This window comes from Pistacia vera, unplaced genomic scaffold (genome assembly GCF_008641045.1).
Source record: "Pistacia vera cultivar Batoury unplaced genomic scaffold, PisVer_v2 Contig438, whole genome shotgun sequence".
In the NCBI taxonomy this organism is placed as follows: domain Eukaryota; kingdom Viridiplantae; phylum Streptophyta; class Magnoliopsida; order Sapindales; family Anacardiaceae; genus Pistacia; species Pistacia vera.
Window position 1 is genome coordinate 496,287 of NW_022196266.1, and position 72,089 is coordinate 568,375.

Here is a 72,089-nt window from a genome sequence, read left to right on the forward strand (position 1 = left end):
CTGTTCTTTGTAAGCTCTTAAAAGCAATAAGATAACAGTGGACGTATGTTCAAGTTATAACTTGTCGAATTACTTTAAAAATTATCTTGTGTTCTTATTTATAACTCTTTCTTTTTTATTCATTGCTAATTTTTATTAAATCATGTGCACATTCATTTTGGTTATGACAGAGTCAGTCAAAATTCTCTGGTTGGTGTAGATTTTTGTATCAACAGGTAGATAATGTAATTAATGAAGAGAATATCCATAATTCGATTTCCAAATTAATTTTTGTATAGCGGAAGATTAACAAATAACTAATAATATTTCTCCAGTTTCAATATATATGATCCTTTTTATATGTATTACGATATAACGGTGCATTTGTTTCAATTTTTTTTCCCTATCCTACCAAGAATACACATTTCTTTTCCTATTTTGAAAATACTATTCTATTTTATTCAGTTTTTAAAACCCCTTAGGTTTGTTAATTTAACTAAGCACCCCCCCAAAAAAGTTTAGAAATTGACAAAAACACCCACACCCACCGACATTTGCCAGATTCCAGCCACCACCGTCAAAAGGTGATCAGAATTTGGTATAATGGAGCACTACAAGCTGGATCTGGCCGGTAATGCACCGATCTAGTTTTTTCCGACCATATCCATCATGGATTTGGCCTAAAAATGTCAGATCTATGCCTTAGCTAGTCGTCAACGATGACCAAGATATGGTCATCGTTGACCATCAACGATGATCATATCTTTGGCTGTTGTTGACCAACAAACGTGGCCAGATCTGGCCGTCAATGGCCATATGTAGCTGTGAATATGACTTTTTTCGGTCAAATTCACGGTGAATCTGGCTGGAAAATGCTATATTGGTGCACAATCGACCAAATCCAACTAGTCGTGCGCCGATATGGCGACTCCAACCACCATCTGGTGGTGATGGCCAATTGCCGGTATTTAATAGGTGGGTAAAGATGTTTTTGTTAATTTTTAATGTTTTATTACATGGGTTTTTAGTAAGTTAACAAACTAGGGGATGTTTTTATTAATTTTCAAATCCTACCTCGTAATAACCATCCAATTTTACTTTATTTTTAAAATAATATTCTAAAAAGTATCAAATAATAAACTAAATGTAGCCACTATTTTCTAAAATATTTTCATATATACATATACGTATAAAATTAACTAATAATTTTATTATGCAATGTAATTTTTATTAAATTTCAATAAAGAAATATATAATCTTAAAACAGAGAGGGGAAGACAAATCCATGCATGAATAGCAAAAATTAATTAACAAAAAAAAAAAAAAAAACTAGATATTAAATTATATAATAAATATACTTACATAAACGTAAGATCAAATATGAAGAACTCTAAGAGTTCATCCAAAATTTACACTGAATCAAAGCTTCTAATCGGATGATTAAACTGAAAAGACAAATCACTAAAAAAATTTGAACTAAACATTCCCAAGAAACTTCCTTCTCTATGCGGCATAAATACATCATCAACCAACTCCATGTCTGAACCAGAAATTGTAGGAGACGACTCACTCAACAAACCCATCAAATGATCACTCCCAACCGCATCTTGATCGTCAACAAGCTTGTTAGGATTTGGGTTTTCAACGAAGCGCGAAGCCGAGGCGTCGACGTCGGAGTCTTTCCCCGTCAGTTCTTGCACAAGAGCTCTAAAATTTGAGGCACAAGTATTGACCTTCATGGGGGATGATATGTACACAACTTTGATGCCCTTTTTGGATCTTTTGTTTTTGTGCTTCTTGGATTTGATAATTTGATGATGAACACCAAGAACATCCATGGTGGAATAATAAGGAGATGAAGAAAGTGGTGGCAAGTGAAATCGAAATGAAATGTGAGCAACTTTATAGGGTACGGAGATAGGATTTTCTAGGGGATAAGGGAGTTTCTCGGAAAGTGATGAAAGAAAAAAGTTGAGTTTGATTGTGGAAATGGAAGGTTGCAAGAAATTAAAAAGATTAGAAGATTCTGAAGAGACGCTTGGATGACCCGTAATCTCATTGGTATTTTGTAACAGGCGGATCAACTACATATAGGTCCCTACAATTTACGTTACCGCTTCTATTGAGTAAAATCAGAAAGTGACAACTTAGTCCTTAATATTGGTCCTAAATGTGTTAATTTCTTATTTTATATGATCCAAAGTCGGGGTAGATAAAAATTTGATTTGGTTCAATTTGGGACTAAACCATATCAAATCTGTTCTAAGCTTTTTCTTTCGAGAATTGAACCAAACTAAAACGAGTAATTATATACGATCAAGAGTATTGTTCATATAACACATGGTTTTTAAACTTTAAAAAAAAAAAAAAAAAGGTTCATTTTTGTTCAATTCAAGGGTCTAATAAATTTTGAACCACCTATTGAACCCAACCAAAAATCAAATTTTGTTCTATTTTACTTACCAATTCAGTTTGGTTCGATTTTGGTTAACGGTTTGCTTTTGTTCAATTTGGTTTTTTGCCCAATTCCGGAGTGCTCATTTTCAAGGATTAAAGCGTTATATTTTTTATTTCAATAGATTAAAGTTTGCCGACTGTAAACCACAGGACCTAAACATAATTTTATCCATCCTATAGCACCTAAGTTTGAAAATGATTTATGTTCAATGTAACTAGAGGGAATGGATATAGCACGTGCGCAGACGCTTGTGACTTGAAAACTTTGCACTATAATATTAAGAAATCTAAATTATACGTGGCTCTAATATAGCCCGTTATTTATTTTTTTATTAATTTAATTTATGTACTGTGGTCAAAGTTTATACATTTTGTTGAGTATCATAAACGTCCGTATTATAAGGTTATCTTTTATAAGATCATTTAGCATTTGAATAATGATTAGAGTAAGCAAATTTAAGACCTAAATTATTTTAACTTGATTAATTAATAGACAATTGATTTGATATTATTGTATCGTTAGCTGGCTTTCGTGTTAATATCTCAATGTTTATTTGACATTAACAAAGTTGGTACTTAATCACTTGGATAACATTTGTACATATCTATATTCTATGTAGAAAAATTGATCAACTATCATTATATTATATTATTTATCACATTTTTTTATTTTATATTAAATTATAAGATCAATTTCATTTGATCTAGATAGATGATTAAGTTTTAAGCGTCTCAATAATTGTCGAAAACTATTAAACACCCCGTTTTTGATAATTTATTGGGAGTTTTTTATATAGAGATTTTTTGGTAATTATATGGGGTATTTAATAGTTTCTACAAATTATTGAGGGCATTTCTTTAGCCACATGTGAAATTAACCCTAAATAATAGAAAAAAAAAAAAAGATGAGATTAACATATTACATCATTTTTTATGGGAAAATGTCACATTAAATATACTTGTTTTAATTTCTTATATAGATTAATAAAACAATATTTTTAATAAGAAAATTATTCAATAGCTATAAATCAATTATCTAAACATAAAATAAAATTCACATACCAAAATAGAATGAAAGGAGAAATGCAAAGTTTAGAGAAATTTGGATAAGAATTTCCTATGTGAGTGTGACTAACCACGGTTTACGTGTAAATCACTAAACCTTGCATATTGAAACAACATCACGCATACATATCTCAAAATCACAAAAATTAAAATAATAAATCGTGATTGATTGGACTATATACATTGAACATATTAATCGGATATAAAAAAATAAATTCTCTTAAACTTATGATGCCCACATGAAATAGATAAGCCCCATTGCAGAAACTGTTGTTAGTCATCTGACAAGACATAAAAGGAGAAGAAGACGTTAATCTTGTCTTGCCAAAAAAGTCATCACTTTTGTAATGATACTGAGATACGATTCTAGCCGTTTGATCAATTAGTGATGAGGGAGTCTCTATGCCTCATGCTGACGTGTTAGAACGACGTCGATTTATTGACTTTGTAGATAAAGTTAAATATCGTTAGGATCTTCTCTAGATATTTTCATCCACATTTGTGATTGATTTACACTTCAACGTCCTGAGCCGACCGTCGTCGTTTCTTGAGGGGTCCATTGGTTTATTAGTTGATCAAGTTTTTCCAATTTCGCTATCTACAATAATATTTTAGTATTTAAGGAATATAAATAAATGCAGAAAATTAAAAAAAAAAAATTTATATTTCAAGATCTGAAAAGTGACGTTATATCTTACTATTTATTATAAATATCAAACACAAAGTAAATTGTTAATTTATAAACAAAATATATTCAATAAATAACTTGACAATAAAAGAGAAGTGTCATGTTGTTTTGTTTTGTATATGTAACAGTATTAATTTAAGGGTTTGGACATATATAACTAATTCAATAGTTAGATTTTTTAAAAATATACCAGATTTACTTAAATAATAAATCTAGTCGTAAAATCCAATTATTTACTAATTATACCTTTGATGAAACAACAAATAGTATATTCCTAATATATAACGCTAGACTACATAAGATTTAACAGTTTAATTTAAGCATGCTAGATCATGCTAGATGGTGCTAGACTTAATAGTCTAACGAATTCTGACTATTTTTATCCTTATTATTTTCATTAAGGATAATTAAGTTAAGTTATATGATTTTATAGCTAAATATGTCCTTTAAATAAAACCTTTAACATTTGAGGAATTAAGATTAGTAAAGATGATTATATATAAGAATATTTTATTTATTTATTTATTATTGTAATACCACAATTTTGTATGAAATGTTCTTTCTTTCAATTTCAATTAAAAGAGTGAATCAAGATTATAAAATTGTATTGACTACAACATTGTGAAAAAGAAAAATGAGACGTTTGATTGGTTATTTAAAACAGTTTTAAAAACAAGATAAAATTAAAACTTTTGAGTTGAATTTTAATTTGTTTTTTTTAAGTTAAGAATATGTTTGATTTAATACTTATAATACTTTTTAAAAAACTGTTTCACATAGTATCTTAAAATTGTGAAAATTTGATATTTGTGTGGCTAACAAGTTTATTAATCAATTTGTTTTTATCAAATATTTTATATTAACATAATTATAGCATATTAACAATATAAAATATGATCCATCATTCAAGCATTATTATAATTTTAATAAACTTAATTTTATAATTTATAGCTTTGCCTTTATTTTAAATATTGTGTCACATATATAACTAAATCAAAGTTTAATATATAGTTTTACTAACCACTACTGGGTGGCCTGATGGTAAAAAAACAAAAAGAGGTTTCTCAAGCTCTTGATTTCGAGTCCCTACAGGAGCTAATATGGATGGTTACTGGAGGATTACCCAGTTGGACTTTTAAGATCTTGAGAAATTAGTTGAGGTGCTCGTAAGCTAGCCCGGACACCCTGATGATAAAAAAATTATATATATAGTTTTACTATCTTAGATATAAACCAAAAAATTATTTTGTTAAAGAATATTTATCATCAATACAGAAACTTATTATGATTTATAGATTGCAATATCATAGTGCATGTATAGAATGTTAGTAGTCCAAGAATAGAGAAGCTTTGTAGAGAGAAAACTTATATTATGTATCATTGATCAAATCCAAATCATTTCCTGTTAAGACTATATCATCATCAACATAAACAAGTAACAAAACAAATTGAGTTTTATTTCTCTTGATAAAAAGAGAATAATTTGATTTGGATTGTTGAAAGCCTTCAAAAATAAGAGTTGATGTAAGTTTATGATTCCATGCTGTATAAGCTTGTTTGAGGCCATAAAAAGACTTATGAAGTTTACAAATCAAGTTCTTCTCCTTTTGATTGACAAACCCTTATGGAAGAGTCATGTATATATCTTCATCTAAATCACCTTGTAGGAAAGCATTGTCTACATCAATTTGATTGAGAGGCCAATTATACATAGAAGCTAAAGTCAAAATGGTTATAACAGTATACTACAAGAGAAAATGTCTCATCATAGTCTATACCTACCTATTGTATATATCTTTTAGCAACTAATCTTGCCTTGTATATTTCTAAGGAACCATCAGCTTTGTATTTCAACTTATGGAATCCTGGTTTGTTTAACTAAAGGGCAAATAGAACAATGAGGTGGATGTAGAGTGTTTCACTCATTATGCATTTATTTCAATAATGAATAAGGAACATGTCCTAGTCTTCTATGCCAAAGTTCAAAATTTAGAGGCATACAAGATGGAGATGCAACCAAAGAAGAAAGAGAAACATATCCTTTATTCACTTTCTAAACAGAATTTACATCATAAGTAGAACAATGTTTCTTACAAAAGGTTTTGATAAGCATATCTAAATCTGATACATGTGTCATGTGATCAGTGGCACCCGAGTCTATAATCCAATTATCAACATCATGACTTGAATATAAAGATGTGAAATTACTTGCAAGGTTAGCTACTGGAAGAACAACATTCTCCTTTCCCAGCAATTGCAAAAGTTGACTGTATTGTTCTACAGACAAAACATTCCTAAGAGATGAACTAGGATTTGAGGCCTCAGAAGCTGTACTAGAAGATTGAGCTTGCACTTGATTAGCTGAGGACTTTGCCTTATTTTTTCCTTTTGTGAATTGAAATCAGCAAGATAACCATGTAGTTTGCAGCAAGTAACTTTCTTATGTCCAGGCAAATGACAATGATCACATTCTATATATGGCTTCTTCCCTTTATATTTCGAACTTTGATTCTAATTCCTTTTATTATTTTTTCCATAGAGAATAGCGGTAAAATCAAAGTTAATGCTCATTCTAGACAATATCTTTTGACTTTCATCTTGGTTCACCATTGAATAGGTTTGTTTAACAAAAGGTAATGGGCATATGAGAAGAATTTGACTACGCACCATAGAATATGAGACATTCAGTCCCATAAGAAATTGTAATAGTTTATGTTAGTTGAGATGATCAAGATAAGCTTTTGCGATAGCATTATCTGGAGGTGGTAAGCTAACCAAAGAGTTCAATTCATCCCAAAGTGACTTGAGTTTATCGTAATAATTTGCTATTGTATTTGTACCTTGTGTAAGATTTGCGATCTCTTGATGAATTCCATACACTTAGTCTCATTCACTTTATGATACTATTCTTGTAAATCTTGCCACACTTGATAAACACTAGTCGAATATGCGATTCCACTAAAAATTTCTTTCGAACTTTATATCCAAGCTAACACTAGGGAATTGCATCTCTCCCATTGTGCATTCAAAGAAGAATGAAACACAAAATTTTGACAAGTTCCATCAACAAACCCTAATTCGTTCTTTGCTCGCAAAGAAACCACCATTGCTCCACTCCAAATGCTATAGATTTTAGAAACCACCAATATTTTGCTTAATAACTTCTCATTTTGGTGTTTACCATTTGAAGAGTTAAAGAAACTATAAGGTAAACTATCTGGGAAATAACTATTGGCTGGTAATTATGAAGACTAGACAACTTTTTGTCACGTGTCCAGTCAAGTGTCAACTTCTTTGTAAAGAGAACTAAGTAACAGTTTTAAATAAATCACAAATATTGGGTTGTTGGGTTATCATTTAAACTTGGTTGGAAGTTGTCTCGAATTTCATGTTTGGGTCCTATGAGGCTCTTTGACCAATTTTGACTTATTTTTATATTTCTAAGATAAAGTTATCAAATATTTATTTGAATCTTATGAGCTCTTTAGGGCCTAATGCTTTATCCCTAAATACTACTTGGATTGATTGTGTGATGTGTAGACGTAAAAATCTACCTGTACGGAAAGGGAGGTCTGATCCCGTGAGGTTAAGGCCACTAGCGATCTGCTGTACCTGCACACGTAGAGAAACACATGCGTGAAGCGAACGGGAAACACCAGGGTGGTGTTTGTCGTATGCACTCCGACGCTCAAGTCAGCAAGGCTGAAAGGCTAATATAGTGAGGGCTAGGGAATGAGAGATTACCGGAAGTCTAGTCGGGGACTGTGACTACGGCGAATAAGCGAAACTCTCAAGTAAAGAGTCTAGGGTGTGAAGGTGTAATGTCGATGTCCCTTGTGAGAGGGCTGACCTCTGCTTATATAGTGGTCGTCTGGTCTCCCAATCTTGGTGGGAGCAGGAGTCCTAATGTGACTCTGATGCTAACCTTAGAAGAATCAGGGCCGTAATCAGCTGTCTTATCAGTGTCCAGATAGGAAGTTAATTCTGATTAGGAGAATGACTCCCAAGTGGGAAAGTCACCAGGAAAGGGGAAGGCGACCTTGAATAGGGGATTGATCAAGAATGGGAAAATATTGAAGGGGCTATGGGCTCTGGACTCGCCCATAGGCCCAGGAGTTGGACAGGGCTTAAGAGGCTCGCGCCCATGTAGTTTGGGCCGACTATACCTCGTATCAAATAGGACTAATCCGAATTGGGCCTCTGCAAAACTGGGCCTGGTCATTCTTCACTAGTGATCATGTTTCCCTATTTGGGCCAAGGACGATTTTTGGCCCTAACATGATGTTATTTAAGCCTATCAAATCTCTTCTTAAGCGTCATTTTAAATAAATATTATAATTATTTGTATCTCAAAAATTGTCAGTTATCTTCTTCCTTGCTTATTATTAGGGCATAACGCTTTATCCCTAATTACTACTTGGATTGATTGTGTGATGTTATTTAAGGCTATCAAATCTCTTCTTAAGCATCATTTTAAATAAATATTATAATTATTTGTATCTCAAAAATAGTCAGTTATCTTCTTCCTTGCTTATTAATCTACCATTTGTAGGATTCCCAATAATTTTGGATACATGTAGATAGTAAACATCTACGACTAGGGAATGAACTGATCTTATGAAGTTAAGGCCACTGACGATGTGCTAAACCTACACACACAAAGAAGTAACCACAAAGCTCACAGGGGACACCAATGTGGTGTCTGCTATAGATACTATGCTGCTCAAGTCAAATAGGCTGAAAAGAGCGATTTAGTGAGGGCTAGGGGGAAGAAAGGTTTATCAAAGTCTCGTCGGAGACTAGAACTACGGCGAAGGTGACAGTGGTTCTTAGGAGCAAGAACTTTAAGAGCAAGTAGGTGGTATTGAGATTGAATGAATAATGAGAGGTCATAATGGCGAAATTTGAGTAAATAGGAACATCCTAATTTACTTGTCTTTGTATGAGTAAGAGTACTAATTCAAGATCTTAGATGAATTAGGATATAGATGAAAACTTATGAGGGATTGGGATAAAGACAGAATCTAGATGAATTAGGGTGTGAATGGAACTCTAAGTCCTTCAGAGCGACCATGGGCTGATGGGCCTAAACCCAAGTGGATTAATGATGTGGCCCAATTTGTGATAAGGCCTTAGTAATTGGATGATCCAACTCATGTGTAGCCTGATTAGTGCAATGGGTCGACTCGTGGTATAGATCATAACATAGGTCCAACCAGAATTGGGTCATGGCTTTGGGCCATGCTATGGATGTTTTGTGTTTGGCCCTGATGATGCCTATTATGATTTTTGGCCCATACAATATACACCCCCATAACAAAATATAAACTTTGTTAAGAGACAAAACATTTCCTTGTATTATTTTTGTTTTTGGTTTCTTTCCTAGTAAAATGCGAGATGAGGACTAAAGAATATGAACACTAGAAAATAGGAAATCGAAATGGAAAGAATGACCCTGTATGCTTTTTCTTTTGTTTCAAGTTTCCAATTTAGTTATTGACTTTTAAAACATTTTCGACGCTTGCTTCACCGTTCAACATTTCTCCAATTATTTATATACATTGATAATATAATTGAAAACCAAATATGAGTGTCTAGTTACTAGCTTTTGACTTTAAAGTTAGTAAATCCACATCTGAAAATTTTAAGACGTTCACATTGAAGATTGACTGATAGTTTAGTTTCACCTAAATGAATTTGTTTTGTAAATAATAATACTTCACATCTCAAATTATATCATAAATTTATCAATTTAAATAATGATTCATGCATCATATATAGTATTACCATAAAACTTATTATATGATCACCCATAAATTGGAATTCAAGAATGATTGAAATTAAATTAAAACTTGGGTTTATAGTTTCATTCTCATAAAAATTTAGAACAATGATTTGACACATCTCAATAGATGTGTATTCTAATTTTTACATTTCTAGTAATGTAACATACATTTTTATTTATTATAACTTATATAGATTATAAGATAAAAATAAAATATTACATTTGTATAATAACTTTAATAAAGTGCAAGACCAAAACTATAGCTCAAAGCAAAAGATAAGAAATCAATTAACCAAATAGTCAATGAGAAGAATGATGAGGATTATGATTATAGTTAGGAGAAATGGCAAGGAGGGCTCACCCTCCATGATGATAATTTCTATGATAATTTTACATTTTTAATTAGGTCTAATGTTTGTTAAATTGGGATGACACACTACATTCAATTTTTATGCTTCTTATAATGAAATAAAAAAAAATATTATTATATAATAATATCACTACGAGAAAAATAGTCTATTTCAACAAGCTTTTTTATGGCGTCAAAATTTTCATAGGAATAAACCACATCTTTTAATGTTGTATGATGTCATAAAAGAGGTTTTTTATTTTTTTATTTTTTTTAACACTAGAAAAAAGTTTTCAATGCCAAAGTTTGTGAATCTTATTCTAACTCCAAATTCGCTTCGAAATACCTGTATAACAACGAGCCTAAAGCGACAAATCAACAACACTATATTTTTTGCCACTATAGATGCTTTGCGACATAGAAATTGCCCATTCTTATGCATTTATGGCGTCAAAATAGGCAATTCTTCTTGTGGTGAATGGTACTACTAAAGCGGAAAGAAAAAAAAAAAAACATAAATCGTTAACTTTTTGTTTAATTCATACTTTAGATTAAAAATTATGTTTGTACTAGAAACCTATTTTTGAAAATATTTCTAGCAAGTACATTTTCTTAACATTTATTATTCACCTATTTAATAAAGAAGGAAAATGAGATGCATTGATAAATAAAAAAATGGAGATGAACATAGAGAATCGAGAAAAATAGGGAGTGAGAGACTAAAAAGTGAAGGAAACTTCGAGTTTATATTGATTATGGATTGAGAACGGAAATTGAAAAACGATATAACAAAATAAAATGATACATTTATCATATCAATTAAGAGATAATGAGAAGAAGAAGAAAGATGAAGAAAAGGAAATTATACAACTTTATAATAGATCATCATGTATCTTACTCATATCCTATGATAATTGTGGAGAAGAAAGAGGATTCCTTGAAGAATTATGATGGTTTGATTTCTTTATATGTAATGGATTAGTTTTTCTTTTTAATTTAAACTTGGTGGTAGTGGGTTTTATAGATTTCTATTTTGGGCAATGGGCCATTGGCTCTTAGTGGGTTGATTAGGAAACCCATAATTTGTTTTCTCATTTTAGAAATACATATGGTGTACTTAGTATTTATAAAAAGGAGTTTTTGGGCCATATGTTGATTAACCTGAGAAATCCATTATATATTTCTAAGTCAAATTGTTAAAATATACTATATGCTAAAAATGCAATTTATGCAAATAATGTGACATCGTGCAATTTTATTTTAGTCCAATTTGTTATTGAATTATTATAGTATATCAATATTCAAGATATAAGAAAGAAAATTTGTTTAAATTATGAGAAGAATTGTGCATTAACCAAAACAATAATGACATAAGTTTACAAATTAAAATTATATGTTGTTTTGGGGATGAAATTATATAATTTGGTTATATGAATCAATTTACAAGTTAAATTAAAAAACCTAGGTCAATTAAGATAAAATAAGTATAAATTAATATTGATGGCAATACCAACTTTATACTTTATAAGTGATGGGATGCTAATGAAATTGTAGTGAATAAACCACCCCTGGGTTGCCGGGTGGGGAGATAGGGACTCTTGAGCGTATTGCTCAAGAGGTCTTGAGTTCAATTCCCTTTGGTTGCTAATAGGGATGGCTATTGAAAGGTTTACCCAGTCATTAACTTCAAGATCTTGGAGGATTAGTCAAGGTGCATGCAAGTTGGCTCGAAAACTCTGGGTCACAAATAAAAAAAATAAAATTATATTGAATACTTGAAGCTAAATTTATATCAAATATTCATGTACAGTAAAACCTCTCTATAGTGATACTCTATATATAAATAAACTCTACATAGTCATAAAAAATTATATTCACAGTTTAGAATAGTTACAAATAAGAATAAACTCCATATTGTAATAAGCTATAATTTTTCTAATTCCGGTCTTAAAGAAAATTGCCTCCATAGTAATAATTATCTGTATATTGCAAAAAAAAAATAATAATAAATAAAAAATACATGCTATGTTACATTAAAGGTTTAAGATAAAATAAAATATTTATCAAAAGTTGTTTTGGACAATGATTTATACTTTAGAGTTGTTACCACAATTTTAACTTGCGAGTATATTACTCGCTAGCATGAATATCTTCTTGTTAAAGCCAAAATATTTTTAGCTTCTCAAGCATATTTAGAGCACCTTGGCACAAAACTTTTTATATTTCCGTATTATCATCCTTATGATTATTTCCTTTCTCTTCTTGTCTAATTGTAGTAATGATTTATTCTGCAGTTAAAACATACATGACTTGTTGCTTATTTGGATGATTGATGAAGACATTAATATCCATTCAATTAGTGTAGTGAAGTTGCTGAATCTGATCAATTAATTCTACAATGATTCTTTGATTTTTCTCATTCACTTCATTTATAACTTGTAATTAATCGACACCAGGGTTCCTAATTTTGCAATGCTTAAAACAATTGCCAATTGTCTGTGGCTTCGCATCAATTGACTATACAACAACTATATTTACAATTCCATCAAAGATACTTATCTTTGCTAGTTCCAGGACATGATCTTCTATCCGTTTCAAAAGCAAACAATTAAAATGCTGAATTAAAACCTTAATACTATTAAAACATGAATTGAAATCTTAATATTGTATTACTAAAACATAAATTATGAAATAAGAAATTTTTGTAACTATATCTTTATTAAGTTATAACCTCCTCATAATAATAAAATTAGTTTGTTTCACCGTTATGACTATACAGAGGTGGCTTTATAATATTAATTTAACATTCTTTTTATGGGATGAACTCATACCAATATAAGAAAATCTTTCTTTTGTAAAATTTCCGGTTAAGATTAAAGGTCCTAACAAGTAACAACTTTAATTTATCATTTCATATAACGATATCAGTATTTTGAGAAAAGTAATTTAATTTATTTCTTTTGATTAAATTAATTTTTTAAATAGATGATTAGATTCAATAAATATCTGTTACAAATTTAATTGAAAAATACAAGATAAATTAATACAGTACGATGATGCACTAAACTTCCTACTATATTTTGTTTAGCATTATATAGTATTATCTAATGCAATACATACTATACAATACTATATTATACAATGCGATATACCAAACATGGCCTAAAATATTTTTCTTAATCAAGCCTACGGATACTTTATGAGAATATCTCCTAATAAAAATAAGAGATCCTTTGGAATAAATCCATTGAGATTATTCTTTGAGAATCTTAAAATTCCTTATCAAGTTTGATTTTTAAATTATATATATAGTTTCTATTATTTATAAACAACTCAAATATATAAATACCAGCTGGGATATGAAAATGACAACTTATATTTGGACATCTGAAAATCAAATTTTGAATCTTAATAATTTAATATTGTCTTAAGAAAAAGGTACAAACTTTTGACACAAACTTATTGTATAAACTGATTTATTATAACATAATTACATAACTTCAAATTAATTATAAATAGTTTGTAATTGTATAATTAAGGGTCCGTTTGGTATATCTTATTCGAGTAGAAGATATAAAAGAAGAGCTTATGAAAATATAGTTTTTATGGAAAAGTTATTAGTTGTTTAATTAAGAAAATGTAAAAGAAATTTCCAGTGTTAATTTACCAAAAAAAGAGCTTCAATATACTAAATAAATCAAGTCAAATATATAAAATGAATAATAATATTATTGAGTTTTCAACACTTTAATTGAACTAAAAAATAGCTTATTTTAAATCCTATAAATATTTTTGAAATCTTATCAAATTATCTAAAAAAGCTTTAAAAGTGCTTACCACTTTAAATAATATCTTTTAGGGCTGTTTGGTTAGGTTTATCCCCCATTATTAAGGTAATGTCATCTTATATTACTTAGATTATTATGTTTTGTTATCAAGTAATATAAAATTATGGTAATGTTTCAAAACTAATAGTAATTACTGTTGATTATATAGGTGGTAATCTGATTACTTCTATTTTTTTAAGCATTTTAAAATTACTTGGTAACGTTAATAAAAATTTTGGACAAAAATGTCCTCATTTTGAAATTAATTTACATGAACCTGCCATTACAATTTTACCCATAATTAATTAAGTCTTTGGATAATAATGCTCTTATATTTAAAACAAATTAAGGGCACCCAATACTACTACCGCCCCCCCAGCCACCACCGCCAGCAATTGGCCAACCAACATTGACAGTCATTGAAACGATGCAGGATCGGTCGAATTTGGCAAAAAATGGCTAGAATCGTTTTTGGCTAGATCCACGACCATCTAATCGTTTCCGGCCATTGATCTTACCATAAACGACTAGATTGGAGCACGATCAGCCGATTCGACTAATTGTGCATTGTTTTAGAGACTGCCAACAGCAATCGATAGTGGTGGTCAACAGTGGCTTGGGATAGATGGGGGTGATTTTTTTATAAATTAAACTTTTATATGACTGAGGTGTTTTAGCAAAATTTCAAAGGTAAGGAAGTTAAAAAAATTATTAAAAAAATAATATTATGTTAATATTAAAAAAAAAAGGTAATTTAGTAATTAATATAAAATATTCATTAATTTATCTTCCCAACTAAACATATAAATATAATATATTCACCAATTTATTCTAACTTAATTAAACATATTTTTCTAAATATTTTTAATAATATTTAAGGTAATCTATCTTTTCATTAATATAATATTTACCGAATCAGACGCATCCAATTTAAACTTTTCTCTATAAAAATGATTCCCTAGTGAGACAAAGAAAAAGGGCACTGAAGGAATTTTAAAAAAAAGTTCAAAAAAACAAAATTTAAATTTCAAAATTTTGGTAGCGGTTTAAGGAGAATTGAGGTAGTTGAATTAATTAATTTGACTTGTAAATTTTGGTTTGACTTAAAAATTGAAGCACGGTAAAATCTGAAAAGTAGAAATGTAGAATACTGGTAAAAACAGAAAGGTAGAAATGTCGCCGTCCATACTTTTACCTTTTTCGGACATGAGAACCGTGTTGTCAGAATCACGTATACGTGGCAAAATCTTAACAAGTACGGGTACTTACCGTAGGTGCTTCTGACTGCATAGGATTACAGCTCACTAATTACTGTCAGTGAGCAAGATTGGCTGTATCGTTACTGTCACTATTTCTGACACATTTAACAGCGATGAAATATTAAAATAAGAAACCAAGGGATAAATTTTCACAAAACTCCTATAATTAGCCAAAAAGTATTAAACCCCCACACAGGTTTTGAAATTATAAAACCTTCCCCTATAAACTATAAAACACAATAGAAGCCAAGGGATAATAATTAGAGGTGTTCAAAAGAACCGATTGGAACTGGAACCGGCTGATACCTGGGGTTAGGCTTCGGTTTCTACCCAGAATCAGCCATCAACGGATAGGTTTTGGTTCCGGTTCTTATAGTTGGAAACCGGAACCAGAACCGGAAACCGAGACTAATATAAAATAAAATTAAAGAGTAGGGGGTTAATAAAAACTTTTTGTAGAAAAAGTAATGTGAATACATTTATAGTTATATTTCATAATATTTAAAGTAAGTTGGTTTGACTTTTGAGAATCTATCTTTACAAAGTAACGGAGTTTGTAATTTTAAATTTATAATTCGTAATTTTATTTTTGTTAAGTTCCAGATGGGGGGTATTTGTAAGTTTTTAAGGGTTTTTTTGCCATTTTAAGAACTTTGGGGGTCATCGAAATTTTATAGGGTACCCAGAATCAGAACTGGAATCGTTGTTACAGGTTCCGATTCTAGGTACCTAGGAACTGGAATCGTCGGTTCTGATTTCGGTTCCAAATTTTAAGGAACCGTTGGTTCCGGTTTTGGTTCCTTAAAAAAATGTAGGGTATCTGAAACCGAACACCCCTAATAATAATGATTGTCCAGACTCGAGACTAGTCATAAATGGGTTCAAGGTATTGGAATGTTTGATGAAGGACGACATTTGTACTTGAATTTTAAAAACCGTTTCACTTTTTTGATACATTAAGACTCCGTTTGGTTTATTATTCTGATAGTTTTTATAATAATATTTTGAAAAAAGTTAAATTGAGCGGGTATTACGATGTAGGATTTGAAAATTAATAAAATACCCCCTATGTTTGTTTATTTACTAAACACCTTTATACTAAGATATTAAAAGTTAACAAAAACACCCCAACCCACCCATTAAATACGGACAGCAGGCCACCACCGCCGGAGGGTGGCCGTAGTGTTTTTGCAATTTGTAAAAAAAATATTTGGAGGTGTTTAGTTAAATTAACAAATTTAGGGGGGGTTTAAAAGAGATTAAAAAATATAGAATAATATTTTGAGAATAATGACATTTTACTATTTAACTTTATTGGGAATAATATTCCTAATAGCGTAACAAACGAAGCTAATAATGATGTTTTAGTAAATTTATTAATGAGAATTTTGATGTTTTACTTGTAATTTTTCTTTTATCATCAAAGTTGTTCGGGCCAATTGTGCGCAAATGTGTTATTAGTGGCCACTCTTATTAGGGTTTGGGGGGACCCTGAATCATAAGCTTGGGAATCTCTTTTTGTTCTTTCTACCTATAGTTATGTTTTACTTATAATTTGTGTGCTTTAAACCTAATTATTCCAATATGTTTTCAAGTGTATGTTGTTTGAGATTTTAATACAAGATTGTTCTTTACAAGCTCAACTATATTTATTTGAATATATATTAACATGGTCCATTTAAGTCTAAATAAAAGTAATTTTATAAATTTGGAAACTACAAAAGGGTTTGTATTTCAATAAATACAGGGGGGTTTTAGTATTTATCCCAGAAAACAATTTTAAAAAAACTAAACAGAAAAAACAAAACAATTCATGTCAAAGCACTTAAAAAAACGTTTAATAAAAAATGATTAGTCCTTGGAAAGTGGAAGATTTCTACACAGAAGAAGACGTCTAGAGATTGGAATGATCAATATCTTGTCACTCTCTCTCTAATCCATTTTACAAAAACAATAAGTAAAGTAACAATTTTTTCATCATCAATTTCATCATCATCATCATCACCATCACCATCAATATCATCATCATCTTCAACCAGAACCAAAATCCAAGGTGGGTTTAGTTCAAACTTGTGTTTTTGCTGTGCCTGTGCTGTGATTCTACTTAATCATATGCTAAATGATGAAGTGAGTAGTGTTTAGGGTTTAGTTCGAGTTTAAACTTAAAGTAGTGAATTTTATTGTAGTGAGCTTGGATTTTTTTTTTGTTTTTTGTGTGTTTTTGGGTGATTTTGGCATCTGGGTATTGCTTGATTGGTGCTCAAATTTATTTACTGTGTTTTAGTTCAAGTGGGTCTTTGATATTGGCTTCTGGTTATTGTTCGTTGTGGTGAAATTTTGTTTCTGTTTGTTAGGATATGTGATTTTGATCTTTGAAGGTTGCTCTGACTAAGGGTTTTGTATGTTGTTTAGTTTGATTATAGTGTCTGGATATTATAGGGTTGGTGCAAATTTGTGTGCTACATGTTAGGATTCAAGAGTTTGATAGTTAAAGCTGTTGTATGTAGCGTCACAGTAGGGAAATTAGATTCTAATTTTAAAGTTTGTGAAATGAGTGGTCTTGTGTTATTTGCTTTTGGTTTTTAGTTGGGGTCAAATTTTTGCCCTTTTCATTATAGGTTACTTTGATGTTTAGAAGCTATGTGTCTAGGGTATTTATTGTTTAAGTGATTTATTGCTGATTCTGGCTCCTTGGTAGTATTGGGTTGTTCTTAAACTTGTGCAAACATTTTAACAATAGCTTATGTTTAGAGACTATTTTAATTGAGGATTTTGGCTTCTGGGTTTTGTTGGGTTAGATTAAATTAATGTTGTATGTTAGGATGGATAGGTGTGGTTGATATTTACTAGCTTCTGTAAGAGGGTTCATAATATGTTCCATGGTTGATTCTGGCAAATGGATCATATAGGATTGCTGTTAAATCTGAGTAGGGATTTTTGTTTTTTGCAAATTTACGAAATGAATGTTATCGTAGGTTTAGATAGTGAGGTTCTCTTGTGTTTTATTGGTAGATTTTGTCCTCTGGATACTTTGAGGTTGGTTCAAATCTTTCGTGCAGTTTTAAGTATGTTCATCTTTTAAAGCTTAAGTGTTCTGGGTTTCTATAGATTTTTTCCTTTATTTTGCTTCTGGGTATAGATGAGAGTTTTATAATAGGTTAAGTAGGTATCTAAGGTTATTGTGACTGCTATAATGAGTTTGACTTTAGGTATTTGTTGGCTGGTGTCAAATCGTCTATACAAGTCTTGGAATGTGTCAGTTCTATAGTAAGGCTTCTCTAATTGCCCTTCTCTTATATTTTGTCCATTGGGTGTTTCTGGATTACTGCAGATGTGTACTACACATCTTAGAATGGATGACTTTTTTTAAACTTGCCCTACCAATGGTTTTGATGATTTTAATTGTAAGTTATGGCTTCTAGTTAAATCGAGTTCTATCTTAGAAAGTTCCCATACTGTAGGATAAGTTCTATTTTCTTTGAATTGGGCCTCTGTATAACTTTAGTAATAATTTGTTTACTACACGTCAAGTTTAATCCTTCGAAGCTTCCCCATCAGCATCTATCTGAGAAAATTCCCTGGCTTAAGTTCTATTTTCTTCTTATTAAACATAAATGAACCACGGTGATTTCTTACTCAGTTAAAAACCTCTTTAAATTTTCAATCTTTTGAGAGATCTTTCCTGAAATCTGTCAGAAACCTCCTTTGGAATATCTCAGATTTTTCCTGCAGAAGAGATTTAGATTTATGACAAAATTTGGGCTTTACTTTCAGCCAGAACATAGTTGAAGTCAATGATATTTTAAAATTTTGACTTTGAATTTATTACGTGTGGAGCTAATGCAAACTAGGTGAGTCTCTTGAAAGATTCTGTCATCTTTCTAACTTGGGCTTCTGGGTGCTGTTGATTAGTTGATCTTATGATACAAATAGTCAAAACGTATTTGACTATGGTTTCTTTTTTTTTTTGGTTGTCCTGTTTTCCTGGCAAATTTGAGGTGAGGACCAGTTGGCTTGTTCTTGTAATTAAGTGATCCATGAACCAAGTAGTTGTTGAGTCTTGAAACCTCTGAGTTCTTTTAAGGCAGAATATGAATCAAAATAAGGTATTTGATTCTATATGCTTCTGCAATTTTGATTTTTTATTTATCTTTTTCTAGGTTTCTGCTTCTGGGTATCGCTTGGAGACACTGGAAATAAGTGATATTCTGTTAATCAACATTTGCGGTTCAATTCGTAGTATTTCCTGCAATTAGGATAACTTTATCAGTACTTCCTCATTGTGCCTCTGACTACTGTTTTCTTCTTCTGGATGATGGACTGTTGGGAGCTTGCTGCTCTTGGTGGACTATATCTTATGGTTGTTTTAGAGTAGTATTGTTCTTATACATGAGATCATTGATATTTTCTACCTTTCTCTTTACTTCTCTCTTGTTGTTTTAGCCAGTGGAAAGGAATTTCCTAAGAACGTTGGATCTTTAGTTTGCATTTTTGGTTTTCTTAGGGTAAGGGTTGGGAATTCTAATTTGTTTGAGGGAGAATAAGGAGGTGATGGCGATGGTGATGCATGGGGAGTAGGACAGTGAGGCCTGGAGCTGAAGATGAGAAAGAAGCAGCAAACGGAATGCCGAGCTTTGACTCTCAGTTGCCCATTTCCAACACACTGTAAACTTTCCTCAGTCTCTCCCCATTTCATTTTTTTGTGCATATTATGTTTTTCTGTTTTCTCCTTCGAAGTTTGTGTTTTGTGGTATCTTTTGCTTCTGCGATTGTATTTTCTGTTGCAGTATGTTATAATGTAGCTTAAAAAATTAACTTCTGTGATAGAAAACTGAGAATAAGTATATTAATAGAGATGAGACAAAAGAAAAGAAGATTAAGAGTGTGGAAGGTTTCCGCAAGAGAAACAGCATCATCCCAGGTAGATATATTTGTAACTGTACTGAAACAATTGGAGAGGATCTCTAACTATATGTGTACTGAAAACAAAAATAGCTTATATTATTCCTGCTCCTGCGACAAAAACTGAATGTAAAACACACAAATTTAACCCAAAACCCTTTCCCAATTTAGATGAATAAAGAAAAATGATTTGTCTTAGAAATTCTTTGAGATAGGGGCCCCAAATGGATACAAAAACAATTTTCTTTTTCCTCACAAATAGTTGATGGTCTTTTCTCTTTAATCATAGGGTTATTTATTTCATGCTAAAGCTCAGATAAAAGATTTTTGTTGCAATTAAATAGACATACTTGTTTACTAGTATGCTATGATGATCGGGAATTTTATTTATTTGTGAATATTGAATCATGAACATTTTGTAAAACAAAAAAGGAAAGACATTTGAAAGTTTTAATCATGGAGTTTAAGGCTTGCTCTTAATTTGCCTAGGCTGAGAGCAGTTTGATTTCAAATTTTATTTTATAATACTATATGCATTCAATAGTGAAACAGTCATTTATGTGGTTTGGCTAGAGTATACTGTTGTTATCTTGCCCAAACTGCAAGGGTCTGTCTATTTTGATGAATACTTTATGTGATGTTAAATATATCTAGTTTCCAGAAATCATGTAGCTCTCATCTGACTGACCAACTTACATTGAATTCTGGCTGGTGCTCATGTGCAATTCAGTGTTTATAGGTAAAATATTGGAATTTTATTGACAATCTTGGGGATTATCTGGATACATTTTAGCAATGTAAAATATCACAATAAATATCTTGAAGCATTTGAATGAAGTTTTCCATATTCCAGAAACATATATAGTGACTGGCATTCGTTTTAGACTTCTATATATTTAATATGCAATGTGCATTTGTGTTGCAAAATGATACTATATAAATCTTTTCTGCATTGGAAAGTATAATTATAACTTTCACAAACTCTAGTGTGTTAGGTTTCTGTGCCAACACTTTTAACGGTGTGAATAGATAATCAGATTGAATTGATTGTTTGTCTTTAGTTTTTCAAACTTGTTCTTCTACATCTTATACCATGATTGAAATTCCATTAAAAATCTCAGCAAATACACTAAGGTGCTGATATTGGACTTAATTTGTTGCTTCTGGTAACACATTCAATTGTTACATTCACATAAATCTCATATCAAAATTCCATGGGTGTGATGTTTTTCTTTTGCTACTTTTTCTTATTTTGATTATCACGGTATTATATTTTTTTTATGATTCCTTGTGTTGAGTAGAAATTTGGTTTAATTTCAAGGCTATATGTGCCTTAAAAGAGTACACTATGCCAAATTGTTTTTACTGCAATAGCTTAAATTTTTGATGAAGTGTGGCTTTCAGTTGTACAGAGGGTAGCACAATCCAGACTTATCGTGTTTGTGATTTTGGGGCATTTGAGCATTCTGCCGGATTTCCCTTAGAGGATGCTGTCAACCTAAGTGGAAGTAAGTATCCGTCAAGTTTTAGAGATCAGTTCTAGAGCAAGCAAGATTTTGCATCTTGTATTATTTTGTTTGAGAGATTATAATATTAGGCATCCTTTGAAATCTAGCTGGTGCTTTTGTGAGGTCACACATTTTATCTGAATATTTTTGCTGACCATTAAGTATTGGGATTATTGGATAGGAATTTACCAAATAAGAATTCAGTTTCATTTTTGAGAAATATTTGTATGATAAAGCTAATTTCTTTGTCTCTATTTCTGAGAAAAATTTATATGATGTGTCATGTAGACACTGTGATTAATTCAACCAAAGCAGGCGACCAAGCAGTTGTTTCCAATCCCCTCCAAATTGGCACTTTTGATAAGGTGAATTCCATGTTTTCTTTTTATCAATGGACTTTTATGCTTGAAGTTCATTTGATCTATGGCTGTCTTGCACTAACTGCTTCTATATATCCTTTTTTAATTTTTTTGGAATCAACATAGACACCAACTTCATTTAACATAAATCCGTCTACCATCCAAGTGGAGAACCAGAGGCTGCTGTTGGAAAAGGGTCAACAATTGAATCTGGTTTCTATTTCTAGTGGTAATACAGAAAACTGGGGAGAATCTAATATGGCTGATGCTAGTCCCAGGACTGATATCTCGACTGATGCAGACACAGATGAAAAAAATCAAATGGTAATGTGCCTTTTTAGCTATCATTGACATGCTATTTCTTAAATCAGTGTTTCGTAAGTTTTGCTTAACCATGCCATTTACAATTATTGTTGTGCACAACTCTTAAGTTTGTGATTTAAGACTCCATCCTTTTCATTCAAACAGGGACATTTTTTTCTTACTCCTTAGAAATGTTGATGTTAAATGATATTACTGTCCATCTTACATATCAGCTTGCTACTTCTGCAGTTTGATAGAGGTCTATCTACAGCTCTCGTGGCCTCTGATTCTAGTGACAGATCAAAAGACAAAATGGATCAGAAGGTGATATGATTATCTAGCTTGTGTAGATTATATGTGAACTTTTTAAGGTACTGTTTGATCATGGTCTTTTGGCTGATTCTTCTATGCAGACTCTTCGTAGGCTTGCTCAAAATCGTGAGGCTGCAAGAAAAAGCCGATTGAGGAAGAAAGTATGTATTGTGCTTTTGTGGAATATTTTTAATTATAAAATTATCCCTCATCTTTCTTAAATATTAAACTTTTCAATAAGATAACTTGTGAGAGCAATATGATCAGTAGTTGGCATTTTAGGATCTAACAAGGTGAGGTTCAGCATGTTTTATGTACTTTGTAGAATTAGTTTGATTGGTAAACTTTGGAGGACATATTTAATGACAGTATTGGCCAGGCCCCCATTGAGAGAATGACTTGGTGTTGGTTGTATTTGTTGTTTTCTTTAGATTACACAAGTAACTCTTTACACTTGTTGGAAGGAGATGTATGGTTCTTACCTAGGTGGCTTTATGGTTCTTTTCTCTGTGATCGTGAAGCTTACTGATCTTATTTTGCGTGTAATTTCTGTTTCTGGGTGAACACGCTGATCGCCTGATGGCCATGTAAATAAGGCTTCAATGCGGAAACATTTAATGAATTTCTTGCTGGCTGTTTCTACTAATTATTCTGTTGTTATGAGAGGTTTGAAAAAAAATTTCCTGGGTCTCGTATTTCTTTGCTTCCTTCTAACAAATGTTTGGTAATTCTACCACCTTTTTCAAGAACATTCACATGCATATTCACTAATGAGTCATTTTTAGTATGCATGTGTTACTTTTGTACTTTATGCTGCAAATGATTACATTCACTTGCTGCTTGGCCATGAAGCATGTCTTATTGCGCATAACTGACTTTTTATGTTCTCTTCATTGACTCGGTTTGTTTTGCCTGTAGGCATATGTCCAACAGTTGGAAAGTAGCCGTTTGAAGCTGACCCAACTTGAGCAGGAGCTTCAACGAGCACGGCAGCAGGTTGCATTTGGCTTTCTTCATTAGCTTGCTGCTTAATGCATTTTGTTTTGCAATTTAATATGTACTAAGATCATCCTATTTATGGGTTGCAGGCTCATATTATTAACTTCTCTCCTTTTGTGTCTCTTATTTAGGGAATCTTCATATCAAGCTCAGGAGATCAAGCTCATTCGATGAGTGGAAATGGTATACCTTCTTTCTTCTATCTGAAGCAGCGAATGTCTCCTCATAATATACTATTCCAAACTTCTCTAATTCTGATAATTAGAAGAGACCAAACATAAATAGATTTGACATTTTAAAAATGCTACAGATAGTACATTTCTCCAGTCTGTGCAGTATGATTCATGTTCTACGAGTTTAATATTTGAACTAAATTGGGTTCTCTTCAAATTCATTGACTATTTTTGGCCTCCAATTTACCTTCTATGTGTCCATGTTCTCTTCATTGGTATGCTTTTGCTGATGGGATCCAGGATATACACCCTTATAGGGTGGTTGTACAAGATTATATGCTGTTTTATGTATGCTTGTGCCCAAGAGAATTTTAGGTTTCTTCTTATACCAAAATACGAAAAGAAAAGAGTTCTCATTATGAAAGAGAGAAATTTTGAGGAAATAATTTTTCAATCAGCTATATTATTTGAATGAATTTCATCTCATACATCAACTGTCTTGCTCATTGTACCTTTCAGGGGCCATGGCATTTGATGTAGAATATGCACGATGGCTTGAAGAGCATAACAAACAAATCAATGAGCTTAGATCAGCAGTTAATTCTCATGCAAGTGACACGGAACTACGTATTATCGTTGATGGTATAATGGCTCACTATGATGAAATTTTTAGGCTGAAGTCCAATGCTGCCAAAGCTGATGTTTTCCATTTGTTATCGGGCATGTGGAAAACACCCGCTGAGAGGTGTTTCTTGTGGCTCGGTGGTTTCCGTTCGTCTGAGCTTCTCAAGGTGAGGTCATTGTGATCTTAAAATATTGTCTGTTGTCTAGATTATTCTGAAAATTTTGATTTAAAAGGAAGAAATTGCTAATGAATTAAAATTGTAATCTCATCCAAACTGGCAATGGTAATTTTTTCTTTCCTTACCCTCTTATTTTATTGGTATTCCACTGATGTAATCAATGTGATGCAGTACCTTTTATTATGTTCAAGTTTATTGTAACAACTAATCAGCAATCTTTTGTTGGGTTGGGTCATAGGCGTCTGTCATAAGCCACATCATGATCCCATCAATTATTAAATCATGTAGTTCAGGTTGGAGGTTTTTTTTTCTTTTGAAGTTAATGGATTTTAATTATGGAGAAGACTCAGTTTCTCAAATGTGTAAGTAACAATGGAATGTGAGTGAGAATAGGTGTAGAATGGAGTTGGGCACTTTTGCCTTCATGCATGTGAGTGAGAGGGGGAGTCTGAAAGACAGTGCCTTGTTTATAAGCATAGAAAGGGTCTGATCAATGATAAATGTATGTGGAATAGAATCCTCCATGCTATATGTTTACTGTGGAATAGTTTAGTGATGATAATCTATGTATATCCACACAACCCACACTTTTGAGTTTGGTAATGAAATAGAATGGAGTTGGGCGCTTGTGCATTTTTATTGTCAAATATATGTAATTTTATTCTGCTTGTAGTTTTGGTGGGTTGATATGTTCTGATTATAGACTTAGCATTTAAATGTATTTACTGTCTTTCAAGCTTTTTGTCCTTCTAGTAAACGTACATGTTGGCAGCTTCTTGTGAATCAATTGGAGCCTTTAACAGAGCAGCAGCTTGTCGGCATTGGGAACTTGCAGCAATCCTCCCAGCAGGCAGAGGATGCATTGTCTCAAGGGATGGAGGCATTGCAACAGTCCCTCGCTGAGACACTTTCCAGTGGATCTCTTGGTTCCTCAGGTTCATCTGGGAATGTGGCAAACTACATGGGGCAAATGGCCATGGCCATGGGAAAGCTAGGGACTTTGGAGGGGTTCATTCGTCAGGTAATTTTCTATTATTTTCTCTGCCCATTTTATAAAACTTCATACCTTAGGAAGATTGCTTGAGAACCGTGAATATATTTTTTTTTAAATTCTAAATTGAAGTTCCTAATTCAATTTTGTATTCATTACATGATATGGACTCTGAAATTACTGACATTTTGAAACAGTAGAAGTATATTATTGTTACAGATGGTGCTTTTCTTTTGTTTTTGGGTGGTCTTTAGGCATTACTCGTTGTGCTTCTTTGTAGTAAATACCGTGCTGTAATACTTTTTGTGGGATTGTAATACCAGGCTGACAATTTACGGCAGCAAACATTACAACAAATGCATCGAATATTAACAACGCGCCAGTCAGCTCGTGCCCTACTGGCAATACATGATTATTTCTCTCGACTTCGTGCTCTTAGTTCCCTCTGGCTTGCCCGCCCAAGAGAGTGAAGACACAATGTAATTTATGGGCAGTGCATGAAAATCTGAATGATAATCCTGACAAAGATGCTTGTTCTTTGGTCTTTTCAAAAGTTTTTTCTTCTTTGTCTAGATTTTCTTGTGTTCTAGATTTGATGTTTAATATGTGTATTAGTCTTTGTATGTTCGTCGAGACTGATGATAGAACTTGTGTGAAGTGAGTATGTATTTCTGTTTATTGTTTTTGATATAATCAGCACTCTTAGTAAGTGTTATTCTAGCATCTGTTCTCATTGTAACTAACATTTTCTGAAATGAATTTAAATGATTGGAGAAGCTTAGTTTTCTTGTTCACATTTGTTGTGGTTGTTCTGGCTTTCATTAATTTTCGTTTATTCTGTGTTTTCTTGAGGAAGAAACTACCATGTATTTTCTTGGCAGCCAAAGCTTGTGTGTATAGACCAAAATTTGCCCCTTTTCTTTTTACACTAATTGCTTTCTTCTTGACATTTATGCCTTCGTTAGGCTCCAAAAAGTAAGCAATGATGGGACTGACTCAAAATAAGTAGGGATGATATCCTTGGAGGGTCAGGTTTGTAGTTTGTTTCCATAAAGCTTAGGGTTTGAGTTCTCTCATAGACACTTACAGGGTCGATGGGGTTTCAATTGTCGAACTTGGGCTTTTATGTTATAAAAAGAGAAAGTGACTTTTAGCCCCCCCCTTTTTTTTTTTATTCCCCATTTTAAAATATATTTTTGCTTATGCCAGATTGTAAAGATAGAAAAAGAAAAAAACTTATTAAAAAATTATTGACATTTATATCCTAAGAACTGTAGTAGTTATATAACTCTAGCAGGTGAATTAAGCAGTCATTGCTAGGGATGGGCACAAAGCCCCGCCCCGCCCCGAACGAGGTAGATTTTTCCCGAATTATTTGGGCTTTGGGTTGGGATCAGACCCAAGATTAGCCCTGAAATTCGGGGACGGGCCGGGATAGGTTTTGCCTCGGCCCGTATATTATATATATATATCAATATTAATTTTAATAATTGAAAATAAATCATATATACCTATAATAATTTTAATAATTGAAAATAAATTATACATTATACAATGACAAATTATAATTGTGTAAGTATTTTATGAAACTATATACAAATAGGTAATAAATAAAACTAGATTAAATATAATAAATCATTATAAATATTTGTAATATATATATATATATATATCATTGTTTTAAAACTCGGCCCGGCCCAGCCGGTTGAACCGGGACCCGACAGCTTCAACGGGTCGGGTTTAACTTTTTTGATTCACCCCCAAACCCTAAGATTTGGGAGGATGATCGGTGAACAATCGACGGCCGGAGGGTTAGGGCTTTTGAAGACTAAGGTCCGGTGAATACAATGGTGGTGGCGTCGTTGATTTCTGGTGAGTAAATCGATCAGAAATCGAAGAAACTTGGCAGCGGCAACAATGAGATTTTTCCGGCGATTGGCTAGGCTAACGGGGGTGGGGTGAAGTGGGTTTTGGTCGGGAGGAATAAGGGAGTAATTCCTGGGTGATGGGGAGGTTTGTAGGCGCCGGCGTGGATGAGATCTGGCCTGGAATATCCACGCCGACGTCGGTGAGATCTGGCCGAAATCGAACCTATTTCGACCAGATCTTGGGTAGATTTTAATGGAAATGGGCTCAGGGGAAGATTAGGGTTGCATCTGGGGAGTCGCTGCTGCCGATCAGTCGTCGGTCGATTTTCAGTTGGGTTGTGTTTGAGAAAGTTCAAACATGTAGGGACTTGAAAGTAATTTTTAGGGGTGTATTTGTTGAGTTTTAAAATTTTTTATCGCTGGTCAAACTGGTTAAACAGGTCAACTCGGGACCCGAAAAATTTGTCGGGTTTCACCCCAGGTTGGGTTTTAAAACATTGATATATATATAATGCTATGAAACAAAAGTTATACATTCGACATTATATATGGTATATATTTAACATTATACATTATACATTATATATGATATACATTTGACATTATACATTATACATTGTATATTATTATGATGGTTTTTATATTTAATATGTACATTATAGATTTAATTTCTTTTTTGATGATATGGTATTTACGTTTAATATGTATATTATATATTTAATTTTTTTGTTTTAATTGTTATATATAATTTGGAGAAAAGGATAATAAAACTAAGGATACAAAAATACAAAAAACCCCCAAGCAAGGAATTCAAGGAATCTCGGAATTCCCCGTTTGGGGAACAGGCTTTTTTCAGGGATTTTTCGAACGAGCTTCAGGCCGGGATCGAGGAATCCCCTTGGGCTTTCGGGCTGAGGCCGGAGATAGAGGTCCCCAGACCCACCCCGGCCTGTGCCCATCCCTAGTCATTGCCAAGTGCCTTATCTGGACTTAGGGTTTAAGACATAAAATTAAAAGTCCAACATGTATAATCTCTGCCAATAATATTAAGTGTACAAACAAATCTTACAAAGATTTGTGTACAAATTGATATGATAGAAAATGAGTGAAAGAGTAAATATAAGAAATTCAACCTCATCATATTCACCATTTCATTTATTTTTTGCCACATCAGTTTGCACATAAATCTTTGTAAGATTTGTTTGTATATTTAGCATTATTCCGCTTTCTTAAGTTTGTAATTTCATATATGGGGGTTCAAAACTGTGGCTAAGATAGTATATTTAGGGGCCAATGTTTGAAGAAAATATTATGTCTTTGTATACTTCAACATCATGCTAAAATAGCAATAGATAATTGTGAATATCAAATATTAAGACTTGCTACTTTTCTCCAAATTAATAAAAATTATGTATCTTCATCCCCCCAAAAAAAAAAAAAGCTTATCATGATTTAAAATTAATTTTATCAATCACTTAAGAGATCGATAATCTTGAGAGATCGATAAGTTTTAAGTGTCCTAATGATTTTTCAAAACTTTAAAACACTCCCTTATAATTATCAAAAAATCTTATGAGATTATAAAAAATCCTCCTCTGAAAGTATATAAAAAAAAAATCCTCTTCATAACGAGATATTTAATAATTTAAAATAAAATTGGAAAGAGGCTTAAGATTTATCAATTAATTTCTCTCTTGATAGTTTATGCATGGTTCGGTAGAATATGATTAAGATGAAGTTTTGAATTTTGATAATAATTTTTGTTTATGCAATGCCCGTAAAACATAAGGGATTGGATTAGCTAAATATTTCAATATTAAATTATTTTATAAATGTGTTAAATTAACATTATTCAATGTAATTTTGTTACATTATTTGGTCAGTAATTTACTTGTCATTTTTTATTATCATTTTAAAGTTTTTTTTATCTTTGTTTTCGTTATTTGGAAAGAAAAATATATATGTAATTTTAATTATTGTTTTAATAATTTGAAATGTAATTAAGAGTGTCAAAAATGTTCATAATGTTTTAAATACTTACATAAAAATCAATAACTAACAAAACTTTCAAATTTAAATCAAATCTTAAAAATTGCGTGCTCAATTTTCATGTTTTGAAATGTTATTATCAAGACGACGCCTTCATCATATTTATGGATTGTTGACGCCTGAAAACGTCCCAAGGCATTAGCGAGTAGACAGTCATGAGGGTTGGTGGTAAGATGGTGTTTGACGGTCTGTCTTGTGGTGGTTTTAATGGTGGTTCTGCCTTGGAATTTCCGCACAGCAAAGGGATACATCATGCTAAAATAGTGATAAATATTTATGAATATCAAATATCAAACGTGAAAAACAAACTTGTTAATTTTGTCTTGATTATTAATAAAAATCATGTATATCTTCTAGTACATGTGTTAGAATAGAATCAATTTCGTTTGTCCATTGAAAGATCAATAATCTTGGGAGATTGATAAATCTGAAGGGTTCTAATGATTTTGGAAATTGTTAAACACTCCCATATGATTATCAAAATTCCTTATCAAAGACTTTCAATAAGCTTTTAACATCAAAAACTTCTCTCCACAAATGGAGAGCTTTTTCAGGATACTTTTGGTAAGGTTTTTAGAATAGCATTTTTGGAAAATAACATTTTTGGAAATTTGGATAAAATTATGAGATTTTTCGGTATATTTTTTAATAGCATTTTATGAAAATATTTAGATTATTTCAACTCCCTAAGTTTGTTAATTTAATTAAACACCACCTCACAATAAAAGTTTATAAATTGACAAAAACACTTCTACTCACGCACTCACATATTGCCGACAGCCAGCCACCATCGTCAGAAGGTGGTCGGAATCTGTCGGAATGGCGCACGACCAGCTGGAACTGGTCGGTCGTGCGCCGATCAGACATTTTTCGGCTAGATGTACCATGGATCTGACTGAAAACGGTCATATCTACGACCACAGATCTAGTCGTTGTTGATGGATCTAGTCGAAAAAAGATAGATTGGCGCACGACCGGTCAAATCTCCTCGGTCGTGTGTCGTTATAGCATCACAGACGGTGGTGGTAGTGGCGGCGGCGATTGCTGGCAGGTGATAGTGGCTTGAGTGGGTGGAAGTGTTTTTGTTAATTTTAAAACTTTTATTGAGAAAAGTAATTGTTAATGTTTTGAGTTGAATATAATGGAATTGAATTTTAAAGAGAATTGAGAATATTAAAATAAATGTGTATTTGGATAAGATTGAATAGGATAATATGATAGGATAGTGAAAAAGTAGGGAAACAAAGCGGAGGGTTAGATTTATTTTATTTTATTTTGGAATTTTTCCAACTTTGATATACACTATTAATTATTATTAAATATCTTTATATATTATATGTATGACTTAAGGTGGAAGTCCAAATATATAGGCTTCTTAGAGCCTTAAAGTCTAGGGTAATTTGGTTAGTGTCATAATCATTGCTAGATGACATTTAATTTTGAGTGCAAAATTCGTACTTTTATATCTAATCAATCCATTTCCCTCCGACAACAAATGATACCCTTTTTCTTTTTTAAATCTTATTAATTTAATTTGGTCATTTTTTTTCTGTAAATGGGATTTATATACACAAAACCCTAAATATACTCTTCATACTTCGACTAAGTACACTCACTATTTAAAAATTGATGAATTGGATTTTTATTAACTATAATATAAATGCATGTTTTATCATTACAAATTCATTAACAGAGCTGAACAAGGATTATATATATATTCACTTTTTTCTTTTAATAGCTCTTATTCTAAGTACTCTTTAAAAAATTTAAAATCTCATTTTATTCCAAAACTGTCTTAATTTTAAAAAATTGTTCAATTTGAATCAATTGTATCCTCATTTTTTTTTTTTCAATCTTCATGAATATTTATTTCCAAAAATTAGAATAAATTATTCTGAGGAAAGAGTTCATTAAATCTCTTTTTGTTATTTTACATTCAGACTAACCCAAGGTAGTTAATTATATTCTCGTCTTCAACAGTAAAAGAAACCTTAGAATAATTTATTCTAATTGTTGGCAATAAATATTCATGAAGATTGAAAAACAACTAAGAGAACATTCAATTAAAAAAAATAAAATAATGAATATATAAAAAAATATTTTTATAATATTTATCCTTGTCGTGTAAAAGTATATCATTTAGTACATGAATTTTTTTTTTTTTTTTTTTTAATTGTCCACTTAGAAGCTTAAATTTGATCTTATATTTATGCAAGTATAATGTTATTTCTTAGTTTAGTTTATTAATAATATTTACATATGCTTTAGTATACATCTTTTCTTTTTCTAATTAATTTTGACTATTTATGCATGTATTTATCTTCCCTTCTCTGTTTGAAGAGTTTCAACTTTCAACTAATTTATATTAGGACTGTTTTAATTTGACATTTTTAATCAGAAAGAAATTTATATATATATATATACACCTCTGATATCTTACACTTCATTTCCACCGCCAAAATATTGAACTATACTTTCCACAACAACGAAAATGTTTCCCAGGCTGACTTTACTTTAGTAGCACACTTAACAACCCTCTGATCCATCAAGAGCAATGGCTCATCTGAATCTCAGAAAGTGCAAAACAATAATGTGACACAACAACAAGCAGCAGCATTAACAGTGCTTCGATTTATGATAACAAAATGTATTACATCAAAATAAAATATAGTCATCTGGTTTCAACACTGTGACCCAAAATAGGAAAAAAAGATAAAAGGAATTCCATCCAACAAGAAGATATACAAACAATGCTAAGTTCGTTATTATTTGGGAGGTCTATACCCAAAAGCGGGTTGGTCAATGAAGGTTCAAAAGTAATTGCTGTTATAGAAGTTCTTGAGAAAACTGGAAATGCCCTCATCCTTAGGATCCCTATCATGCACAAGCCCTTCACGACCCACTACATATTGACCAATCATGTGATGCCGCTGCTTAGCATGCTCCAAAATGTTATTCAGCTCTTCTGTTCCTTTGAAAAGAAGCATATCAATCACCTGCAGATTTACTAGGATCAGGAAGATGAAGAAACTATTTTGCAGCCAAGTATATTCATTTTATTTAAAGTAAACTATCACAGTAGTATACAACCATGGTCTTTTTTCTTCAAGCAATTCTATGCCTTTTGAAGTTTAACAGAATAATATCTAGGATGAGAAAATGGGTAATTTAACTTGCAAGAACATAAAAATGGCATCATTGAAAGTGCATTACCAACAAATAATCTTCTCTATAAGTATTAATAAAGATTCGGATATCCAGACTAAGAAGTACATGATGTGGTCAGTCTAACAAAACCAACAAACTATGTTCCTTTTTCCTTTTCTTACATTTTGTGTTTTCTTTGTGGAAGCTTTTATACATTATTCAGGAATTCAGGCTGCTATGGCATTGCTAACTCAAAATAGTTGCAATTTGAAGGACTAAAAAGAATAAACTACTAATCAGACATGCCAGATTCAACTTCCAGGCTACATAACAAAGAAGAAAGAAAAACTAGAGCAGCAGAAAATCTTCCAAATCACCGAACTAAAGCAAAAGATCTTTCTAAATCACAGGAACTAGAGCAGCAAAGATATTGCCATGTGATTTCAGCAATCTATGCAACTGGGCATGTAAGTTCATTATTCTTAGTGGGGATCTTTGTATACCTCATAGCAGTCCTCAAGAAATTAGCTCCCAAAAAAAATGCTCCCCATCTGGTTTGTACTATATTCTCAAGTTAGATTCATCCTTTATCATTATTAATATTAGTTAAGTACCTTCAAGTTAGATGCATGGCCTAGGGCACACCAGTATTATCACATCAGCAATTTTAGAAATCAGCTCAAGGTATCAACTGCTATATTAGTAGCTGAAATCAAATATTATGAATGAAACACATTAAGGTATGGCAATGAGTATTTACTATCAGTTTCTCCAATGGCCAATAATGTGAAGAAGCCACACAAAGAGATTCGACTCTACTATGTTCTACATGAATTAGGAAATGAACAACGACAGAACTGCGATCAGAAAAAGCAAAGAGATCCATCAGACAGTATTCTTTATCTACTATTACAAAGCCAATCCATCACCATGATTCCATGAATGATAACCAAGACACACCCTAAATATTTAACTAATACTCTGAAAAACACCAAACCATAAATTACTGAACTGTCGACCACAATGAGAAAAATGTTTAACATGAAAAGATAAGGATTAAAATCAATTTGAGTTTCACCATAACCCTGAAAGGTAACATAAGCTTTCTCCAAAGCATTCAAAATAAACAGCTGCAACAGGCCTAACGTGATAAATCAGGACACCTAGAAGGCAAATTAGGGAACTGCATCCAGATATTTGCAACCCTAAGACTAATACTAAAACTGGAAATCAGACCAAAATCTACTTTACACCTCTGTTTTAAAACCTGGACCGGACCGGCCGGTTCAACCGGGATCCGGTCTCATGTCCGGTCCGAGCCAATATAAAACCTGGTTATAATAAAAAAACCGTGTTAACCCGCCATTGAACCGAATGAACAGTGCCACCCACCTGGTCCAACCAGCCTGCCAGGTAAACCGGTTCACTTTTTCAAATGAAAAAAAAAAACCCTAACTCTANGTGCAATGGCCTTAGCCACTTGTGAGCTGGTTTGGTTAAAACAACTAATTCAAGAGTTGAGATTTGTCGAAGTATCACAAATGAAGTTACTCTGTGATAATCAGGCTGCCCTTCATATTGCTTCAAATCCAGTGTTTCATGAGAGGACTAAACACATAGAAATTGATTGTCACTTTGTTCGAGAGGAAGTTTTATCAGGGTGTATCGCAACTAGTTATGTCAGTTCCAACGACCAGTTAGCAGACATCCTCACTAAGTCTCTCAAAGGTTCTCGTGTTGACTTTATTTGTAACAAGCTTGGTGCATATGACTTATATGCTCGAGCTTGAGGGGGAGTGTTGAAATATAAAATAGGAAATAGAATTATTCTCTTTGTAATATAGGAAATAGAATTATTCTCATTGTAATATAAGAAATAGAATTATAATAGGAATAAGAAATAGAATTATAATAGGAATGTAACAATTTACTTCCTAGATTAGTTTTTTGTTTTTGCTATAAATTCATTGTACATCTCATTATGAAAGACAAGAAAAATATTTCTCCACAGGTAACATAAGCTTTCTCCAAAGCATTCAAAATAAACAGCTGCACCAGGCCTAACGTGATAAATCAGGACACCTAGAAGGCAAATTAGGGAACTGCATCCAGATATTTGCAACACCAAGACTAATACTAAAACTGGAAATCAGACCAAAATCTACTTTACACCTATAGCAATCTTGTGAATGAACAGGATGAAACAAAGCTTGACAAGCTACAAACTCGAGAACCCCAAGAAAATAATGATTGAAATAAACTATATTCGAAACCTCCCTGCTACTCCAATCAAAATATAGAATTCTCCAGGAGTGGAGAACTTTTATCTTTAAGTCAAAATAATCATCCTGCTGAAAGTAATTACTGGGAAGCTCGAGTGTTTTCAAAAAAGGAAATCAGAAGTTTGATTTTTTTTTATAGGTAAAATTATCATTTTTTTTCAAAACAATATCTGACGATGAAAACACATTTGTTATTATATTTCTATGATAAATATGAAACACAGTAAAAAGTAGAGAATGAAAACACAGAAAACATCATTGTCTTTTCACCATTTGTATGTTTTCACTGTTTATGTTTTCTTTTATAGAAAACGAAGCTGGTAACTGAACAAGTATTGCACATTTAAAAGTAAAGTAGAGAATGGAAATCGAAAAACAAACAGACAACCAAAAGAAAATTCTCTTGTTTCTAAGAGCCTACAAAATAACCTTCATGAAGTCCAAAATAAAGAGCCAATAATTGAGAAACCTCACTTGACTAATGTTATACAAGAACCCTATGTTTCCAAATCAATCGATTCAATACAAAATTACCTAATTCGAATTTAACTCAACACAAGCATAAAGTTTTCAATTTTATTTTTATTTTTTGCTTTTCTCTCATTTTACTCCTAATTAAATTAAGAAGAATATCACTAATATTTACAAGCCATAACATTTTAATAAAATAAAGCAAATAGAATTCAAATAATTAAAAACCTTAGGGTTTGTGATGTGCGCGTTCTTGCGGATCTCAGAGGCTATGGTGGAGCGGAGCTGCGACTTGGTAACGACTTCGTCGAGATTATAGATTTCTATTATTGAAGGTATTGATCTGCACGCCGTCCTGAAGAAGTCAAACACGCGGCTACGAGCTTCCTCCAGGCTCGCTGAGTTTGGTGGCACCTTCACTGCTCTGGCTGCGAACGCCATTTCGAGTTCAACTCTACTCAACTCACTGAGTTATTGACCCACTCTGTGTTTTGGATTCTGGATTGAGAGAGGCTGTTATTGTGATACGAGATGGCAAAATGGAAAAATGAAAAGTTTCAAGTGTCGTGTGGGGAGCACGAGTAGAACGGCGTCGTTTGGGGCGAGATGTTGGCTAGGTAATTTGATAATTTCATTGACATTTAATTTTATTGGTTTTAAAAATTATTAGTACCGAAAATTCAAGTCACTAATTAACTTAAAAAAGGTTCCCCATTTTTTTATACAATTTTAATGTTCAAAACCATAATAATAGAACAGTGATAGGGAATTCAATTAGATAAAATGATATTTTCTTATCAATTCTTGTAAGAAAAATATTGGATAATTTCGATATGACAATGTACAATTGATTAGTTCGTAATGAATTTTACCTAATAAATTGCGATTAATTAATTACAAACTGTCATGTTAAAATTGTAAGATAAAGTTTATAAGAAAAGATTTTAATTAAAACATTACTCTTCTTATAATGTCAACTAATAATCATTTATTCATATCTTATAAAATAAAATGTGATTTACTGAAAATTATCCATTTTATTTTTTATTTTCTTATTACTTGATTGAGCAATTACTATTGATTGGCTAATAATTAAAGAAGTGTGCTCTTAGATTTTGATTACACTGATAAATTTGATTTACCAAAAGATTATATTTCTCAATATAATTAAAAAAACTAAAAAAATGATTTTTCATATACTTTTATTATGTGCCCTAATTGCTCATTTTGATGAATCTCTGTTAAAGAAAATTATGTAAAAATTATAATAATATTACACGTTCAAAGCAATATGTAAGCGACAAATTAAAAATATAGGTTGACACGTCTGCTAAGATAAAAATGTTAAAACAATAATATGTTTTAAAAAACAAAAAAAAAGGGTCCAAAAATACATCTTCACAATTCACAAACCAATAATATTAATATTTCTTCAACAACTTGAAATAAATCATATCCAAATATGTTTCAAAGAAGAAGAAAATTCTATGTGTATCTATGCAATCAAAGTAAGCTAAATAAATTTGCATTAGATGCCAAATTCACAAGCAACTTACAAAGTAAAATATATGATTAGATATCCCGTTGTCATAAAAAAAAAAAAAAAAAAATTCACTTCTTCATAATGTATATGTTTTGCTAAAAAAAGCAGAACAACTATAGCAGATGTCATCAGTGGACTTCAAGAATTAATTCTAACTCAGCTCATACTAGTTACAAAGTATATGTTATTAGATGATCCTCATTAGTATTTTCTTGATTTCACCTTTTACATTTCTCCACACTCTGCGATAATGCATGCCAGTTTTGGACGGTTGTTGGGTCCGGTAGCAACATTCTCAATCTTCCTGACGACCAAAAGACCGTCTCCAAGCACTCTCTGCATGAAAGTTATCAAACAAAATCAACATTTTAAAGGCAAGATGTAATGGAAGGCTAAAGAAAAGGGCAGATTTACTAATGGGAATTCGGAACAAGACTGTAAATTAGGTTGTCAATCCGGACAAAGGCTATGGCTGAACAACTCAACACAGCCAAAAATAGGCAACTATTTACACCATTTGTATAAAAGGTCGAAAGAACCAAGCATATACATATTTTAAAATTTAAGTTACAACTATGATCCAATTCGACACAACACAAGCTAAGAAACACTTTGGTCTTTTTGGTTTGAGAGGTCAGCTCTTGCAAGTTTTCATTACTTTCTAGGTTTATGTTCGGTTTTCTGAATCAGCTTATAAAAGGTAGTCATCTATTAATTTGTATAAGTGAGACATAGTAAATTTTTCAAACTTATTACATGCTTCTACATGTAATTACCCCAAAATCCGTCAATGTACGTCAGGTTTGAACCTAAAGACTACAGCTGTATTCTAAAATTTTATTAATTCGGTAATACGTGAGATTTAATATCCTAGGTAGATGATGTTAAGAGGATTTGGATCTCTAACAAGTTAAAAATAACTATTAATTCCATTGTCAACATAAAATATGTTGCCCAACCCTAGAACATATAAAATAAAAAAGACCATAAAAGTTATATATAAATAACTGTTAGATGTTAGATACAGTGATGAGTGATGTATAAAACAAAACAAATATCTGTAGGACATTAAAAAAGAAAAAGATTTGAGAACATACCCCAAATACAACATGCTTATTGTCGAGCCAGTCACATTTTGCACAAGTGATAAAGAACTGCAATTAAAGAAAGCAATGATCAATGCTTTAAGATTATTATGAGACAAAAGAAATTTGAAAAAATCTTTACAAAATATCCTTCCAGTAACCATCTAACTCTCAAGTTTTGGAGAAAAATTAGAATAAATTCATACACAAATTTTATGCTTAAAACTTTTTGGGTAAGAGCCTATCCACATACAGAACAGAAAGAGAAAAAGGTGTATTGCATTGGCCTGGAATAAGGTACATCAAATGCAACTTTGCAAATATAATTCAAAGTAAACTACACTTGAACAGAGAAAAATATTGCAGAGCTATTCTGTCATGCCCACCACAATATCAGTTTGCTCAGTCACATAAAAATGCAATCTACCAGAAACATGTAACTAACAGCCTAAAATCTGGAGACTTGGTACAACCAAATTGTAACATATTTGATCCGGCCATACTTGTCTGTGTGTGCCCGCAGTCCATGTGCAAGCACAAGTGCACGTGAGCATGAAAAAAGAAAGGGGAAGGAGGGAGTGAGAGCAAGAAGGTTGATCAAATACCTGACACCCATTAGTATTTGGTCCACTATTTGCCTGAAACACGAGCATGGAATACACTTTCAGAGCTGGAAGTAGGATGTCATCATTAAACTCAAAATATTCACAACGAATTCAGCAGAAGAAAGATGAGGTTCTCTATGCAAATTGAGGCATTCAAAGAGGTTGACAAGGGATATTCCAACCAAACCAATATGCTTGAAGCTACCATCTCTAATTTCTTGTTCAGTTCTCACATGCAAACATCAGATATTATCCTAAGGGGATAGGTACATTAAACCTTACATGTTAGAAAGTTAACATCTTTTTTACTGTATACTTCCTTCAGAAGAAAATTTTTTCACCGAATGATTCCTCATTTTAAATAAGTTCAATTTCATTAATTAACCTTAAGGTTTGACCTACTTATAGCCAGATACCTTTGCTTAGAAAATTGACAGAAACAGGGTAAGTTTTCAATAAATTTAAGAAACGTCAGAGCAGATACAGATGAATTTTAAAGAAAGTATATAATGATTTTCAAGAACTAAGAGAAGACTTCTTATAAACTGTGACTATGAGGGTTTACTTGCAGTTTTAACTAAACCTCAAGGAAGGTCACCTAAATAATTCTCACTAAAGGAATACCGTAAGTTTCATTCAACTGTTCAGAGTTTTGCTCTAATTACAGAAAGAGCACCCGAGTTTTGGTAATAGGAAAGCATCACCCCTGATGTTTCCATACTTATTGTTTGCATTCTATCTTTCCCAATGATTATTAATGGTAAAGTGTAGGACTTGAGCAGCATTTCACTAGCAGAACAAAGAAGGCAAGATATACCATCGATAATAAACCAGGACCAGTGTGTTTGGCAATAAAATTCTCATCCTCAAATTTATGTCCATAGATAGAAGTACATCCACTACCATCACCCTGCAAAACAAAGTTTAATTGGTAATTTAGCCAAATATCAATATATACAAGGTTCAGGACAACTTATCATAACAATTATAGGATCAGAGATGAAAGTTTTCATAGATTGAATAAAGCAGCACAAGTTTCTCCACTTTACCCTTTCATTAATTACCAAAACCCCCATCCGCTCTCCGTTTCTATTTAGAAGTCTCTCTAATTTTTTTTGGCTATAATCATTCAGTAAGAACAATGAATAAGCCACAGTAAACCCTTTAAACAAAAAATTTTTTTTACAAAAGGTTATAAGTTATAACTAAAAGAAATATCAAGTTCTTAAATGCAGTCACAAATTCGCTCCATTTTCCTTTCTCAAATTGGTATGTCAAACCTTTACTTCACTTCAAAGAAAAAGAGATATGGATCTTCCAGTATACTAAGGGAAGAAACAAGAGCCGAAAAAAATCATAAATCAAACTAAGAATCTGACTCTTTTATTCATGGATTAACATCATTCATAGAGTAACTAAAATGATAAAACATAAACAAGCTTAAATGCAGGAGTTGAAGGAACAAACCTTGACAAAATCACCCGCCTGAATCATAAAATCCTTGATCACTCTATGGAATTGGCATCCCTTGTAACCAACAGGCAATCCTGCTTTTCTGTTCTTTCAAACCAACAGATGAGTAGACAAGAAGTGATTACTCAATCAAAACAGTAGTCATATATGATACCACATAATAGCATATACCGACAGATAGTAGATAACGAATGAATATTCACTGAAAAAGTTGTCTTTTATGATGCCAAATATAATAGCATTGACCAACTACTATCACATACAATCTAATTCACCAACTACTATCCATACAATCTAATTCACAGGCCTGGGGTCACCAGTCAGAATTTATATATGCGCACAATTCCATCAATTAAAATTCATTCTCACACTTTGGTCCCTCCATTTCTTGAGCTTTACAGTTTAGCTCCCAAAGTGAAATTAATAAACCAGCTAGCACATATCACCATAGCAACAAAGATTAAGAAAACAACACGAATTTAAGGAAAAAAAAAAAAAAAAAAAAAAAAAAAAACTTAGTCGACATCACTAACAGCAACGATGACCTCATAATCATAAACGGTAACATTACAGTATATGAGAACTTGTGTTATGTAATGAGGCAACTAGAGAGCGCAATAGCCAGATACCTGAACTCACCGGTGCACAATTGCCTGCCAAAGAAGAAAAAAGAAGCGAACTTGAACAAGTGTTGTTGAAATTGATATATGCAGAACAAAATTTAGGATAACAAAAGAAGAAAAGTGAAGTGACCTGAAATTTTCGGCGGTTTTAGGAGCGATGTCAGCGAATAGTTCCATTTTGATACGACCGGCAGGAATTGTACCGATGGTAATATCGAAGAAGACGATTGGATTCTTAGGGTTTGGAGGCCGCACGTGCCACTCCACACCTCCGCCGTTGCCGCCTGACGCCATCGATAGCTTTCACTTTCGCACTGAGTCGCTCTTTCTTTCCACCAGCTTCGTTGTGAGTGGGGTTTGGGCTTGGGTTTGGGTTTTGCCTTTAGGAAACACGTGCTTGTCGCTGATAGGTTAGCTTAATGTATTGGATTTTTTGGTAAGAAAGTGAATTTCACAATCGCCCCTGTATTTTCAAATTATTTTACAGATACAGACTTTGATCTATTTATTCAAACACCACCTCAGTGTGCTTAAAAAATGTTGTCTTAACATTCCTAAGGCACACATTAAAAGTTAAAACCATTAACGAACAATATATTTGACACACTTAATTTATAAACACACTTTTTTTAATGTATTGAAATGACAGGTTTTTTGTGTGTTAATGATCTCTGTCACGCGTTAACATGACTACTAAAAATTGAATTGTTCAAAAATCAATCTCAAATTTAAGAATAATGTTAGCCTTACTCACTTCTCTTACTCACCTTTATTCAAAAAGTGGATAAGACTAACATTTTAATAAAGATGAGTAAAAGAAGTGAGTAAGGCTTGTATTACTTCAAATTTAATGTTAATTCATTTTCTTTAGTAACCATGTATGTAACGAATATTTGCACATGTAAAATGTGTTAGCTTAATATTTGCATGTGTTAAATAAGGTTATTTGTTGTTGTTGTTGTTGTTTTTTTTTTTTTCACTCAATTAAAACTTTTCATTGTCATTTTCATTGACATTGAAATTTGCGTAAAATGTGTTTGTAGATAAATTTTATTTGACAAACTCAAAAACCCACGTGTAGAACTATAAAGAGCATCTTTCATATAAATAAAGAGTATCTTCGTTAATTTCTAAATATAAATAACAAATTTTTTATTCAAATCCAATAAACTCTCTATATGTGAAAAATTAAAGAGACTTAATAGGAGAGAGAACTTGGTAATATTATTTTGTTAAAGCTTTACCCCTTATTAATACAAATTTTGGACAAAAATACCCTTATTTTGAAATTAATTTACAAATATATTTATGTACTATTTTATCCTTATATACAAATTTTTTAGGACATAAATACTCCTGGACTTTAAAAAAATTACATAAGGGTGGTGGTCGGATCTGGCCACCACTACCAGCAGCCAACCACGACCACCGGTGGTCATTGACTGGCGACGGAATGATGCAAGATCGGTTGGATTTGGCCAGAAATGACCAGATCTGGCTAGAAAAGGCCTTATCGGTGCACAACAAGCCAGATCCGACCGATCGTATACAATTCTGGTGACTTTCGATGGCGGCCTGCAGCGGTGGCTGACTGTCGACAGTGGCTTGGGGTGAGTGAGATTAATTTTGTTACAAATTAAAGTTTTATATAACTAGGGTGTTTTAACAAAATTTTAAATATAAGAGATTAAAAAAATATTCAAAAAAATTTTATTATATTAATATTAAAAAAGGAAACAATTTAATAATTTATATAATTTATTCATTTCAACAAAACATATTAATATAACATATCAACCAATTTATTCCAATCAATCAAATATATTTTCTTAAACATTCTCAATAAACTTTAAAATAATCTATATAACATCTCCAATAATACAATATTCACTTAATAACACGAATCCTTACAGCTTTATGAGAACACTAAGCCAATTTCGAGACGGAGCCATCTGACGCGACGCGAGAGTATTATGTACGGCTCCTTTGAGAAGGGTGTGATACCACCACCTATCAGCCATCAGGCCCCACGAGGGGTCCACGGAGCTGCATCCCCACACACCTGGTTCATGCACACCGCTCTCTCTAGGAGGGCCGCCTATCCCGGATTTTCCTCAAATGAAAGAAATTGAAAAAACCTTTTGACCATTGTATAACAAGAAAATTTATAAAAGAATCAGAATAATCTCACTTTGTCTCTCTTAAACAAATTTTAAATCTTATTTTGATTATGTTTTCTTAAATCACTGTTTTCACAAATAAAATATTAGTGGACTAAAAAAACATGATTACAATTTAGGGACCTTTCGATTCAAGTGACGGCTTCAAGTTCAACAAGTTCGTCTTCAACGTTTCAATAATACTCTTTCAGAGTCTTCACTCTTCATTCACCAATCGGACCTGACAAATAATTTCATTAGCATTGCCAGCTGCAACGAAAGAGAAATGGCGGAAGGAGTAGTGTTCGATGCCGCCTGGAAGCTCTTGGAAGTGTTGGGATCCCAAGTTTTTCAACAAATCGATCTGGCCAGTGGAGTTAGAGACGAGATCAGAAAGCGCAAAGACACAGTCGAAACAATCAAGGCGGTTCTTCTCGATGCAACTAGTCTATGGTTATTCGAAATTGATTCTTTAATCTTTTTGTACTTTAAATCCGCCTATTTGGAATATGAGCAGACAATACTCATGTTGTTTCTGTATCTTTCTACCAATTGGTCACAGTCGTTTATAGTCAAGTATTTTAATTGCATCCCTTCAGGTAGACCTGTCAGACTATCGCAACCCTCTATTTAGAAGTCTCTCTAATTGTTTTTTGGCTGTAATCATTCAGTAAGAACAGTGAAAAAGCCACAGTAAACCCTCTAAACAAAAAAATAATTGTACAAAAGGATATAACTAAAAGAAATATCAAGTTCTTATGTTTCTTAATAACAATTGTAAATTAAAATTTCCAAAAATTTGTGAAGGAAATTTAAAGAGAATTTACAAATCAAAAGGTTAGAATAAGTAATATGAATGGAAGGAAAAAAATGAGCCAGTGGACCAGAAAACCCAGAGTAACTATTAATTTTTGTATATTATAGTTATTAAATAAATATTGCTTAAAAAGTTGGTTTTTCAAGTTATATGAGAGTTTTAAGCTGTTAAATTTTAGCATTAGAGGGTTAATTCTACTAAGGGCCACACGAACATAGCACAAGAGAAATGCAGTCACAAATTCACTCCATTTTCCTTTTTCAAATTGCTATGTCAAAATTTAACTTCACTTCAAAGAAAAAGAAAACGTGAAATGTCCTTCCAATCACCAGGATATGCATCGTCCAGTATACTAAGGGAAGAAACATGAACCGAAACACTCTTAAATTAAAATAAGAATCTGACACTTTTATTCATGGATTAGCATCAATCATAGAGTAACTAAAATGATAAAAACATAAACAAGCTTAAATGCAGGAGTTGAAGGAACAAACCTTGACAAAATCACCCGCTTGAATCATAAAATCCTTTATCACTCTATGGAACTGGCATCCCTTGTAACCAACAGGCAATCCTGCTTTTGTGTTCTTTCAAACCAACAGATGAATAGACAAGAAGTGATTACTCAATCAAAAAAGTAGTCATATATGATACCACATAAAATAGCATATACCAACAGATAGTAGATAACGAGTTAACATTCACTCAAATAGTAGTCTTTTATGATACCATACAATAGCATTCACCAACTACTATCACATACAATCTAATTCACCAACTACTATCCATACAATCTAACATAGAGCTATTCACAGGCCTGGGGTCACCAGCCAGAATTTATATATAAGCACAATTCCATCACTTAAAATTCATTTCCCCACTTTGGCCCCTTCATTTCTTGAACTTTACAATTTAGCTCCCAAAGTGAAATTAATAAGCCAACTAGCACATATCACCACAGCAACAAAGATTAAGATAACAACACAAATTTATTCTAAAAAGAAAGGAAATAAAAAAAAAAAACTTAGTAGACATCACTAACAGCAACGATGACCTCATAATCATAAACGGTAACATTACAGGGTATGAGAACTTGTTTTATGTAATGAGCGCAATAGCCAGATACCTGAACTCACCGGTGCACAACTGCCTGCCAAAGAAGAAAAAAGAAGCGAACTTGAACAAGTGTTGTTGAAATTGATATATGCACAAGAAAATTTAGGATGAGAAAGGAAGAAAAGTGAAGCGACCTGAAATTTTCGGCGGTTTTAGGGGCGATGTCGGTGAAGAGTTCCATTTTGATACAAGCGGCAGGAATTGTACCGATGGTAATATCGAAGAAGACGATTGGATTCTTAGGGTTTGGAGGCCGCACGTGCCACTCCAGACCTCCGCCGTTGCCGCCTGACGCCATCGATAGCTTTCACTTTCGCACTGAATCGCTCTTTCTTTCTACCAGCTTCGTTGTGAGTGGGGTTTTGGTTTGGGTTTTACTTTTACGAAAACACGTGCTTGTCGCTGACTGGTTAGCTTAATGCATTGGATTTTGCGCCAAGAAAGTTCTAAAAAAAATTGTCAGGCACAGACTTTGATCTATTTATTCAACACCACCTCAATGTTCTTAGAAAATGTTAAGTCTTAACATTCCGAAGGCTCACATTAAAATTTATAACTGTTATAATCACTCACAGAAAGAATCAACCAAATAACAATAGATCAAGAACAAGAATCACAATAAAACACATGCAAGAACAACTAGATTTACTGTGGTTCATTTGCTCTATATTTGAATAAGCTACGTCCACGTTGAACTCTGGAATCACACGAGCTCGCTGCACTAAATCACTGTCAAGATTACAGATTACACACAGCAACACAAATCCCTCAAAAACCCCTTCTTCAACTCGTAACTCACCCTAGAGATTACACCCTTCGAATCTCTATAAACAGCGTATACAATACACCCAGAATGACCTGACTCAGTCACTCAATCAACAAGTTACAAGATTCATTCAACCCAAATTGAAAAACCTTAAAGACTCAAAATGGTGTTTAACGAAGAAGAGAGAGATTTGCCAAAAATGAATGAATGCGTAAACTGCCAAATAACTCTGCTTTTATATGGTTGACATTAGGGTTAAATTCCAACCGTTAGATCTTCTTTTCATCAACGTTCAGGATTGTTTCTTTAGTTTGGATCAAAACGACGTCGTTCCATTTAAGTGCTAATACTACAGCGTTTCAAGCCATCATCCAACAATCTCCACCTTGATGGGTGGAAAAACAGCCCCTGTGCTAGTGCAACTTGCCTTTAGTGAGTCTTTCATAGTTCTCTTGTTACTCTTGCTTACTGAATGGACAGTAGGTTCAAGCAATGCTTGAACTTAGCAATTGTAACAATCTTCGTACCCATGTCTGCTGGATTGTGCTAAGTAGGAACCTTATTAAGCTATCTCCTCCCTAGTGATCAGATCTCTCACAAAGTGATAGCGAACATCTATGTGTTTGATTCGCTTATGGTACATTGGATTCTTACTCAGATGTATTGCACTTTGACTATCTGAAAAAATGGTTGGCTTCAGTTCAGACAGGTTTGCTTCACTCAGGATCCCTTTGAGCCATATTGCCTCTTTAAATACATCAGCTACAGTCGCATATTTAGTCTCGGTTGTTGATAGTGCAACTATAGGCTGTAATTGGGACTTCCAGCTGATGCAGTTGCCCCCCAAGGTAAAGTAATATGCAGTGGTTGACTTCCTAGTGTCCCTGTCACATGCAAAATCAGAGTCTACAAAACCATCCAGCTCCAGTGAGGCAGATCTTTTATAGTATTCCAGTCCCACATTTAAAGATCCACTAACATATTTTAGTACCACTTCAGGGCTGTCCAATGTTCCATACCAGGATTGGACATGAATCTACTCAGCAATGATATCACAAATGATAGGTCAGGCCTAGTGCTAATCATAGCATACATCAAGGATCCAATCACATTAGCATAGGGTATGGTCTCCATTCTAATTAACTCAGCATCAGTATTAGGGCATTGATCCTTGCTTAATGTGAAGTGGTTTGCTAAAGGCATTTGGACAGTTTTGGACCCTGACATTCCAAATTTCTCTACTAACTTATGCAGGTATGAACATTGGTGAATTTTCAGTTTGCATTTACTTCTGTTTCTATCAATTTGCATGCCTAAAATCTTCCTAGCATCCCCTAGGTCTTTCATTTCAAATTCAGCATTCAGTTTATTCTTTAACTCACAGATCATAGGCTTTGATTTGCTTATTAGTAACATATCATCTACATACAGCAATAAGTAAATAGGTATTTCATCTAAAATAGCAAATTAGAAACAACTGTCATACTCACTCCTAGTGAGTCCTATACTTACTATAAAGGTGTCAAACCTCTTATACCATTGCCTAGGAAATTGCTTTAGGCCATATAAGGATTTCAGCAGTAGGCAGACATGATTGGGGGCCCTTTTATCTATGAAACCTAAGGGTTGGCTCATGTAGATCTCTTTCTCAAGATCTCGATGTAGAAATGCAGTTGTGACATCTAATTGTTCAAGCTCTAGATCCCGGTGAGCTACTATGGACAGCATAAGCCTTATGGTTTTGTACTTAACTACTGGGGAAAAAAACTTTATTGAAGTCTATTCCCTCTCTTTGGGTGAAACCGTTGGCTACAAGTCTAGCCTTATACCTGAGGGGATCCTTATCAGTGATACATTTCTTTAGTTTGAACAGCCACTTGCATTGTACAAGTTTCTGATCCTTAGGCTTTGGTACAAGTTTCCAAGTTCTGTTCACCTCCAAGGACTTCATTTCAGCTTCTATAACAGCCTTCTATTGCTCATTTTCTTTTGTCTGCATGGCTTCCTCATAAGTTTCTGGTTCTCTTCTTTGTACATCAGTACCTGCAAGGAGGGCAGTGTATATTAGATCAACATAGGAATATCGCATAGGTGCCCTTACCTGTCTTTTGGTTCTGTCTCTTGCAAGCTGGTAGTCTTGCAAGTGTTCAGGTTGGATCTCAGTGTCATCTTCATTTTCTATCTCATCCTCATGTTCTGGATCAGTTTGTCCAGTTTCTCCTCCATGTTCAATAACAGCTTCAGTTTCTTGGTTGGTTTGAGTTTGGGCAGGAAACTCCACCTCAATTGGTGTAACTTCAGGTTGGGTGAAGGGATCATTTGTACTTGACATGGGGTCAGTTTTGGTTCTAGTTTCCTTACAAGGAAATACTCCCTCATTGAATATCACATCTCTGCTCACAATAATTTTAACCCCTGGAGTATCTCTATCCCGGAGTCTATAACTTTTGGTCTGTTCTTGATACCCCAGCAATATGCACTTGGTTGACCTTGGTTCCAATTTTCCTCCTGTGGTGTGTGCATAAGCTACACACCAAAAAACTCTCAAGTGCCTTAAAGCTGGGACTCTACCAGTCCATATTTCCTCAGGGCTTTTTAAGTTTATTGCAGTAGATGGGCTTCTATTTACCAGATATGCTGCTGTTATAAGAGCTTCTCCCCAAAAAGAGGCGGGGAGTTTGGAGGTTATTAACAGGCACCTAACCTTATCAAGGAGGGTTCTATTCATTCGTTCTGCCACTCCATTCTGTTGTGGGGTATAGGTTACTGTCCCATGTTTGGTCACAACAAAACTTGTCAAATTCTTGATTACAGAATTCCAGCCCATTGTCTGTTCTAAGAACCTTCACCCTTTTTCCCATTTGGTTCTCTACTAAGGTTTTCCAGTCCTTAAACCTACCTAGAGCCTGATCTTTGGATTTCAATAAGTACACCCACACCTTGCGGCTGTAGTCATCCACCAGAGACATAAAGTAGCTATTCCCTCCATAAGATTTCATTTTTCCAGGTCCTCAAAGGTCAGAGTGTATGTATTCTAGTGGTCTAGTGGCTAGGTGTGTCCCTTTGGTGAAACTATTTCTATGCTGTTTCCCTAAAACACAATTCTCACAGAATTCAAGGGATTGGGTTGTCCTTGCCAAACTGCCTTATTCTCAGAATGTCCATGCCTCTTTGACTCATGTGGCCTAATCTAAGATGCCACTTTTCTGTATTGGACAAGTTAGTAGAAGCGTCACAGAATTAAAGCAGTTTTGGGAACGATTCCCACAAAGATATAAAGGCCATTTCTTTTCTCTCCTTTCAGTATCAAGTTGTTATCTCTATATGTTCAAGCATCCATGTTGCTTTTTAACAACATCCGATTTCATCTAAGGTGCCAAGGGATATCAAATTTCTTTTAAGTTCTGGTATGTATCTAACCCTAGTTAGTTTTACCACTTTTCCAGTGTTAACCCTTAGAGTCACTGTGCCTATCCCCCTTACTCTGCATGCATTATCGTTTCCCATGTAAACAGTTCATTTTCAACATTTTCAAATTCTGAACCAGTCTCTTCTAGGACTCATGTAAAAGGAACACGCTTGAGTCCAGCACCCACTCTTACCCGTGTCATTCATTGACATAGTAATACTTAGGTTCCTCTACCAGGTTTCCAGTAGTGGCTAGGTTATTTCCAGTATTCCTTGTTTTTGCTTTATCACTCAAACAATTCTTTTTATATGCCCAGTTTATTACAAAAGAAACATTTTTTGGACTCTCCTCTATGCTTGTTACTGCCCTTCCATTTTTTTATTTCTAGCACCTGATTTATTTTCCTTGCTGTTTGACTAGGTTCTGGTCTACTCTTAACAAACAGATTTGTGTGCATTCCGTTTCTGGGTTTTCAATTCTAATTCTCTAGCCCCGTCCTGCTGTTTAGGTCAGATTGGTTCAGTACCGAGGTACTGTGGGCATCTTGATACTGGTAGTCATCAGTCGGAATTCATAGAATCATGGCTAGGCTGGTTTCTCCTAAAGCTTGATCTGTCCTTTTAGGACCAAGGTCATTTTCAGAAACTCGTCCAGGTTTTCATCTATGCTCTTGGCACTATCCATTTTATAAGAGAATAAAACCCCCTTTAAAAGCTAGGTTGGGGCCAGATTGCAAAGCATACGGGTAGTGAGTTTACCCTAGAGTTCAATCGGTGATTCAATTCCATCACCTTCCGAAGGATGCTGCGGACAGATTCTGATTATCAGTTGTATGCCTCCTCATTGATCTCTTTCTTTTCACTCCTCGGCCATTTTTCGAGTCCTCTTCTAGTGCGATGGCAACCTATTGTGAGAAGCAATGCTATCTTCTTCCAACTCCCAAAATCGATCTTCCCATCATATTGGGAGATCTCCATACATGTGTACTCATATAATATAATGAAATAAAGAAAACAACAAAGAATCTAAGAAGGTACGTAGCGTTGTTACACTAGAATTTGCCAATTACTGCCAGACAGTTTTTAAGGCGATTACTGGTTTCCGCCTATATCCTTTAGAACTTAACCAAGATTTGACTCTCTAGAACCTTGGAGAGTAGAAGGAATCACAGTTTCGAAGTCCCATTTATGAAACCCTAATTTCGTAATAGAAAACCTAATCTCTAAGAAATGGCTCTGATACCACTGTTATAACCACTCACAGAAAGAATCAACCATACAATAGATCAGAACAAGAATCACAATAAACACACACAAGAACAACCAGATTTACCGTGGTTTACTTGCTCTATATTGAGCAAGACGTCCACGTTGAACTCGAGAATCATACGAGCCGTGCACTAAATCACTGTCAAGATTACAGATTACACACAGCAACACAAATCCCTCAAAAACCCCTTCTTAACCCGTAACTCACTAGAGATTACACCCTTCGCCCTATAAACAGCGTATACAATACACCTAGAATGACTTGACCCAGTCACTCAATCAACAAGTTACAAGATTCACTCAACCCAAATTGAAAACCCTAAGACTCAAATGGTGTTTAACGAGAAGAGAGAGATTGCCAAAAATGAATGACGTAAATGCCAAATAACTCGCTTTTATATGGTTGACATTATGGTTAAATTCCAGCCGTTAGATCTTCTTTTCATCAACGCTCAGGATTTCTTCAGTGGATCAAACAATGTCGTTCCTTTAAGTGCATAGACCAATGTTTCAAGCCTCATCCAACATAACCATTTACGATATTTCTGCGATACAATCATAATATGTAGTTTCATCAAACATAGAGGAAGTCAATGTTGAAGGATACAAGAAAAGTAAATAAAGAATTACAATTGGTTACCTCGACATTTGAGATAGAAAAATATCTTGCTTCAATCCATTACTAAACATACATGTCGCGAATAAATTTCTGAAAGTAAGAAAGAAACAAACGTACCTTTGTAAACTAAATGTGTTCAGTCATTAACATTAAGTTGTTATGCATATTTGTTTAGCAGAGACCTAAACAATGTGTAGACATAGTGTGTTAAGCTATACATAAACTCAGAATCAATAGCATTAACGCCAAATATGGAAATTTTCGTTTTTGATAATTACCTATACAATTGGGGGTATGCAGTGAATTGCTATGAGAAAGAATGATTCATTTACTCTGTCTGGGCAAAGATTGGCAAGTAGTTATGCCAAATTCAGCTCTGTAATTATCAAAAAAGAAGATGTCAATTCTCAGGAGTCTTGAAAGATTGGCAGATATAAAGTAGAGTTGGGAGAGAATTTCACTATTAGAGACGGCATAAATAAAGAGAACATGTGTAACGCAATGAAATAAATATAATAATAAAAGACATACGTATGAAGAGAAGTACCAACCTATTGAAGGAGAAGGCACCCCTTTGATTCAATTGATACTGACCCTCTGTTTGAATCCACTCGTAATTAATGGCAATATTTGGAATATGAGCAATCTTTGGCCAGTCATACTCGTGCTGTTTCTGTATCTTTCTGCCAATTGGTCAGTAGCGTTAGTCAAGTATTTTATTGCATCCCTTCAGGTAGAGATGAACTTTGTCGCAATCTACTTTCAAGTGATGGAAATTGGACATCCACTCAAGTAGACCCGTCAGACTAGGGGGTTCGATTCTGGGTACCTTACACTTTTGAAGAAACCGCAACGGAACCGACGGTTCCTTGAAATTTGAAACTAGATCGGAACCGACGATTCCGGTTCCTAGTACCCAGAACCAGAACCTGAACACGGTTCTGGTTCCAGTTCTGGGTACCCTGTAAAATTATATGACCCCCCAAATGTTTTTAAATGGTAAAAAAACCTTAAAACTTACAAATACACCCCCACCTGGCACTTGTTACAAAATAAAATTACAAATTATAAATTCAAATGACAAACTCCATACTTGTAAGGTAGATTCTCAAAGTCAACAACTTACTTAATGTTATGAAATGTAATATAAATTTATTTACATACTTTCTACAAAAGTTTTTATTAACTCCCTAATATTTATTTTATTATATTAGTCTCGATTCCTAATTTTGGTTCCGATTCCGGTTACTATATAGAACCAAAATCGGAACCATACAGTAACGGTTCTAAAAATTTGGAACCGGAACCTACCATTGATGGTTGGTTCGGATAAAAAACGGAACCAATCGGATATTTACTGGTTCTGATTCTAACCGGTCTTTGAACACCTACATAAGACTATCGCATCCCCATATTAAAAGATATTAAAGTGGAATATATTGAAGGCCCATCGGGAGAGACACCAATTTTGGAAGATTCGCAAATTCTAAGGAACGGAGGCTCCTAAGACCTTGCCATTGCATGTCGTCATCATGTTCGTTAAATTATTACACCACCGATATCCATTTTCTGGAGAGAGGTGAGATATCCTATATCGAGCAAACTGAGAAAGTCTTGAACAATCATATCGACAAGAGAGGTGAGGTTTGTCATCCTCTGGTAGACATTCTAAATCCTCAATGCTGTAAAGATACAGAGACTTTAATTCGGAGGGGGCAGAAAGACTAGAGCAAGTTGATGGTGCGACATTGAGTCTTCATCATCATTGTTGCTCCAGCGGCTTCGAGCTAGCATTGCTCAACCTCAATTCTTTTAAAATGGATATAGCGGCATGGAAATCGTTGGGGCAATCCTCGATTTCTAATTTGGAAAGACAAGAAAAAAGAAGGAAGCTTGTCATATGTGGTTCTTCCATCATCTCTCCTCCACTATCCCTTCAATTCAGGAACTAAAAGAGTGTGAACTCCTTAAGAGACTGGAAGAATCCAGTTGAAGTGTAGAAAAAGAATTACTACTTCCTTTTTCATCTATAAACTCCAAATCGTCAAAGTGTGTAAGTGACAAACTCTCAGAGAACATAATTGATCCAATGGCGGATATATTGGCATCTCCAACACCGAGTCAAAGTAATCGAGTTAGGTTTGTGTAGAGGAAAGCCATTTAGAAAGCCAGACCCCCAAAATATTGAATAGTAATTGATTAGATTTGGGTGTGGGTTTAGGCTTCTAACAATTTGTCATCCATCCTAACCTCTCTACCCTCTCTTCACCAACTATATCGTATTCACTCAAATCTAAGGGACCGAAGATACTTCTCTTCTAAGATGGGCCCAAGTGTGGGCGTCATGCATTTTCCATGTGTTCCGATGTTTCAATTGTTAGGTTTCCTCTCAAATTGTTCAACCCACTAATTCACTCAGCCCATGGTTTTTTGGGAGGTTGATCCATATCTCTCTTTAAACAGTGGTAAGTCTGAAGATCAGTCAACAACGCCAGTGGGCGTGGCTGTGAGTCAAATTAGAGCAGTGTTCATCATTCAGATGTTAAGGCTCAACATTTTATGATCTTGGCAATTCTCCAAGATACCAACAACGTGTAGATCTAAGTATTTGCAAAACTCCTTAGTCTTGAAATTGAATTAGGGGTTTCTCAATCTCTGTGAGAAAGATTGAGATATCGTAAATGCTTCAACTATCAATTGAATATGTAACTTCGAATCCTCAAATTATTAAATCAACATACGCCGGATTAATACTTGATAATAATTTTTTAAAGCGGACTTATGATTGAATCCATCCCATAGGAAAGAGATAGCTCTTATATTGTTTGATTCTAACTAATATTGGTGGAATTTCCCTTGACGTCTCTCCAGAGTCAACCATGTCAAACGTAACATAAGGGCTTTTTCATTAAAAAATTCCCATCCAGGTAGTAAGATGCATACTTCCGCAACTATTTGCGTAAGATCATGCATCTTACATGTTTTATTCATTTTATATATTCTTCTGCCTCTTGAAAAATGACCTTGAAAATAAATTCATAAAATACTCCTCACCACATCTTTCACATCATTTCTTAATTTCGAATAAAGAAAACTTGTGCCATCCAATAGATATCAATCCCTTCTTTTCAAAAACATAATCTTTTGGAAACAATGCACAATAGGCAAAACTTGTTTCAAATGGAGGGAAGATGATCATAACTAAGCTTAAAATAGGTACAATACCATTTTCTTCTGGAGCTATTTCAGAGAGCTTGAAATCTCTGAACTGCAACAATCACTTATTCTTTATGATCACAAAGTAAGTGTCCTATAGTCTTATGGCAAGGGGAACTCCTAGACATTGGCTAAAATGTCCTTTCTAGTTACGAGTTCTTTATCTTTAGCTAGCCACGCCCAAATGCACTTGCATAAACAAAGACCATGACCGTCTTGGTAATCCTGTCAGCTTTGAGATGGAAACTTACTAGTAATCCTTGCAACCTTTTCATTGCGAGTAGTCACATACGTATCTTTCCTTGTGCACCCTCATATAATCTTTTAATTTGGCCCATTTATCAGGATTCTTACATCCCATCAATCTAGCATAGCAAGTATTTTTTCCATCAATTTCTTCATGAGGTGTTCTGCAATGCCATTTCAAGTTCATTAGGTTGCTCAAAACCTCAGGATTTGCAGATTTTATGTCTTCCTTAGAATTAACGCACACTCAAAGTTATTGGAAACACACACCCACATTCTTAAATTGAATGATTTATTATTTTATCATTGTAACAAGTTGAGCAAGTGTTGTTTTTCCTATTCCTCCAGTCCTATATGGGAATCACAGAAACATTCTCAATCTATTGACTCTAATAAAAGTTTTATAACTTTACTTTTATCATCATCCTCCCATAACATTTTCTTCACGTACAACGAGTGTGTTGCTCTGTTTCTATAGGACAACTTGTTCTCATCCCTCACACTCATCGAGGTGAGGTTCTATCTTTGGCAATCTCAGGTAATCTCCCCTAATAGTCTTAATTTTACAAGCATCTTAAGACTAAACACAATCTGATTAGATTGGAGAAGAAGATCCGTACTTCTTTTGCCATTTTATTCCAGCTCTGTCCTCTCGTTCAGAACCTCGTGAGAAATCGTCCAACAAGTGTCTGCATGTAAAAAGACACCTTGAGCCTCGAGGCCAAACCGTCACCTGGTGATTCCCTTTTATGTGCTGCTCCTCCGCATCAAGAAGTACAGCCTCGATAGTTTACTGTGTCTCCAAGCTTTCTAATCTCATCTTTAACTCCCAAGGCGAGTTCGATATCATGAAAACTCGGGAGCACAGGTCAAAAGTTTCCCAGCAATATCAAACGCAACTCTCTCGCCATTTGTTTTGTTTGCTGTATGCCAGTAGAATTTTTGTGGAGATGGTAACAGTAAAGATGATGGTGAGTCCTGTTACATATATTATAGATAAATGAATTGCAATATTGTTGAAGAAGGAAGGCACGTTATTCTTTCAGAGATTCAAGAAATCGTTTCTTTAGGTACTTACAAGTCTCTGAATGATGAGACTTAATTAATTAAAGCAAAGAATATACTTGGAGTAATGAAAGAAATCCCAATTGGAAAACAAAAAGATGCAAACGTTGATGCCATTCTTTTCTGTAATGCAAGAAAACATACCCCATATCCAATCACTTAAGTTCTTGATGTTTCAAAAGATGAAAATTTGTGCATACATTTATGTATATGCCAAGCATACTTTTGCTTTCTAATTAATGTCTCTCTTGTAATCCAGCTTTTGTCTCTAATTTAATAATTCATTAGTTTAATGGATTTTGTCCAGCTTTAATTTGCTAATCGCTCTTCTTATATACAACTAATTCATCCAAATATTTCGTCTTAATTTCTACCTCTAAACTTAAGAGCTGATAATTGGTTTTTACATACAAATTAGAATATATTGCTGTATAAACTTTTAACAAATTTACTCATACAGCTGCCTACCTGGCTGTTTCATTTGTTTTTAATTTGTAAATTAACTATTAATATATATATTTTGTATTTAAGTATTTAAAGGGTATTCTTATATTACATTTTCAAAATCTAACTTGAGAAATAATGTCCTTTTCGAAGTATTAGGGTAGTTTTCAAATATTTTATAAAAAATAATTTTATTAATTAGTTAAAATTAATTGGTTTTAAAAATAGTTTTAATAATGAAGTGATTAATTTTTATATCGGTGATTCCATAGTCTAATACAATAGAAACCTTTATGGTCATAATGTTGAGACCAACTAAATTTATACTATGAGAGGTTATAACTTAATAGTGTGTAATTACAAGAATTATTATTTTGATAGAAAATGAATATCAAAGAGTCATTACAAAATTGAGTAATCAGATTCAACAACTTCACTACACTAATCAAATGGATATTGGCTTCGTTGGTTCGTTTTTGGAATACTATTATTAGTATTCCCAAAAAGTTAAACAGCAAAATGTCATTATCCCAAATATTACTATTTTTCATTTCTTTTAAACTCTTAAGTTTGTTAATTTAACTAAACACCCCCCAAATATTTTTTTTAGAAATTGAAAAAAATACTCCGGCCACCCTCGGCGGGTGGTGGACGGTTGTTCGTATTTAATGGGTGGGTTGAGGTGTTTTTGTTAACTTTAATATTTATTATAGGGGTGTTTAGTAAATAAACAACATAGGAGATTTTTTATTTCAACCAATCATACATCGTAATACCACCCCATTAATTTTTTCAAAAAATATTCTAAAAACTATCAGAAAATGAACCAAACGGAGCCAATATTCCTTAATCATCCAAATGAGCAATAAGTCGTGTATTTTTAACTGAAGAAGAAATACTAGAATTAGACAGAAGAGGAAGAGATAATCCTGAAGTGAATATAGTATGGAATACCAAAAGTTTTGTGCCAAGAAGCTCCAAACTACAGCTAGAAATATTTGGGTTCAACAAGAAAGTGTCCATATTGGCTACTTATTACATGCCCGCAAGATAGATATGGTAAAAACTCTAAAGCAAAATCTTGTCTCAAACAACTTTAAATAAATTTATTTTATCTTAAAACTTTAATGTAACCTATATATATATATATATACAATTATTAGTATATAAGGCAAGTTCCTTTAAACGGGACCTAGAAAAATTACAATTTATTACAATGTGAATATTATTTTATTTATAACAGACCCCAGTTGGGATTTAATTTTTTATGACTATATAGAGGTTATCTATATGGAGTATTATTATAAAAAAACTAAAAAAGTTCTACCATTTTGTTTTTGCTTCAGGAAAGATGGATATATGTGTGCTAAGCAAAACATTACTGAAATAAATAAATGAAATAGACACACTATATTGAACTTCCCCAAACAGCACCAAGAATTAAAAAAGAAAGAAAAACTTTTAATTTTGACTTGTAAATTGAGAATTTTCAGTCGTGAATATTTTGACATCTAATGAATGTTAGAGAGTTTAGATGTATTATTACTTTGTTTGTAACCTCAAAAATTCTTTCACCATCAGGTTGTATTGAATTCAAAGCTAAAAAAATTAAGCCAAAATTTAAAGTTAAAAAATCTTTATCCTTTTTACTATAATTAGTTAGATGTAACCTAACATAACATAATATTAATCAAACTTTAATTACTCTCCAGGTAAAAAAATTCACCTTGGTTCACATTTTTGCGTTTTTGGGAAAAGTTTTTGAAAAAGGTTAAAAAAAAGTTGAATTGGACGGGTATTACGATGTAAGATTTACAAATTATAAAATACCCCCTATGTTTATTTTTTTTACAAAACACCCCTATAATAAAACATTAAAAGTTAACAAAAACACCTCAAACCCACCCCATCAAATACGGACAGCCGGTCGCCACCACCGAAGGGTGGCCAGAGTCGTCATATCAGCGCATGACCGGCTGGATCTTGCCGGTCGTGCGCCGATATGGCCTTTTCCAGCCAGACCCACGGTGGATCTTGCTGACAAAGGCTTGATCTACGGCTAAATTTGACCATTGACGGTCAAATCTGGTTGTAGATCTTCGTCAACGAGCCAAAGATACGGTCGTCGTTGATGGTCAACGACGACCATATGTTGGCCGTCGTTGACGTCTGGTTATAGCCAAAGATCTGGCCGTGGCCTTAGATCTGGCTGGAAAAGGCTAGATCGACGCACTACCGACAAGATCCAGCCGATAGTGTACCATCTTACCAGATTCCGACCAACTTCCGACAGTGGTGGCTGGAATCTAGTTTAATGTGGGTTTAGAGGTGTTTTTGTAATTTCAAAAAAAAAAAACATTTAAGAGTATTTAATTAAATTAACAAATTTAGGAAGTTTAAAAAAAGTTGAATAATATTGTATAATATTGTGAGTTTTTGGGCATTTTACTGTTCAACTTTATGGGAAATACTAAAAGTAGTATTCCCAAACTTGAGCCAAACAAAGCCCTCACATTTTGATTTTACCAAAACTTACCAAGGTAAAAATATGTAAAACTAAACCTTTTTAAGAAACCGCAACCGGAACCGACGGTTCCTTGAAATTTGAAACTAGAATCGGAACCGACGATTCGGTTCCTAGGTACCCAGAACCAGAACCTGTAACAACGGTTCTGGTTCCAGTTCTGGGTACCCTGTAAAATTATAGACCCCCCAAATGTTTTTTAAATGGTAAAAAAACCTTATAAAACTTACAAATACACCCCCACCTGGCACTTGTAACAAAATAAAATTACAAATTATAATTCAAATGACAAACTCCATTACTTTGTAAGGTAGATTCTCAAAAGTCAAACCAACTATTAAATGTTATGAAATGTAATATAAATGTATTTACATTACTTTTCTACAAGTTTTTATTAACTCCCCTAATATTTAATTTTATTTTATATTAGTCTCGATTCCTAATTTTTGGTTCCGATTCCGGTTACTAACTATAGAACCAAAATCGGAACCATACAGTAACGGTTCTAAAAATTTGGAACCGGAACCTACCCATTGAGGTTGGTTCTGGATAAAAACCGGAACAAATAGGATATTTACTGGTTCTGATTCTAACCGGTTCTTTTGAACCACCCTACATAAGACTATCGCATCCCCATATTAAAAGATATTTTAAAGTGGAAATATATTGAAGGCCCATCGGGAGAGACACCAATTTTGGAAGATTCGCAAATTCTAAGGACGGAGGCTCCTAAGACCTTGCCATTGCATGTCGTCATCATTGTTCGTTAAATTATTACACCACCGAATATCCATTTTCTGAGAGAGGGTGAGATATCCTATACCTCGAGACAACTGAGAAAGTCTTGAACAATCATATCGACAAGAGAGGTGAGGTTTTGCATCCCTCCTCTGGTAGACATTCTAAATCCTCAATGCTGTAAAGATACAGAGACTTTAATTCGGAGAGAGGGGCAGAAAGACTAGAGCAAGTTGATGGGTGCGACATTGAGTCTTCATCATCATTGTTTGCTCCAGCGGCTTCGAGCTAGCATTGCTCAACCTCAATTCTTTAAAAATGGATATAGCGGCATGGAAATCAGTTTGGGGCAATCTCGATTTCTAATTTGGAAAGACAAGAAAATGAAGGAAGCTTTGTCATATGTGTTGTCTTCCATCATCTCCTCCACTATCCCTTCAATTCAGGACAATTAAAGAGTGTGAACTCCTTAAGAGACTGGAAGAATCCAGTTGAAGGTGTAGAAAAAGAATTACTACTTCCTTTTTCATCTATAAACTCCAAATCGTCAAGTGTGTAAGTGACAAACTCTCAAGATAACATAATTGATCAATGGCGGGATATAGGCATCTCCAACACCGAGTCAAAGTAATCGAAGTTAGGTTTGTGATAGAGGAAAGCCATCTAGAAAGCTCCGACCCCAAAATATTGAATAGTAATTGATTTTAGATTTGGGGTGGTTTTAGGCTTTCTAACAATTTGTCATCCATCCTAACTCTCTACCTCTTCTTCACCAACATTATCATAGTATTCCACTCAAATCTAAGGGACCGAAGATACTTCTTCTCTTCTAAGATGGCGCCCAAGGTGGTGGGCGGTCATGGCATTTTCCATGTGTTCCGATGTTTCAATTGTTAGTTTCCTCTCAAATTGTTCAACCCACTAATTCACTCAGCCCATGGTTTTTTTGGGAGGTTGATCCATATCTCTTGTTACTTTAAACAGTGGTAAAGTCTGAAGATCAGTCAACAACGCCAAGTGGCGTGGCATGTGAGTCAAATTAGAGCAGTGTTCATCATTCAGATGCTTAGGCTCAACATTTTTCTAATGTATCTTGGCAATTCTCCAAGATACCAACAATCGTGTAGATCTGTATTTGCAAACTCCTTAGTCTTGAAATTGAATTAGGGAGTTTCTCAATCTCTTGTGAGAAAGATTGAGATATCGTAAATGCTTCAACTTATCAATTGAATTTAGTAACTTCGAATCCTCAAATTACTTAAATCCAACATACGCACGGTTTAATACTTGATAATAATTTTTAAAAGCGGACTTAGATTGAATCATCCATAGGAAAGAGATAGCTCTTATATTGTTTGACTAACTAATATTGGTGGAATTTCCCTTGACGTCTCTCCACTAGAGTCAACCATGTCAAAAGTACATAATGGTTTTCATTAAAAAATTTCCCACCAGAGTAGTCAAGATGCATTCACTTCCTGCAACTATTTGCGTAAGATCATGCATCTACATAGTTTCTATTCATTGATCATATTCGCCTTGAAAAAATGCCTTGAAAAATCCTAAAATACTCCTCACCAACATCTTCTTCACATTCATTCTTAATTTTCGAATAAAGAAACCCTTGTGCCATCCATAGTTCAATCCTCTTTTCAAACATAATCTTTGGAAACAATGCACATAGGCAAAACATTGTTTCAAATGAGAGGAAGATGATCATAACTAAGCTTAAAAATAGGTACAATACCATTTTCTTCTGGAGCTATTTCAGAGGCTTGAAATCTCTGAACTGCAACCATCACTTATTCTTTTATGATCACAAAGTAAGTGTCTATAGTCCTTATGGCAAGGGAACTCCTACACTTGGCTAAAATGTCCTTTCCTATTGTTACGAGTTCTTTATCTTTTAGCTCTAAGCCACGCCCAAATGCTACTGCATAAACAAAGACCATGACTCGTCTTGGATAATCCTGTCAAGCTTTGAGAGGAAACTTACTAGTAATCCTTGCAACCTTTCATTGCGAGTAGTCACAAGTATCTTACTTCCTTGTGCACCATCCATTAATAAATCTTTTAATTTGGCCCATTATCAGGATTCATCATCCATAATCATCTAGAACTAGCAAGTATTTTTTTCCATCAATTTCTTCATGAAGGGTTTCTGCAATTGATCCATTTCAAGTTCATTAAGGTTGCTCAAAACCTCGGATTTGCAGATTTTATGATCTTCCTTAGATTAACGCCACATCAAAGTTATTGGAAACACACACCCACATTCTTAAATGAAATGATTATTATTTTATTCATTGTAAACAAGTTGAGCAAGTGTTGTTTTTCCTATTCCTCCAAGTCCTACTATGGGAATCACAGAAACATTCTCAATCTCATTTGACTCTAATAAAGTTTATAACTTCTTTTATCATCATCCCTCCCAATAACATTTTTTCACGTACAAACGAGTGTGGTTGCTCTGTTTCTATATGGACAACTGTTTTCATCACGACACTCATCGAGGTGAAAGGTTCTATCTTTGGCAATCTCAGGTAATCTCTCCCTAATAGTCTTAATTTTACAAGCCATCTTAAGACTAAACACAATCTGATTAGTGGGAGAAGAAGATCCGTACTTCTTTTGCCATTTTATTCCCGTCAGTCCTCTCGCTTCAGAACCTCAGTTGAGAAATCGTCCAACAAGTCGTCTGCATCGTAAAAAGCATCCTTGAGCCTCCGAGGCCAAACCGTCACCTGGTGATTCCTTTTATGTGCTGCTCCTCCGCATCAAGAAGTACAGCTCGATAGTTCCACTGTGTCTCCAAGCTTTCTAATCTATCTTTAACCCCAAGGCGAGTCGAATCATGAAAAACTCGGGAGCCCAACAGGTTCAAAAGTTTCCCAGCAATATCAAACGCAACTCCTTCAGCCATTTGTTTTTGTTTGCTGTAATGCCAGTAGATTTTTGTGGAAGATGGTAACAGTAAAGATTGATGGTGAGTCATGACATATATAAGATAAATGTAATTGCAATATTGTTGAAGAAGGAAGGCACGTTATTCTTTTCAGAGATATCAAGAAATCGTTTCTTTAGGTACTTCAAAGTCTCTGAATTAGATGAGACTAATTAATTAAAGCAAAGATATATACTGGAGTAAATGAAAGAAATCCCAATGGAAAACAAAAAGATGAAACGTTGATGCCATTCTTTTCTGTAATGCAAAGAAAACATTACCCCATATCAAATCACTTAAGTTCTTGATGTTTTCAAAAGATGAAAATTGTGCATACATTATGTTATATTGCCAAAGCATATACTTTTGCTTTCTAATTAATGTCTCTCTTGTAATCCGCTTTTGTCTCTAATTTAATTAAATTCAATTAGTTTAATGGATTTGTTGTCCAGCTTTAATTTGCTAATACGCTCTTCTTATATACAACTAATTCATCCAATTATATTCTGTCTTAATTTTTACCTCTAAACTTAAGAGCTGATAATATGGTTTTTACAACAAATAGAATAATTGCATGTATAAACTATATACAAATTTACTCATACAGCGCCTACCTGGCTGTTTATTTGTTTTTAATTTTGTAAATTTAACTATTAATATAATATTATTTGTATTTAAAGTATTTAATATGGGTATTCTATATTACATTTCAAAATCTAACTTGAGAATAATGTCCTTTTCGAAAGTTAATTAGGGTAGTTTTTCAAATATTTTAAAAAAATATTTATATAATTAGTTTAAAACTTAATTGGTTTTAAAAATAGTTTAATAATGAAGTGATTAATTTTTATCTACGGTGATTCCATAGTAATACAATAGAACCCTTTATGGTCATAATGTTGAGACCAACTAAATTTATTACTATGAAGAGGTTATAACTTAATAGATGTGTAATTACAAGAATTATATTTTGATAGTATGAAAATGAATATCAAAGAGTCATTACAAAATTGAGTAATCAGATTCAACAACTTCACTACACTAATCAAATGGAATTAATGGCTTCGTTTGGTTCGTTTTGGGATACTATTATTAGTATTCCCAAAAAAGTTAAACAGCAAAATGTCATTATTCCCAAAATTATTCTGTATTTTTCAATTTCTTTTAAACCTCTTAAGTTTGTTAATTTAACTAAAAACCCCCCAAATATTTTTTTAGAATTGAAAAAAATACTCCGGCCACCTCCGGCGGTGGTGGACGGTTGTCGTTTAGTATTAGTGGGTGGGTTGGAGGTGTTTTGTTAACTTTTAATTTTTATTATAGGGGTTTTAGTAAATAAACAAACATGGAGATTTTTTATTAATTTCCAAATCATACATCGTAATACCCACCCAATTTATTTTTTTCAAAAATTATTCTAAAAACTATCAGAATAATGAACCGGACAGCCAATATCTTCTTAATCATCCAAATGAGCAATAAGTCGTGTATATTAGAAGAAGAAAAATATTACTAGAATTAGACAAGAAGAGGAAAGAGATAATCCTGAAGATGAATATAGTATGGAAATACCAAAAGTTTTGTGCCAAGAAGCTCCAAACATACAGCTAGAAATATTGGGTTCAACAAGAAAGTGTCCATATTGGCTACTTATTACATGCCCGAAGTAAAAGATAGGTAACAACTCTAAAGCATAATCATTGTCTCAAACAACTTTAAATAAATATTTATTTTATCTTAAACATTTAATGTAACATATATATATATATATATACAATTATTAGTATATAAAGGCAAGTTCCTTTAAACGGCCTAGAAAAATTACAATTTATTACAATGTGAAATTTATTTTTATTTTACAGACCCAAGTTGGGATTATATTTTTTATGCTATATAGAGGTTATCTTATATGGAGTTATATTATAAAAAAACTAAAAAAGTTCTACCATTTATGTTTATGCTTCAGGAAAGATGGATATAGGAGATAGCAATACCTGAAAAATAAATGAATTAGACACACTATTTGAACTTCCACCAAAAAACACATAGAGATGAGTGCCATTCCGTTTCTGGGTTTTCAATTCTAATTCTCTAGCCCTAAGTCCTGCTGTTATTAGGTCAAGATTTGGTACAGTACCCGAGTACTGTAGGGCATTCTTGACTACCTGGTAGTCATCAGTCAAGGAATTCAATAGAATCATGGCTAGGCTGGTTTCTCCTAAAGCTTGATCTGTCCCTTTTAGGACCAAGGTCATTTTCAGAAACTCGTCTAGGTTTTCATCTATGCTCTTGGCACTATCCATTTTATAAGAGAATAAAACCCCCTTTAAAAAAGCTAGGTTGGGGCCAGATTGCAAAGCATACAGGGTAGTGAGTTTACCCTAGAGTTCAATCGGTGATTCAATTCCATCTACCTTCCGAAGGATGCTGTCGGACAGATTCATGATTATCAGATTGTATGCCTCCTCATTGATCTCCTCTTTCTTTTTCAACTTCTCCTCTGGCCATTTTTCAGAGTCCTCTTCTAGTGCGATGGCAACCTTATTGTGAGAAAGCAATGCTTTCATCTTTTTCTTCCAACTCCCAAAATCGATCTTCCCATCATATTGGGAGATCTCCATACGAGTGGTACTCATTATAATATAATGAAAATAAAGAAAACAACAAAGAATCTAAGAAGGTACGTAGCGTTGTTACACTAGAATTTGCCAATTACTGCCAGACAGTTTTTAAGGCGATTACTGGTTTCCAGCCTATATACCTTTTAGAACTTAACCAAGATTTGACTCTCTAGATCCTATTGGAGAGTAGAAGGAATCACAGTTTCGAAAAGTCCCAATTTTATGAAACCCTAATTTCGTAATAGAAAACCCTAATCTCTAAGAAATGGCTCTGATACCACTGTTATAACCACTCACAGAAAGAATCAACCAAATAACAATAGATCAAGAACAAGAATCACAATAAAACACACACAAGAACAACCAGATTTACCGTGGTTTACTTGCTCTATATTTGAGCAAGCTACGTCCACGTTGAACTCGAGAATCATACGAGCTCGCTGCACTAAATCACTGTCAAGATTACAGATTACACACAGCAACACAAATCCCTCAAAAACCCCTTCTTCAACCCGTAACTCACCCTAGAGATTACACCCTTCGAATCCCTATAAACAGCGTATACAATACACCTAGAATGACTTGACCCAGTCACTCAATCAACAAGTTACAAGATTCACTCAACCCAAATTGAAAAACCCTAAAGACTCAAAATGGTGTTTAACGAAGAAGAGAGAGATTTGCCAAAAATGAATGAATGCGTAAACTGCCAAATAACTCTGCTTTTATATGGTTGACATTATGGTTAAATTCCAGCCGTTAGATCTTCTTTTCATCAACGCTCAGGATTATTTCTTCAGTTTGGATCAAAACAATGTCGTTCCATTTAAGTGCTAATACGACAATGTTTCAAGCCATCATCCAACAATAACCATTTACGATTATTTCTGCGATACAATCATAATATGTAGTATTCATCAAATCATAGAAGGAAGTCAATGTTGAAGGATACAAGAAAAGTAAATAAAGAAATTACAATTGGATTTACCTCGACATTTGAGATAGAAAAATATCTTGCTTCAATCCATTACTAAACATAACATGTCGCGAATAAATTTCTGAAAAGTAAGAAAGAAACAAACGTACCTTTAGTAAACTAAATGTGTTCAGATTCATATATACATTAAGTTGTTATGCATATTTGTTTAGCAGAGACCTAAACAAATGTGTAGACATAGTGTGTTAAGCTATACATAAACTCAGAATCAAATTAGCATTAACGCCAAATATGGAAATTTTCGTTTTTGATAATTACCTATACAATTGGGGGTATGCAGTGAATTGCTATGCAGAAAGAATGATTCATTTACTCTGTCTGGGTAAAGATATGAGCAAGTAGTTATGCCAAATTCAGCTCTGTAATTATCAAAAAAGAGAAGATGTCAATTCTCAGAAGTCTTGAAAGATTGGCAGATATAAAGTAAGATTGGGTTGAGAGAATTTCACTAATTAGAGACGGTATAAATTAAAGCGAACATGTGTAACGCAATGAAATTAAATATTAATAATAAAAAGATATACGTATGAAGAGAAGTACCAACCTATTGAAGGAGAAGAGCACCCCTCTTGATTCAATTGCTACTGACCCTCTTTTTGAATCCACTCGTAATTAATGGCAATATTTGGAATATGAGCAATCTTTGGCCAGTCAATACTCGTGTGTTTCTGTATCTTTCTGCCAATTGGTCACAGTAGCGTATAGTCAAGTATTTTAATTGCATCCCTTCAGGTAGAGATGTAACTTTGTCGCAATATACTATTTCAAGTGATGGTAAATTGGACATCCACTCAAGTAGACCCGTCAGACTAGGGGGTTCGATTCTGGGTACCTTACACTTTTTGAAGAAACCGCAACCGGAACCGACGGTTCCTTGAAATTTGAAACTAGAATCGGAACCGACGATTCCGGTTCCTAGGTACCCAGAACCAGAACCTGTAACAACGGTTCTGGTTCCAGTTCTGGGTACCCTGTAAAATTATATGACCCCCCAAATGTTTTTTAAATGGTAAAAAAACCTTAAAAACTTACAAATACACCCCCACCTGGCACTTGTTAACAAAAATAAAATTACAAATTATAAATTCAAAATGACAAACTCCATTACTTTGTAAGGTAGATTCTCAAAAGTCAAACCAACTTACTTTAAATGTTATGAAATGTAAATATAAATGTATTTACATTACTTTTTCTACAAAAGTTTTTATTAACTCCCCTAATATTTAATTTTATTTTATATTAGTCTCGATTCCTAATTTTTGGTTCCGATTCCGGTTACTAACTATAAGAACCAAAATCGGAACCATACAGTAACGGTTCTAAAAATTTGGAACCGGAACCTACCCATTGATGGTTGGTTCTGGATAAAAACCGGAACCAAATTCAGGATATTTACTGGTTCTGATTCTAACCGGTTCTTTTGAACACCCCTACATAAGACTATCGCATCCCCATATTAAAAGATATTTTAAAGTGGAAATATATTGAAGGCCCATCGGGAGAGACACCAATTTTGGAAGATTCGCAAATTCTAAGGAACGGAGGCTCCTAAGACCTTGCCATTGCATGTCGTCATCATTGTTCGTTAAATTATTACACCACCGAATATCCATTTTCTGGAGAGAGGTGAGATATCCTATACCTCGAGACAACTGAGAAAGTCTTGAACAATCATATCGACAAGAGAGGTGAGGTTTTGCATCCCCTCCTCTGGTAGACATTCTAAATCCTCAATGCTGTAAAGATACAGAGACTTTAATTCGGAGAGAGGGGCAGAAAGACTAGAGCAAGTTGATGGTGCGACATTGAGTCTTCATCATCATTGTTTGCTCCAGCGGCTTCGAGCTAGCATTGCTCAACCTCAATTCTTTTAAAAATGGATATAGCGGCATGGAAATCAGTTTGGGGCAATCCTCGATTTCTAATTTGGAAAGACAAGAAAATGAAGGAAGCTTTGTCATATGTGTTGTTCTTCCATCATCTCTCCTCCACTATCCCTTCAATTCAGGACAATTAAAGAGTGTGAACTCCTTAAGAGACTGGAAGAATCCAGTTGAAGGTGTAGAAAAAGAATTACTACTTCCTTTTTCATCTATAAACTCCAAATCGTCAAAGTGTGTAAGTGACAAACTCTCAAGATAACATAATTGATCCAATGGCGGGATATATTGGCATCTCCAACACCGAGTCAAAGTAATCGAAGTTAGGTTTGTGATAGAGGAAAGCCATCTAGAAAGCTCCAGACCCCCAAAATATTGAATAGTAATTGATTTTAGATTTGGGTGTGGTTTTAGGCTTTCTAACAATTTGTCATCCATCCTAACCTCTCTACCCTCTTCTTCACCAACATTATCATAGTATTCCCACTCAAATCTAAGGGACCGAAGATACTTCTTCTCTTCTAAGATGGCGCCCAAGGTGGTGGGCGTCATGGCATTTTCCATGTGTTCCGATGTTTCAATTGTTAGGTTTCCTCTCAAATTGTTCAACCCACTTAATTCACTCAGCCCATGGTTTTTTTGGGAGGTTGATCCATATCTCTTTGTTACTTTAAACAGTGGTAAAGTCTGAAGATCAGTCAACAACGCCAAGTGGCGTGGCATGTGAGTCAAATTAGAGCAGTGTTCATCATTCAGATGCTTAAGGCTCAACATTTTTCTAATGTTCTTGGCAATTCTCAAGATACCAACAATGTTAGATCTAAGTATTTGCAAACTCCTTAGTCTTGAAATTGAATTAGGGAGTTTCTCAATTGTGTAGAAAGATTGAGATATCGTAAATGCTTCAACTTACAATTGAATTGTAACTTCGAAATCCTCAATTACTTAAATCCAACATACGGACGGATTTAATACTTGATAATAATTTTTTAAAAGGGACTTTGATTGAATCCATCCCATAGGAAAGAGATAGCTCTATATTGTTGATCTAACTAATATTGGTGGAATTTCCCTGTGTCTCTCATAGAGTCAACCATGTAAACGTAACATAATGGGCTTTTTCATTAAAATTTCCCATCCCGAGTGTCAAGATGCATTCACTTCCTGCAACTATTTGCGTAAGACATGATCTTACATGTTTCTATATTTCCCCATTGATCATATTCTGCCTCTTGAAAAAATGACCTTGAAATAAATTCATAAAATACCTCCCCAACATCTTCTTCACATCATTCTTAATTTTCGAATAAAGAACCCTTGTGCCATCCAATTGTATATCAAACTGTTATGCCTAAGGAAATAAAGGCCTGACGTGAAGAGTCACGTGAAGGGCGACCTGCCCTGTCAGAGCAAACACGCACAACGTCAGACTGCCAAGTGATGTGGAGCACACCGCGTCCTTTCTCCTGCCACAAGTCGTGCGTGTCAGCTTGGAAAAAGGGAAATGGACATAAAGCCTGATTACAACTGACAAAAACCCAAACCACGGATTAGCAATGATTATACTTTTCAGTTCAGTATAAAATAGGAGACCCCCATTAAGGGCCCCATTTGATTCGGCCATTTACATAAAAAAGGACAAAACAGAAATTTCTCTCTTGTAAAACTTTGCTTTGACTTTTTGTTCTGTGTAAGTCAGCTCGCGACCGCGACCTGACAACACTAATATCAATACAAACAGTGGACGTAGGACTTGCTATCTTAGCATACCGAACCCATTAAAAAATTCCCTTACGCTATTTTATTTTTCGACATCTATTTCACGTACATCAACAGTCACTGATTTATTACGTAAAAATTCGTTGGTGCAGATCGAGCCATCAACAGTTTGGCGCTAGAAGGAGGGCTGATTTAGTGCTACCCTTCAATAAGGAGAATCTTTGACTTCACTGGTCTTAAGCTACAATGGCCGCCAATCGAACCTGAGCCCCCCCAAGGAACACGCCATGCAGAAGGAGTCCCCCTTGCCCAGAAGGGACACCCCTTCCAACGTCCTTAAATCTCACAAAATGCTGGTGGGAATATCCCAACAGCCCCGCAATGGACCCTGCCATCAGAGTTACCTGGAGGTTTGATAATACTTCTCCAGACACAACCAGAGGTTGGACCGTCTAGACCAGGCATGTCATCCACACAGACAGAGCCGTACAACCGCCAAAACGCCTGCCAGCGGCGCGAAAGCGCGGCAAAGGGCGTAGCCGTGCCGCGAGCACTGCAGCGCGTAAGCGCAAGGGTAACAAGTGGCAAAAAATAAGCCTACGGGCTCCCAAGGCCGGCGAACACCAAGGGTGCCCTAGCAGAGTATCAGCAAAGCTGAGAACTTGGCGAGGAGAGAGGGACCCCGAGCTGTCCACGCCACGATGCAAGCAAACCGAGCAAAAATGCTGGACATGGTGGCTCCGATCGCCACCAGCAGAGCAATCCCGATCGTTACGCGAAGGTTATCACACCTCGCGGGCGTTCTACCACCGCGAGGTCGTGAAGCCTCTCACAACCCGTCGGCTCACATGCCCATAGTCAGCAGTGTCGAGTGCGGCCGGAAATGCCGGCCGAGGTGAGGAGGGAATCTGATCTACGACTGTCCTGAACCGCAACGAGAAGGGAGGGCTCGCACGGGTGAAAATAACACCCCAATGGCTCATTACCGCAAATTGAGGAGCCTGCAGCGAGCTTGGACAGGGTTGAGGGAGCAGCAAACGAGCAGACACAGGTCGTCTCCACATCCCCGTTTTCCCCTGAAGTGCTACTGCCTCATACCACCAGGGTTCAGAATGCCAGACATGCGGCCGTTTGATGGAAACCATGACCCGCAGGATCACTTGTACGAGTTCAACGACCTGAGGAGCTACCAAGGTTTCGGACCTCGCGAAATGCCGATGTTTGGTCTGTGACGCTGACTTCTCACGCCAACGGTGGCTAAGGTCGCTCCCAACGGGTTCGATCAGCTCGTGGCCTCAGATGAGCACGATGTCCTGCGGCATTTCCAAGCCAATCGGAAATTTTCAATGCTTTGAGCTACCTCAGGCAACATAAGGAAGAAAGAGATGATCACCTGCATCTTACGTTGACCGCTTCCACAGGGAACTCAACAAGTGGCTCACGCCCCAGATATCCATCCGAACTCTTATAATAGGCCGGAGTTCGCCCGCACAAGACCCCCTGTGGAAGCGAACTGCAGGCTGAGGACGATATTTCCCTCACCAGATTCTACAACTTGGCAGGAAAATATCTCCGAATCGAGAATCGCTGGCGGCATCTTGCGCCGTCGCGATTCACGCACCTCCAGCGGCTACGTCAGTCGGGGAATAACAGGCGAGCTGATCGCAAGGGAGACAATGAGATCAGCGAAAAGGGAAGAAACCCCGACGAGCAAGAAAAAGTACTATGCTTATGTCCCCCCGTCACGACCGCGACAGGGCCCAATACACCCCGCTGAATGTGTCATATCTGCGATCCTCGACAAGAATCCGAGGAAGCCACCTGCTCGTGAACCAGAACCCATGAAGCTCCGCAGAGGCCAGGAACAGCAAGAAAATACTGTCGGTCATCACCGGGATACCGGCATCACACTGACGAGTGCGGCCTAAGCAGGCTATTGAAGAACTTATCAAGAAGGGGCATTTCAAGGAGTACATTGACGACTCCCCAAAAGAAAACCAGGGGAGCGAAAAGAACAGCGACGAGATCGCAGCGGGTACAGAGTGTGAACCCGATTTTCGGAGGGTCCACACCTCGCTGGAAACACACGGGGGCGCAGGACGGTACGCTCGAGAAGCGCAATCATGACCATCAGCGTCATGAGCACATCGCAGCGACCTCAGAAAGCCAGGAGGAAGAACCAATCACTTTGCAGAAGGAGGCAGCTCGCTTGCACCATCGCACGGAGGCTCCTGGTAATCACCCCCTGATTGGATGTCATAACGTCTGCAGGATGCTTTTGGACAACGGGAGCGCTGTGAACATTACTGTTCAAGTCAGCTTTCGATAGAATGAAACCTGGTCGAGGCGACTTAAGCAGCCTCGATGCCTTATACGGTTTTACAGGGATCACCTAATCCCCCGCGGAACAATTCAGCTCCCAGTCACGCTCGGCGTATACGACGAGGTGACTAGAGTTACAGAGTTCCTGGTCGTGACTGCCATCGGCCTTCATGGAATCCTAGGGCGACCCTACTGAGAACCTTTAAGGCAGTACTTCCATCTATCATCTCAAGATGAGTTCCCACCCCGTCGGGGATGGGGAGGTAAGCGGGTCGCAAAGTGCATCAGCGAATGCTATATAAAGCGGTCCAAAG

General features: G+C 34.3%; 4 protein-coding genes and 1 long non-coding RNA gene across 8 annotated transcripts; 1 reads left to right on the top strand and 4 right to left on the bottom strand.

Moving 5' to 3' along the window:
• Window positions 1–1,336: 1,336 nt before the first annotated feature.
• On the bottom strand, window positions 1,337–1,971 carry LOC116144113 (sigma factor binding protein 1, chloroplastic-like). The gene has a single exon (XM_031429576.1). It carries the CDS (start codon window positions 1,815–1,817, stop codon window positions 1,389–1,391), a length of 429 nt encoding a protein of 142 aa, XP_031285436.1. The 5' UTR covers window positions 1,818–1,971; the 3' UTR covers window positions 1,337–1,388.
• A 15,287-nt stretch (window positions 1,972–17,258) lies between these two features.
• On the top strand, window positions 17,259–26,540 carry LOC116144120 (transcription factor TGA2-like). 3 transcript variants are annotated; one of them, XM_031429583.1, is made up of 12 exons: window positions 17,259–17,462; window positions 19,853–20,074; window positions 21,716–21,819; window positions 22,108–22,184; window positions 22,305–22,502; window positions 22,731–22,805; window positions 22,895–22,954; window positions 23,712–23,789; window positions 23,924–23,975; window positions 24,485–24,756; window positions 25,541–25,789; window positions 26,083–26,540. In XM_031429583.1, exons 2-12 carry the CDS (start codon window positions 19,977–19,979, stop codon window positions 26,227–26,229), a joined length of 1,410 nt encoding a protein of 469 aa, XP_031285443.1. In that variant the 5' UTR covers window positions 17,259–17,462; window positions 19,853–19,976; the 3' UTR covers window positions 26,230–26,540. The 3 variants fall into 3 exon arrangements, with proteins under 3 accessions (XP_031285443.1, XP_031285444.1, XP_031285445.1); XM_031429584.1 differs by having other exon boundaries at window positions 19,892–20,074; XM_031429585.1 differs by having other exon boundaries at window positions 19,914–20,074.
• A 5,729-nt stretch (window positions 26,541–32,269) lies between these two features.
• Window positions 32,270–36,161, bottom strand: LOC116144105 (NADH dehydrogenase [ubiquinone] 1 alpha subcomplex subunit 6). The gene is made up of 2 exons (XM_031429559.1): window positions 35,805–36,161; window positions 32,270–32,672 (listed from the first exon to the last, which is right to left on the bottom strand). Exons 1-2 carry the CDS (start codon window positions 36,015–36,017, stop codon window positions 32,487–32,489), a joined length of 399 nt encoding a protein of 132 aa, XP_031285419.1. The 5' UTR covers window positions 36,018–36,161; the 3' UTR covers window positions 32,270–32,486.
• A 924-nt stretch (window positions 36,162–37,085) lies between these two features.
• LOC116144117 (peptidyl-prolyl cis-trans isomerase CYP22) lies at window positions 37,086–41,435 on the bottom strand. The gene is made up of 7 exons (XM_031429580.1): window positions 41,036–41,435; window positions 40,912–40,935; window positions 40,277–40,364; window positions 39,627–39,719; window positions 38,810–38,842; window positions 38,217–38,273; window positions 37,086–37,455 (listed from the first exon to the last, which is right to left on the bottom strand). Exons 1-7 carry the CDS (start codon window positions 41,197–41,199, stop codon window positions 37,345–37,347), a joined length of 570 nt encoding a protein of 189 aa, XP_031285440.1. The 5' UTR covers window positions 41,200–41,435; the 3' UTR covers window positions 37,086–37,344.
• A 1,361-nt stretch (window positions 41,436–42,796) lies between these two features.
• Window positions 42,797–45,410, bottom strand: LOC116144115. 2 transcript variants are annotated; one of them, XR_004130216.1, is made up of 4 exons: window positions 45,132–45,410; window positions 45,008–45,031; window positions 44,376–44,468; window positions 42,797–43,721 (listed from the first exon to the last, which is right to left on the bottom strand). It is a non-coding gene; the product is annotated as an uncharacterized LOC116144115 (long non-coding RNA). The 2 variants fall into 2 exon arrangements; XR_004130215.1 differs by having other exon boundaries at window positions 42,797–43,677; window positions 45,132–45,409.
• Window positions 45,411–72,089: the final 26,679 nt, after the last annotated feature.

Coding starts and splice junctions, on each gene's coding strand:
- LOC116144117 (XM_031429580.1), bottom strand. CDS start 41,199: ATGGCGTCAGGCGGCAACGGCGGAGGTGTGGAGTGGCACGTGCGGCCT. Junction 40,936..41,035: donor AAAACCGCCGAAAATTTCAG/GTCACTTCACTT, acceptor CTTCTTTGGCAG/GCAATTGTGCACCGGTGAGT. Junction 38,843..39,626: donor GTCCTGGTTTATTATCGATG/GTATATCTTGCC, acceptor CTCGTGTTTCAG/GCAAATAGTGGACCAAATAC.
- LOC116144113 (XM_031429576.1), bottom strand. CDS start 1,817: ATGGATGTTCTTGGTGTTCATCATCAAATTATCAAATCCAAGAAGCAC.
- LOC116144105 (XM_031429559.1), bottom strand. CDS start 36,017: ATGGCGTTCGCAGCCAGAGCAGTGAAGGTGCCACCAAACTCAGCGAGC. Junction 32,673..35,804: donor CGCACATCACAAACCCTAAG/GTTTTTAATTAT, acceptor GTAAATCTGCAG/GTGATTGATATGCTTCTTTT.
- LOC116144120 (XM_031429583.1), top strand. CDS start 19,977: ATGGGGAGTAGGACAGTGAGGCCTGGAGCTGAAGATGAGAAAGAAGCA. Junction 21,820..22,107: donor TGCTGTCAACCTAAGTGGAA/GTAAGTATCCGT, acceptor TGTGTCATGTAG/ACACTGTGATTAATTCAACC. Junction 23,976..24,484: donor TCATTCGATGAGTGGAAATG/GTATACCTTCTT, acceptor TGTACCTTTCAG/GGGCCATGGCATTTGATGTA.